The following is a 72,089-nucleotide window of genomic DNA, read 5'->3' as shown; positions in this document are numbered from 1 at the left end:
CTTAAAGGAATAAAGTGAAAAAGGTAGAGAACCCCAGAGGATGCACTCTCTTGGAGTTGTCTTCTTGCTCTGTGGTTATTCTGGTTCGTATGCTTGCAGAGATGTATCCCTTTAGCCTGGGAAGCATTAAATCTCACAGTCCAACCTCACAAGGTGAAGGGGTTTCAGGGCCAACTGCCCCAGGCACCTTCTCTGTCATAGCATACGCGTCCTGAAGACGGAATCCAATAGGACATGTGCATACGTCTCTTTGTACAACTTTAAGGTTAATATGTATAAGATTACTATGGGCTACTGGGCAAGCCAGAATCATTACATCTCACAGTACAACCTAACAAGGTGAGGGAGTTTCAGGGCCAACTCCAGTTCCAAAGGAGCAACACCACCAATAAAAATGTTATGGGTACACCTGATACCGCCTATCGGAGATTGTGTGAGGCAAATTACCCCTTCTCTAAAATGAAGTAAGTCCAAGAACAACTTCTCTGTCTACTGTGTGGGATACACACTGATGAAGATCCTTCTAAGGATACTGATCTTTTTCCAGGCGCTGCCTCTCTCCATTGGTCAGCAAATCTTATATCAAATGCAGTGATTGCCTTCCAGCTTTATTGAGTGTGATAAGTAGTTCAGGGTGGGACTGAAATTAGGTATTTAACACCTAACGGGGCAGGGGAGTAGATTTGAAATCATGGACTTAACCTCTCTTTACTAAGAGGCCCTGCTTAGATTTCTTATGGAGTGGTCCACTGGTGCTTCAATGATCACACCTCTGCACAAAGCCCCTTGTTCTGTGGCGGAACAAAGGGGACAATTCCAAAACCTGAGACATCACTCCAGTTATGCATGGTGCCTTAAAAGTATGGGATGCAGTGTGCTTTAAGAATGGTCTCCCTAGTTTCCCAAAACTGTTCAGCCAACTGTTCGGAAATTAGGGAGTTTCTGCCAGGACAAATCTGATTCCTTTCGGCCGTGGCTGGAGAAGTGGTGCCTCGTGGTTGGGGATATGTTTTCAATGGGTGATTCGGAGGATCAGAAGGAGTATGGATTGAGAGAAGAAGAGAGATTTGGATACACGTTGGTCAACCAAGGTGGGGGCAACAAGAGTGTTCACCGTCTTTGAGAAAAGAGGATAACTATGCAGTGTCAGGGTCCTGCTAGATGTGAAGAACGTAAAGAAATGGAAATTTCAGGGGACTTTGGACAAGGATCAGTGGAGGGTGTTTTCCCTAAAGGCATGCAATAGAGGCACTTACATGGAACGATTTGAGACTAGTTGAAGGTGTTTGATATACTTAGCATTTTACACAAACATGCCTCCATGGTATTGATGATGAGAGGTGCTGCTGTGGTGTGGGTGTAAGGGCACAATCTCACATGCCCTGTTCGATTGTACACAGCTTTACACCTTCTTAGACGTACTAGCAAACATCAAGAAATTATTGGTTATTAAAGTCCCAGCTAACTCCCCAAATATTCTGTTCGGATGGAGTTTCTAGATGTAGGGGGAGAGAGAAACTCAGACTCCTCTCCTGTGGCATACAATCACCACACATGAAGGACATTTGTGGCATGTGGTGGAAACTGTCTCACCTCCACGAGAGGCCTGCAGTGAAGCACCTCTGCACTACTGGAGGAGAGAGTGAAGAGCTTGATGGGAACCATCTGCACCTTACACTGCCTCCTGCTGAGCTCTATGAGGCCTTAGAGGGGCAGCAACATCATCCAACCACTGCTATGGGAGAAGAAAGGGCAGCTCCGCCCAGCAGTCTAAAAAGAAGGTGAGGCGTGTTAATATCCCCTCCTCCAGCTAAAGGGTGTGATGGACAAGCCCCGAAAGACACTTTCTGACTCCCTCCATGTTCAACTGGGCCCATCACATCAGCCCCCCTCGTTACCCAACTGGACTGGCCATAGCCATCTACCCTCATTTGCCAAGCATCAGTGGTCCTGCCATGAGGAGCAAAAAGAGGTGAATTTGTGACTCCATATTCTGCTCCACCTCAGTGGTGAGATTTGAGCATTGGAAGAAAGTAGAGAAGGCATAGTCTTACTGGGCTTAGACTTCTCTTTCTGTGGTTGCGCTAGTCAGTGTTTTAGGTATATTCCTTTCATTGGCAAGTTTTACCCCTATTGTTAATAGCTTGGCAATTTAAGTATGCCTGATCAGAGACCTATTAAAGTATATCACTTCCTGTATAACCCGTGGCCTTACCAGTGGTGATTGCACAGGCCTAATTAGGTGCAGTTGAGAGATGGGAAAACAGTTTCAAGTCCTCTTGGCAAATATTGGTTCACTTTCGTCCATCATTTCAGAGGGAAGGTTAAGAATACCAAATCTTTTCTCATCCTTGTGTGTCCAGCCAGAGAGCATGCAACTTCGATCACACTAATCTCAGAGGCTCTGGCATCTCCTGGTCTTTTCTCAGATTCCACCTGACCTTTTCTAGTGTTTGGAGCATCATTCTTACATTTGTAGGACTGTTCTAATTAGAACATCCCTGTTACTTGACACTTGCTACTATAAACCCAAACTCAAGTGCATCATACTCTAACATATACTGATAAACTGTCACCTATGTCTCTATAGTGATCCATTCTCTCAATTATCATGCCTTAGGTCCCCGCTACCCTTGGAACGGTGTACGCCCAAGCACTCCTCAGGTATTTAGTGGTGAAGTGTAATTAACTTTGCCTTGGCAATGTATAGCTTAACCCTGTGTTTCTAGGGGAAATGTCACAGTAGTTACACATTGATTTTATCATAGTTCTTGCAAGTGCAGAGGCTTATATTTTAGGTAATGGCCCAATCATTCCACTCTCCATCTGAGAATGTTAGATAGGCAGCATCCCACCGGATTTTCAACTAGATAGCAAACACAATGTGTGCTTTCTTTTATTTTGCCCAGGTTATTAGAGCTCTCTATAGTTATACAGTACCACCTTTCCGAGATTTTGTAGAAATGTGGTACCTAAACCAACTAGTGACCAAGTCCCTTCTTGGCTTGAACCAGTTAACGTTCCCTGTAGCTTTCTTCTGCAGGTAGGCTGCTAGAAACGTGACCTTGCTGAGGGCCTGGATTAGAGTTTTGCAGATGGGTGATCCATCACAAACACGACGGAGTACCAAGCCTGCCAAACCTAACTGTTAGAGTAGATGGGGTAATGCCTTTTTTCCTGTCCGTCACTGCAACCTGGTGGTGAGGAACTTAAAAAAACAATAACACCCCCCCAACCCTGGCAGTGTGGGTATTGGGCCCATTACCTTTTTCTTTTGTAAAAGCAAATTTCCACTTTGGGATTTTATTGTTTTAGAGAAACAAAAAAAATGCAATTGTTTGGTGTACAGCCTTCAAAACTGACAACAACCATACACCAAACTTTTAGTACCAGGATAGGAATTGCTGTGACAACAGTTCCTTTCAGTATACAAAAATGGTAGCAATCCCTTATTATGCAGGTGGGTTATCCTCGGGATGACAAAGGTAGTGCTCTCCTCCTTCCCTACTGATACTGCTCCATCCACCAAACTCTGAATCAGGCCCAAAGTTTTAATTTTGGGGCTTATTCCTAGATTCACTGTCTATTATGTGTAGATGCATTTTCTGTCATCTGATTGTGGGTCTTTAAACTTTCAACCTAAGGGGACTGGTCTAACTCAGTCAAATAGTTATTCAGATTGTTTGCTGTAACCACAAATCCAGCAACTTTGCCACCTTACTTCCCTTTATCTAGCCACCTGTATTATCAAGGACGAAATTAGCCTATGTCTCATAACATCTATAGGACCATCCTCACAAATCCTCTACTGTTGTTCTAAGGTATTACTGCTTCTCACAGCACCCTTCAGGTGAGCATCTATTGACTTTTGTCAACTTTCAAATATAAATGTGTTTGCAACAGCCACAATCCATACCCAGGTGAACCACAAAAGTCATTAAATTAAGCTGTGTTTAACCCTCTAGTACCTTGACCAAAAGCAGTGAGGCTTACCTTAGAATCCATGTCTAAAGTATTTCTTCAGCGCCCAAACAGTGACGTGAAAACACATCACAGACAAATCAACCTTTTTAGAAAAACAGAGTAAAATGTAATACATTATTTGACACCAAAAAAAAAAAAAATCCAGTCAGTAGAACCAGAGATTTGCAATTTCAAAGATTTAAGGTAAGTATAGCTCTTAAAGGCACAAAGGGCCACTCGCGGTTATCTGGTTGTCAAGCACTGGATGAAAATCAGTAATGCAGGCAAACAGCAATGGAGCATGGGCTTGTTACAGGGAGTAGGTTAGTCCCACTGTAAAAATTGCTTTCTAAAGTTCCGCATGAAGAGTTCCATTTGTGGTGAATAGGCCGCAAGGAGCAGGGGGGAGCATCGCAGATGGTCATCACTGTAGCATGAAGACCCTGTTGAGTGTCACAGAGAGTCATTGCTGGAGAGTGGTGTTGGAGTTCACCGCGGGCTATCAATGCTGTAGCATAAAGTGCAGATCACTCATTGCTTGTCATTTATGGCTGTCACTGCAGGTCAGTTAGGCAGTCCTGTAGTATCCACATGTCCAGGAGTGTACTGAAGAGTGAGCCATAGAGTCCTATTTTTATACCTAGCGCCCCCTTTGAAGTAAGAGAAGATTCTGGAGATTTCCCCTTGCAGAAGTGTCTGAAATGTCCTACCTACCTGGCCTGGTCCCCATCTGTCTGGGGGCACAATAAACTAGTGTGAAGTCCCTTGTTTGTGAGCTGGACCAGTACCATTAAAGTGCAAGTGGTAGGTGACAGCTCTGCCCCCATCCTGCCAGAGATGCCCCATCCGGCAAACACCCAGACCCTCTATTGTGATGTTGTTTGGGTTGAATATACAAAGTCCAACTGCCAACTACACCTAGTCATGTGACCCAGAAAATAGGCGGCAGGCACCAAATGGTTAGAACAAGAAAATGCCAACTTTCTAAAAGTGGAATTTTTAAAGTTGTGACTTAAAATCCAACTTTACCAGTAAATTACAATTCCTCAGACACCAACCATGACTTTCCTACCTGCTCTCAATTGAATGTTATACTGTACTACCCAGTTTTTATAGACTGCAGGGCTACCCAACCGAGTGTCTCAGAAAAATCGGCAGCCAATGCCGGTCCTGACGATTGAAATTTAGGGATTTTAAACAGTGTCCCAGCTGCAGCATTTTGAACTACCCGTAGCCTCTTGATAACATACTTTCAACTACCAATGTACAAAGAGTTTTCATAATCTAATCTTGAGCAGATCAGTCTTTGAACCACCACACGTTTAGTGGGTGGCGAGAGCCACTGTAGACATTTCCTTAGTGTTCTGAGAGTGCTGAAACAAAGGCCTGCTATTTTACAAGCCTGGGCTTCCATATTCAGTCTCTCATCAATCCAGAAGCCCAGGCTTTTCAGGGTACTAGTTGGTACAGGGCGGTCACCTAGCTGTTAGGGTTAGTTAATTTCCATCCAGCTCAATGGATCGTTCCATACGATCAAGACCTCTGTCTTACTTCTGTTCCGTTTTAGGCAGCACGCTGCCATCCAGTCCGTGACTCTTGATAGACACTGACCAAGCTGCAGATTAGTTGAGTTCAGGACAGGATTCAGTGCCATAATAATTTTAGTATTGTCAGAATAAGACACAAGGTCTAGACCAAATGAGCTGACTATCTCTGCTAAGGGCTGGACATAGATATTAAAGAGGGTGGACTAAGGGAAAATCCCTTGGGCACTCCGCAGGTAAGAGGAATAGGTTTCCTAGCATACCTGGAAGCTCCTGTCCTCCAAAAAGGATTTCAGCCATTTTGCTACACATTCCCCAATTCCTATTTCAATCATTCTTTGGTTGAAAGAGGATGAGAGACTGTATCAAGTGCTGACTAAGGTCCAGCATGATCAGTGCGGCCGTACCACCCTGGTCCAGAATCCACCTTAGTTCTTCTGTAACGGCCATTAGGGCAGTTTCAGTGCTACTTTCCTGTCTAAACCCTGTTTGTGTGGGGGTCGAGAATGTTATGGGTTTCTATGAAGTTAGACAGGTGCTTATTAACATGTTTTTCTAAGATTTTGCTTTCCATTGGGAGAAGGGAGCTAGTCTATAGTTTTCCTTAAATAATGGATACGCTGAGGTTTTTTTTTAGGAAAGGTTTATCTGTTGCAACAACACATCTGAGGGTACCAGATCTAAGGGTGAACCCGACTTAATTTCTAAATTGTCTCCATAGAGTCAAGGTCAATTGCTGGGAAGGAATTTAGGGAACTTTCCCCTTTGTATTATCTCTTCCTTGGTTATGTCTCGCACTAATAATGGGGCTGGGAGTGATTTAATTATATTGAGAAATGTTTTTTGGAAGAATTCAGCTAGCATATTACAACGCACAGTAGAACATGGACGCTCCCAGGTGTTCTGAGGTATTTTCATTAATGAGTTCACTATATTAAATAGCTCCCTAGGGTATTTTGATGCAGTATCTATATTTTTCCTTGAAATGTCACCTTAGCTTCTTTTATCGAAAGTTAGTATTCTTTTAGAGGTGATCTATACTGGATCTAGCAAGATTCCGCATATTTCCTTCCCAATTCCCTCTCGCTTTTCTTCGCAGCCTTTTTCAGTTTTGAAAATTCCAGATAGTACCAAGGGGCCCTACTTCTTTTCTGGGTTCACTTATTAAATGAAATAAGGTGACCAAATGACATCCTGTGGACAATGTCGGCCTTCAAACGAATTTGAGAGTTTTTTCACTACCAGGACATGTAAAACTTAAAAGTATATGTCTAACTTTTTATATACAACACGCCCTCCACATGGACTATTTAGGGCATAACCTAAGGGTGACATATGTATTAAAAAGGAAGGTTTAGGCCTGGCAAAAGGTTTAATTTGCCAGGTCGACATTGCAGTTTTAACACTACACACACAGTCTGCAATGACAGGCCTGGCACATGTTTTAAAAGGCTGCTTAAGTATGTGGCACAATCCGTGCTGCAGGCCCACTAGTAGCATTAAAATTGAAGGCCCTGGGTACCTGTAGTATCACTTTACTTGGGAGTTAAAAGTAAATTAAATGTGCCAATTCAGTGTAAGCCAATGTTACCACGTTTAAAGGAGAAAGCACAAGCACTTTAACACTAGTTAGCAATGGTAAAGTGTAGAATCCTAAAAGGCAACCAAAACGAGTTCAGAAAACAAAAGGATTAGGGCAAAAGGTTTGGGGGTGACTCTGCAGAGAGGGCCAAGTCCAGTACTAGGACTGGGTTTTCAGGTGTTGGATCATTTCATTTCATTTGTATATTGCACCATACTCTCGATGGCGCTGTGAAGTTTAGGTAGCAGACCAATTATATTGCCCTATGTATGTCTGTTTTATGTTCATGGACAAAACATAGTTAGCAGCAGTTGTAAGCCATAAATGATATGGTTGGACGGAACATCTGACTAGGTGCTTGTGGCTACACAAGCCTTACTTGGTAAAATGCAACCTAGATTCTGTTGGGCCTTAGCGTCCACTCATCTCATGCCCTTCACTGTGCGTACAGGATGCAGGATTTTTCTTCAGGGCTTCAAGTTTCAATATATTCATTCCCTTCTCATGTTAGTCTGTTTTCACTTCGGTAATTTCTTACTATTAGAACAGCTGTCTTTGTTCCTGGACAGTTTGATTACTTCCACTTTTAAGGACCATAACTTCTCCTGATGTCTCCTTAGCGATATGTACTACTACACTGCTTGTCTTCGAGTGAGACTTGAGAGTACAAAATGAGGATTTGAATGATGTAATCTATTTATTCAGTGTCGCTGTTGCGTGCCCTTTCTCATAATTATTTACTGGACCGTACTCTTCAATTTTACGCCTTCTTATCTTTCCTTAATTCTTCTGAGCTGTAAGTCTCTTTAACTTGTATCTGTTTTCTGGTTTGTAATACGAGGTGAGAGCCCTTAATTCGCAATACTTCTAATGGATATTACCTCCAGCAGATAACTTAATTGAACCCTTTTCCAGGTACCACCATGAATCTGAACAATGTTTTCTTAATCATCTTTCATCATTGGCATCATGTGGCACTGCTCAAAGTCGACCATGGTGTTGTTATGCTCCGCCAGAATCAACATGTTAACCACCATGTACGGTATCACATTCACCAGTGATGTTATATTTTTGTTTCCACATTTCAAGCAGACAAAGAATATAGAGATATTTTCTGAATCTGCTGAACATTTTCATTCACTTTGCCATTTTACAATTAAAAATAACAACAAATGACACTCAGGCACCTCCCAAATATTCTGGTTTCAAAACATGCATGACGTGCAGCCAACATGAGTCATTTATTGACCCTCTTGTGTCCTGCATCTAGTGCCTTGGCAACAAACATTAGCTTTTATCACGTGACTTAGGCTTAGGGACATTTGCTAAGGCATTTCGGGATATCCAGGCCACACTTTTAATCACCTCTTTGCAGAATTACAAATTTTATTCTAGATCTGTGACCAGATCTTGATCTAGATCTTGTTCAAGGTCATGGTCTCCTTTAGGTGAGTGGAGACCTAAAACAGCATAAGAAAATCCCTGCTGCTTGTCCCATGGCAGGAAGCTGGAGATATAATAAACACCTGCCTCACGAGACAATCTCACCTTTTCTTATGTCATTTTAGGTAAACATTCCAAAAAGTGGATGATTATATTGAGACCATTTGATCTGAGACACCATTGTTTGCTCTCACAGAGGAAACTGTGATAGCTTCCTGTAGTGGCAACGCCAGGCAAAGCTGGTGCTAAAGCCAGTCTCAAAGTTGGGTTCAGTAGCCACAACTCAAAGCAGAGTTGGTGGAGCCGTTGTTGACTTTTTGTCAGAGTTTCTTGAGAGCCTCCATTGAAAGAACAGATCCTTCAGTTTACCACCAGATGTATGAAGAATGCTAGAAACAAACAGTTTCTCTTTCCTTTCCTAAAGTATCTGGGTAAGAGATTTGGCAAATGTGTTTGAATCCTATTCAGATGCCAAAAGAAATTGGGTTATTAGCTGAGAGGCAAGAACCTTACTCAAGTAACAATTTCAGTCCTTGTCAGGGTGAACTACAAAAGTCACTAAATGGCGCAAAAGCAGTTAGACTCAACCTAGTGGCAATGTAAGTATTTATGCAGCACGCAAACAGTAATAAAGTGACAACACAAGAAAAATCCCAATTTAGAAAAATAGTGTACATTCCAGTTAATAAAATACCATAACGACAAAAATCCAATCGGTAGAACCAGAGATATTTAATTTTAAAGTTTTTAGCGAAAATAGCGCCAAGAAGCAGAAAGCGCCACTCACTGTATCTGGTCACGCTAGGGAAAAGTCAAAAATTCAGGCCGACTATAATGGAGTGTAGCTTGGCTACAGGGACCAGGTTAGGCTTGCTGAAGAGATACTTTCTCAAGTTTGGCACAAAGAGTTCTGTTCACATTGCAGGAGGCTGTGAAGAGGAGCCTTTTGGCATGAAGAGCAGGTCAGATGTCGGAGATGGTCATTGCTGTAGTGTGAAGAGCCAGTCGTTGCTGGAGCTTTATGTTGGTTGGTCATCATGGATTGCTTAAAAATGCAAGTCTCTGGTTGCCGGTTGTCGCGGACAGTGGTCAGCATAAAGAGCAGGTGGCACCCTGTTAGGCCCAAATTGGGCACAAGGAAACTGCTGATCCCTCTGAGGCGCTCTTTTAATGGCCAAAACCACTGAGTTCCTCCAAGGCAAAGCCAGGTGCGATAGAGACACTCCACGAACTGGGAAAATTTAAAAAGTGCTCACTATGTGCTGAGCAGGGGAAATTGAAAAGGCGCTAAGGTCAATGCAATGAAGGCACTTCTCACGCACTAAGAGGAGGACAATGTGCTCACCATGCGCTGATTTTGAATGAAGCCAAGGAGCAGAGAAGAGCACTCCCCTGGCCCTGGGCTTCTTGGGAAACACTTTGGTGGCACAAAGGAGCAGGCAGGCCAGCACAATCGAGTCGAGCCAGATGGAAAGTGGCAGTCCATCCTGCCACCCAGCAGGCAGCAGGGCAACACAACAAAAGCAAGTCCAAATGGCGATTCTTCCTGGTAGTGCTTGGGTCCACCAAAGTCGGGGATCAACTGCAGCAGGGCAAGAAGCAGAAAAGCACTCCAGTGAGTCCTTTATGTCTCCCAGTAGACATCCGGTATCAGGGCAACACCACAAGTGCAGTCCAGATAAGACCTTTTGCAGCTCAGCAGTCCTTCAAGCAGAGGTTCAGTCCCAGTAGCGCTCTAAAATCAGTCAGAGCTCCTGTACTTGTACTCAAAATTGTCCTTGTTCAGGGGGTGACTTGAAAAGAACCCTTCAAAGTTGAAACACAACCCCCTATCAGCCCAGCCCTGGCTCCAGACATCAGTAGGGCGTAAGCCTATTGTGTGACAGCAGGACACAGCCTGTAATGTGTAAACAGCCTTCTTCTCTCAAGCCCAGGATGACTATCAATATGCAGATAGATGCAGATGCCGCTTCTTTCACACCCAGCCCCTCCTATGTTATGGCTGTCTAGAAAAAAATGCACCAGATGTAGCTGTCACTCTGCCCTAGACGTGAATTGGAGTCAGGCTGCAAAACACTACAGTTATAAGCATAGAGAAATGCCCACTTTTTTAAACTGTAATTTCTAAAATAGTAATGTAAATTCCAACTACACCAGTAAACAGGATCTCTCACTATCATTCCATACATACCAAACATGCCCACACTACTCCTCACAGTTCAGAAATTACCACTTGAATATATATATATGTGAATTTCCAATGCTAACCTATGAAAGGAGCAGCCCTCACAGTAGTGAAAATGAAATAGGCTGTTTGTCACTACTAGGACATGTAAAACATATAAGTACATGCCCTACCTTTTACATACACAGCACCCTGCCCATAAGGCTATCTAGGGCCTTCCATAGGGGTGATTTAGGTGTAGTAAAAAGTGAGTTTAGGCCTTGGCGGCAATTAGTTTGACTTACCAAGTCAGTGTGTCAGTAAACTGCAAACGCAGGCCCTCAGTGGCAGGGCTGTGACAAGTTTGATAGGCTACTTCTGTGGGTAGCACAATCAGCGCTGCAGGCCCACTAGTAGCATTTAAATTACAGGCCCTGAGTTTAAGGGATACCACTTTACAAGGGACGTATAGGTAAATTAAATAAGTCAAACAGGTGTCAGCCAATCATGCCAAGTTTTAGGGGAGAGAGCACATGCACTTTAGCCCTGGTTAGCAGTGGTAAAGTGCCCAGAAACCCAAAGCCAACACAGAGGTCAGAAAAAGAGAAGAAGAAAGGCAAAACGTTTAGGATTAACCTTGCAGAAAGGGCCATTTCCAACATAAGGTATCAATCGTGGTATTAAACCCGACCTGTTGTCTAGGTCGAATTTAATACCACTGTTGAAGGTGAGCATCTTTTCAAAAGTTGTCACTCTGTGCTCCAGCTTGTCCAGTGGCCTCGCAAAGCCCCTGGCACACAGACAGGTTTTTGACCACCTGGGTAGATGTATGAAAAACTCCCCAGCACAGGAGCAAAAGCAGTTGTCCCGGAGAGAGGTATCACCTCCTCCCCCAGGATCTCAACTCAGGGTGTTAGCCCAAAAGGTGAGCTTCAGAGATGAAGCCGCCTTTGTGAGTGAAGTAGTGCCAACACACTTGAACAGGATGCCTTTTGTTCCTGCAGACAAAGTGGAGATGGGGCAAGGAGGGAAAACTATCCCCCAAACTGGTACTACCATGGGCGTGTAGCTCTCTGGTAGCCACACCTCTAGGGTGGGATACCAAGCTCCCAATGACCAAGAAAGGGTTGTGGCATCTTGAAAGGGGCAAGAATGTGGCAGTCTGGGATAGCCAGATGCAACGCAGCACAGAAACCTCGTCACTATATAGGAAAGGACCCAGTAGACCATTGACTAGTGACTGGATGGTCCCCTCAGGGCACTTTTCTGGGATAAATATGACACCTCTGGAACGCTGACCCTCAGATTACACTGGAATCGGCGAGTGGACCGAAGAAGGACTGCCCAGCTGCCTTTGAATACGCACAGAGAGGCTGCATGCTCAGAAAGACTACACCTACTGCACTATGGGCTAGCAAAGTTTGGATTGTGCCTACGGCTCCTGACTTGAGCAAAAGTTGATTCCCGACGTCCAACAATAGCAGTGACTCCAAGGTTCAGTTGGGTGATCTCCTGAAACAAGCTCCATGGACACAAGAGCTGAAGTTGCCCAAATCCCCAAATTGGTAGCCACTGCAGAGGCTTTGCTGCTACCAGCCACCGGGCAGACAAGAAAAATCAGAGATAGCAAAAAGTTTCACCGGAGTCTGCCTGACCCAGGAGTGTTAACCAAGTCCGGATTCCTCACAGCCAAGGGACACCAGTCTCCACCTCAGGATTTTGCTCCAACCGCGGTGTAGACTGACCAGTAGCCCATCATCCGCTGGCCTGCTACTGCAACCTAGATGACTTTGAGGAACCCACATCTCTGTGGCCAAGTTTGCAACACTTCACTCGTGGACCCGAGGAGCACCCACAAAGACACCCCTGTCGACCACAACCGGAGCATCCTTTGAGCATCCCTCAGCATCAAGACCACTCCATTGTCGTCTATGGCAGTTGTTCTGTAAAGTTTGGATTTTTCTTTAAAAACACTCCAGTAACCGTCCAAAGCATCTACTCTGGCCCCCTAAACCCCCTTCTTGCCGGAACTGGTCACCCTACCTGGGCCAGAGTAGCCGAACTAACATTTTCAAACTTTTAAAACGTTTCCAAAGTTTCTGTTGATCAATGCTTGTTTGCGGTTGCCTTTAAAAGTGATATCTTCTAAAAACTGTATCTTCGAACCCTCCGATGGATTATGTTCATCAATTTCTCTAAAAATTCATAAAAATATCATCTGTTTTTATAAATTGGTGTCTTCTTTCTTTTGAGTGTCGTTGCTTTCTTATTTGATTCTTTGCTAAGCCTTACTGCTCGCAGCCACAGCTACCCAGTGTAGGAAAGTAGCACCTTTTTGACATAGTTACCCCCACTTTTTACCTGGTGTCAGTATGTTTAGACTGTAGCACACTAGGATCCTGCTAACCAGAAACCCAGTGTCAGTGCTCTGCCCCCTAACTTGAGTTGGTAAGTAGCTTTTACAACCCACATTTGGCAGACTGGTGCACCCATGCAAGTCCCTAGTATATGGTACTTAGGTACCAGGGGCATTAGTATACCAGGGTCCCCCATGGGATGCAGCATGTATTGTGCCACCCATGGGGGCCCTTGCAAACTGTGACTACAGGTCTGCCATTGTAAAGTGGTACATCCACTGTTCAACCCAGATATAAGGTTTGTCTTATATCATGGTTATTTCACTCAGACCTTATATGTCACCCCTAAGTTAGGCCCTTCAGCCCAAGGACAGGATGCATGGTTCTCAGTGTGAGGGCACCCCTGCGTAGGTAGAGGTACCCCTACAAACCCCAGACCCCATTTTCTGGGCTTTCTAAGTGTGCACACTAGCCAACACGAGATGTCCAAATACATAATGGTTTTACCAAACCTAGGCATGTTTGATATCAACCATGTTGAAATTATGCAACTACTCTGATTCCAGTGTTGGTAGCGTTAGTTGCATGATCCCACGTACTCTGGGGGTTCCCTAGGGGATCCCCCTTATCTGCCTGTACAGCCTTGCAGGGTCTGCCAACCCCAAACACTATATTGCCCTCCTGCTGCTGACCTTAACTCAGGCAGAGGAAGGCAGAAGAGAGGTGTGACCACCCCTCCTTTAGAAATAAGTGTCACTGGGCTGGGGTGGGCATGCCTTTGAGTGCCACTGACTGCTTTGAAGGGCACATTTTGTGCTCTCCTTGCATAAATCGGTTTACTCCATTGCAAGGGCCCCCCGCTCCTGCTCTAATGTGAAACCACACAAAGGACTGGGAAGTGACCACTCCCCTCTTCAGCTCCCTCCCTATGGAGGTGCACAGAGCTCTGCCAGGTGGCCACTTGATTCTGCCATCTTGAAAATAAGATGAGCAGAGGCCCCTGGGACCATCTGACTGGTTAGTCCTGCTGGGTGACGTCCCTGACCCCCCCCTGGTAGGGGAGTCTCTGCAGTAAGTGTCTAACAAGACTTTTGCAACCCCTGTGGCCGTGCATCCTCCAAAGTCACAGGGACTCTGCCTGCATTTAGGAAAGCAAGAAGGAATCTCCCTTGGAGTGATGCAGTCACTCCTCCGCATTAGCAAGCACCTCAACAATGAAGACCTTTTTGTGGATCCTGCTGTCCCATGGACTCATCTGTCAGCCCCCACCAAGCAAAAGCAAACAAGGGGTCATTATGATCATGGCGGTCATTACCGCCAACTGCATGGCGGTCCAGACTGCCATATTCTGGACATGGTAGTAATCTGGCTGCAAAGCAGCCAGTCCACAACCACCCACCGCCAGGCCAGATTCGACTGCCAGGCCAACTGTGAGCACATTCGACCCGGCGGTGGAGGCTGGACAGGCGGTGGGATTATAATCCCCTTTCCACCAAGGATTCCCTGGCGAGTTACCCCGCCAGGTAATCCCTGGCAGAAAGCATACGGGTAACAGGAATAAATATTCCTGTCACCTGTATGTGACATGCCAGGCCCCTCCCCCCCTTTCCACAATCCATTACAGTTTTACCCTATGTGGAGGATTTGTGGACAATTAAATATTATGGAAATCGCAAATACTGAAAATGATGGGGGGAGGGGAAGAGGTGACAGAACCCTGCAACTCCGCAGGCTGGAAAGCAGATACATAATTAAGCTACATACCAAGGTGTAGCTTATGGGCTCAACGCAGATGGGAAGCTGCATGTGCATTTGTAGGAATTAAAGTTTTTGTTGTGCTAAAAAGTTTGAGTTCTACATGATCGCCCTGGACTGTGAACTTCCAGATAGGTGTAGAGGTGTTAAAACTGTATGTGACAATAGACCACACATGTGTATCAAAATGGGATAGGAAATATTCACGGATATCGTTGCTCTGCAGAGTTGTTGAAAATGAGGACAGGGGTATTCTGTTGGTTTTACATATATTGGCATGCAAACACTGGTGCCCAGGGTACAGCTCTTCATAAAGCACACGGTGGATACCATTCATGTAGATGTTGCAACCAAAGATAGTATGTAATGCACTCAGACTAATTTCTGTTGAGTAAAAACTTTGAGCGTACCATATGCATTAGAGTACCTACAAGAGTGCCCTTGACAGTGGTCTCAATGTAATACACTGTATATTATTGTTGTTTGCAGTAAAGGAACATCTAGCCCAAAAATCACACACAGAACTACAGGCACTTAGCCCAGCATTGAGAGATACAGTTATAATTTGGGGACAATGTAACATTTACATGAAAGAATTCCCTGGAAAGGCACGTAGAGGGTACCCTTATGCGAAGATGGCGTAAATGAGTATCTTGCAAAATCATTTGGATTATACAAATGCCCTTATGCATCTTATGAGCAACATGAGTATGCCTCTACATATTGACAAATTTAGTTTTTAATTGTGTGAAATTGTATGAAACTACATGTCCCAGAATGCCTCCCAATGGGCAAGATGGGCGTTTGTGTATAAATATTGCAACAAAAGAAGGACTTGCTGACCTTGACCAAGACTCATAAGAGTCGAAACGCGTTGGTGTTTGCTCGGAGTAATAAATGTGCCTTAATTTCTGAAGACTGGAGTGCGGCTTTGACTTTTTGGTCGAATGTGCATGAAATATATATATATTAACTTAAAAAACCCAAAGGCTACAGGGATGTATAGTTTTACTTGCATAAAAGCATAGAAATTCAGCAGTTACAGTTATGGTTAGCTAAAGGGACTATAACCGGTGCCCTAAGATAATTGTAACTCGCACCCTCACAATGCACTGCCAATTACTCCACATATCACAGCACTCATGAGATCTTTGATAACATTCATAATATCAATGTAACATTTGCAATAAAAATATTGAAGAGAAAACTGTGCAGGCAGGGGCGCGAATGGCAACAGTAAGCCTATAATGGCATACACACAGACAACAGAGGGAAGGTGGGGGGGGGTAAGGGACAGGAAGCTGACCACACAGGGCAGGTGGGCGGGGCTGTGACAGCACAGAAGACCATGCATGACAAACAGGAGTGTTAGTGGCAGCACAACAGCCATGGTGGGCAAGAGGGAGTGGGCAGGGGCATGCACAAAAGACTTTAGAAGACAGGAGGGGTAGGGGCTGGACACAGACTAGAGAGGGTAGGGAAAGGTTTTTACAACAGACCACACAGGGCAGGCAGGAGGAGCAGTTGCAGCATAATAGAGAATGGAGGACAGAAGGTAGTGGCAGCAAAATGGACAATGAAGGACAGGAGGGGAGGGTGGGGTGGGGGCATGGAACATGGACAGGCAGGGTAGTGGTGGTAGGGACAGACAGTAGCCATCTGACCATGCTGGGCAGGTGGGGGGCAGTGGCTTTTCAACAGAACACTCAGGGGGTGATTCTCACCCTGGCGGGCGGCGGAGGCCGCCCGCCAGAGTTCCCCCCCTCCAAAATACCGCTCCACGGACGTGAGACCGCGGAGGGTATTCTGGCTTTTGCACTGGGCTGGCGGGCGGCCGCCAAAAGGCCGCCCGCCAGCCCAGTGCAAAAGAGCCTTCCCACGAGGACGCCAGCTCAGAATTGAGCCGGCGGAGTGGGAAGGTGCGACGGGTGCAGTGGCACCCGTCGCGTATTTCAGTGTCTGCAAAGCAGACACTGAAATACAAAGTGGGGCCCTCTTACGGGGGCCCCTGCAGTGCCCATGCCATTGGGCCCCAGGGGCCCCACGACACCCCATACCGCCATCCTGTTCCTGGCGACAGAGCCGCCAGGAACAGGATGGCGGTATGGGGTGTCAGAATCCCCATGGCGGCGCAGCAAGCTGCGCCGCCATGGAGGATTCTACAGGGCAGCGGAAAACCGGCGGGAGACCGCCGATTTTCCCTTTCTGGCCGCGGCTGAACCGCCGCGGTCAGAATACCCTGTGGAGCACCGCCAGTCTGGGGTCAGAATGACCCCCTCAGTGTTGACAGGAGGGGCAGTGGCAAGTCCATGGAACATGATGGGCAAAAAGGAGGGAGTAGGGGGAAGGAGGGTAAGGGCAGAAAACTAAGCACTGAAGCTAAGCAGGAGGGCTATGATGTGGCATAGAATTGGGCAATGGAGGGCAGAAGGAGTGGGCAGGGACATCAAGTTGAATGGAGGGCAGTGGCAGCACATCGCACCATGCAGGGCAGGAGTGAGGGGGCTGGTGCATGGTATTGGACAACAGAGGGTAGGGAGGAGGTGGATGGGGCATTAAGCTAACTGTTCACAGCAGATAGTCAGGGCAGTGGTAGAACAACAGGCACACGGCTGTAATGAGGGAGCAGGGGAATGGACTTGGACAACAAAAAACTACTATAATGTAAGTATCTTACAGGTAAGTATAAACCCTTTTCATGTATGTACATTATAAAGTGTTTATACTTACCTGTAAAAAAAAAAATATATATCACTTTTTAGTTGTACAGGTATGCGTGGTAAAGGCAGAGTCATGGTAAAGACTTGCAATGTAATGGCATGCTTGGTTCCATCATACAACGTTATTCATTTAAAAAAAAAACATTCGGCTAGCAAAGCATTATCCAGCATTATATCTAGAATTGGTGAAGAGCTCCTTGGTGTGTTTGGAGCTTGCTTCAATGCAGTTTGTCAGTGTGTCTTTTTTTGCGTGTTTGAGTCGCTGGTGATATTTGTTTAGAGAGGACTTGAAAGAGGCTTGGTCTGTGGTGTCTCCACGGGTGTGCCATCTTCTCTCCAGTTGTCTGCAGCTACGTTTCACTGTCCTGGGTTCTTGCGAATACCAGCTGGCTTGTTTGGTGGCTCGGCAGGTCCTAGCTTGTTTGATGGGGGTGACATGGTTGGCGGCATTGATGATCCAGGTGGTAAAGTTCGGGACTGCTTGTTCCAGGTTGGCTGCAGGTTTGGGTTGGGTGTTGTTGAAGGCATCCACCCATTGGGCCTGTGTTACTGTGTTCCAGTTGTCGAAGGTGGTGTGGGGGGGCTGGTGGCAGTGCATGGTGATCCTGCAATGGTGAAACGGATGATGGAGTGGTCAGTCTAGGTGAGTACTGTGGCATGGCTGTATTTGACTCTGTTGCTGGTCATAAAATTTAGGTCCTGTATGTATTTTTTTTTTCTAATACATGTATTTATTGGTATTTTTTTTGTTATTTGTTTTGGTTTAAACAATACAACAACATAAGATAAGAAGTATAACAATCAGTGCATATCGATAATCCAATGAAGGGAAGGTTTCACAGTCATGTTCATGGCAGTATATTCTCCTCAAAAAAAAAGAAGGGCAGTACATACATCCAAGGTCACATTGTGGACCGAGCAGGGCCCCCTGCATTTCAAGGCACTCCGATGCCTAGGCAACCCATCGGCATACATGGAAAGGGACCACATAGTTACATCAGAATCATAGTGCTAAAAAAAAAAAACAGTAGGGTCCCACATCACTCCCCTTCACTAGAGCCTTCAGTGGAATTGTGTTCATCCTCCTCTGTAAAATTATGGATAACAGACCCTCACAACATGATTTCCTCTGAGGCCCCCCCTGTCCCTGCGGGCAATACCCATATGCACCTCTTTGGCTACTCCCCATTCAAGGAGATCCCTCTGCCATGAAGACACTAGAGGACCCCGGGTGCTCATCCAACAAATGGCTGCTCCTCTCTTGGCTAGCATCAAAGCCAGTTGGGCCAACCTGTGATGTATCTGTCGTTCCCTGGGTCTTGACACCACTCCCAGAAGGCAAGCCAGTGCGGTCAAGGGTATCTCAATGCCAGTCGCTTCTGCTATTTCTGACACTGCAACTTCCCAGTGTCCCTGAACCCCTGCACAGGACCAGGCCAGATGCAGAAAACTAGCACCCAGCTCCCCACATCTCATACACCCCGCACTCCTGTCCAGAGTTATTCTATTTAGACGTCCAGGGATCCATAGGTATGATGTAAGACATTAAAATGGAGCAATTTAAATCCATGATTACAGGACACTTTCTTCACCAGCATACACACTTGCACCAAATTGATGTCTGTTACCGACTCCCCTAGCTCCCTCGCCCACGCGTCTCGTGCAGCACACTGGGGTAACTCCTTATCACCTCTGAGGGCCTTATAGAATAATGAAATGAGGTGCCCCCCCACCCCCTCCCCAGCAAAGCAGGCAGTCCAACTCTCGGGATGGCTGCAGGACGGCCAGAAACTCAACACAGACCTTCCGCAGTACATTTCCCAGTTTGGCATTTTGTAGGAACTAGCCCGGTCTCACCTTGAAAGTTTCCTGAGCCTCCGGTCCCCACCGGTCTGGCAACTCCCGGCTCTCCAACGATCTATATACATGTCAGCATTAATAGCCCTGAATGGGCCGAGGTCCCAATTGTGTGTGGGGGGTTAGTGACCCACTGAGTCAGGTAGATGTTCCTTATGCGCTCCAGGAGGTGGGTGAAGTTAGTGTCCGTGTGATCATCCAGGTGGAAGTTGAGGTCTCCGAGGATCTGTACCACTTGGACTTGATGGCTAGTGGGGCAATGAAGTCTGTGATGACTTCGCAAAATCTGGTGTTTGCTCCTGGGGATCTGTAGGAGAGGATGCCTCTGATGGTCATTCTGTCGTCAGTGAGGATTTGGAAATTGAGGAAATCGATGTGGTGTTGTCCTCCATGTTCGTGGGTACATCAGATTGTTTCTTTGTGGATGATGGCGGCATCTCTGCTGTGTTTGTTGGGGTGGTTTTGGTAGCCATTGGATATTCTCTGGAAGTTATCAATCTACTGTTGCCCAGGACAAGTTGTAGTCCAAGTTGTACCCCATATACTGAACCAGCCTACTACATTGGTGGTGCAGCAGTGGGATAAAGACTTGCATTGCTTTACCACTTGGTCATAAGTGAGTTTCCACAGGAAACCACTGCTGACATACGCACATACTGTAGTTTTGCAAATTGGTATTTTTCTAAATTATTCTTAGACTGGATTGTTAAGGGCCTGGCATAGCCCTTTCACCAATCTTTGGCAAAATATTAGAACACTAGGGTAGTTGTAAGTACACATAAACTTCACTAGTACCATGTCTTCAGGAGAGGAATCTAGACAGACTCAAAAGTCTGGATATAGCATCCTTAGGTTCCAGGAAATCAGGACTCTATGTAGGTCTAGAAAACTAAAGACAGGTAGTCACCCTACTAAACCTCAGTTCCTAGAAATGCTCATGCAGTATGACCTCCAGCATCCTAAAGGGCAGAAAGAGTAGGGAGACCAAGGTGAGAGGGATGGCTCTTCAGAGTTATGCCAGGAAATATCCTGTATATCAGGTTCTTACTCTGAGGACTCGGAGGAAGTCCTTAAGGATAACCCTGGGCCTGTAGATTGAGGTACTAACAGTACAGAAGGGGGCCACGTAGGTAGGTCCACTTTTACCCCTCCCCCTCCAGGATGGTCCAAAGGGTTACCAGGAGGAATAGATCCTCCTAAAGTTCATCCTCACTCTCCTCAGCATCCTGTAATGAGTCCACCTATTCAAATAACTCAGAGGAGTTAGTATTAGATAGGGGTTACCACCTGCTCAAGTTTGAGAAAGCTAAGCTCAGGTTGAAAATGGAGCAGCTGGCTCTTGAAAGGGAGGCACTAGAGGTGAAAAGGAAGAGTTTGGGGTTAGAACCCCACAGTGGCAGCACAAGAGACTCCAGGGTCAGATAGGAACACTTTGACTCTAGGAATCTCAGCAGAATAGTTCCCCCATACAAATCTGGGATTACATCCACATATGGGTAACTGTAATGTCCAAAAGGTGTCCCAGAGGCAGTGGGCAGCCCTCTTGTGGCTCTCATTTGCAGTCAAAGGTAGAGACAAACGTTTGGCAGTTAGGGAAGAGGATGCAGACAACCACCAGGTTTTGAAAGAGGCACTGATTGATGGGTTTGGGCATACTTCTGTGGGATACAGAATTAAGCTCAGGGAAACCCAGAAAGAGTCTCCTCTAGACTGGGTTGATTTTGTGGACTGTATAGTTAAGGTTCTGGAAGGCTTGCTACATGGTAGTAATGTACATGACTACGAAGGACTATACAGTTTGATCATTAGAGGGCACATCCTTAATTACTGTGTGTCTGAAAAACTACACCAATACTTTGTAGACTCTGAACTGGCCTCTCCCCAAGAAATGGGAAATAAGGCAGACAAATGGGTCCTCACCAGGGTGAGTAAGAAAACTCCTAGTGGGGGTGACCAGAAGAAAAATAATACTTCTAATTCCCAAGAGGAGGATGGGGAGAAACCTAAAGACAAAAAGAAAGAGTCTTCTTCAGGGCCACAAACTTCTTCTAGTCGTTGGTCCAAATCCTACTCTTCCTCTTGCAAGAAATGACTAATTCCCTGGTGTCCCTGGCAGTAGCACAAATAGTGTTACCACATCCAGGGGTGTAGCTGGGTTCACCTTGGGTACTGCAGTGGACTCTGGTCTAGTCAGAAAAACCACTGAGGCTGTCCTGGTGTCAGAGGGTGGCATTGACCTTGCCACTTTGGCTACCTAGCCTCCTAATATAAGGAAAGGAAATACAAACAGCATCCCCTCATTAATGACATTGAGGCAGAGGCTTATAGGCACACAGGTGCAAGTATCACCATGGTGACTGAAAAACTGGTGTCACCTGAGCAAGTCCTACTTGTGCACACTTACTAAGTAACCAACAGATAACATCACTAAGTGCCACCCCATGGCAGTGGTGCATTTGACTTGGGGGGTTTACTGGCCCTAAAAAAGTTGTAGTATCCTCATCCATTCCCGTGTGGAGTGTCTTATGGGTAATGATTTGGAGACTTCAGCATGGGCAGAAGTGGAGTTACAGGCCCGTGCAGCAATACTGGGCATCCCTGAGAGTGTTTTTCTGGCAACTAGAGTGCAGGTCAATAAACAGGGAGAACAAGGAGCACTGGAGTCTGGAACAATGGCGCAGACAGCTCCCAAGAAGAGAGGTAGGAAGGGTAAAAATGTACCTTCTACCCGCACTTCATGTGAGGATCAGTCTCCTCAGAGATATGATCTTGCACCTTGTGAGGAAACTGCCCCGAGAAGCTTGGGGCTGACACAACAGAGTGTTTGGGGCAGGGGAATCCTCCAGGGTTAAATTGAGTCTGGAGCAGAAATCCTGCCCCTCTCTTGAACGCCTCAAACAGAAAGCTGCTGCAGAAGAGGCAGGGGGTGTCAGTGGATCCCACCGGATCTACTGGGAAAATGGTCTCCTTTACTCTAAGGCTACAGATCCCAAGCCTGGTGCTATCAGGAGGTTGGTCACTCCACAGAAGTTTAGGGAGTTCTTATGGACCCTGGCACATGACATTCCCCTTTTGGGAGATCTTGGGCAAAGCAAAATTTGGGACAGACTTCTTTCACACCTTCACAGGCCCTACATGTCTGAATACAGCAAGGAGTTTTGTCGCTCCTGTGTCACCTGCCAAGCCAGAGGCAAGTCAGGTGGCACTACAAAGGCCCCCTTAATTCTACTGCCAGTGGATGGAAGTTCCCTTTGAGAGGGTAGGGATTGACATTGTTGGTCCCCTTGACCCTCCTACAGTCTCTGGGACCAGATTTATTCTGGTGGTGGTGGACCATGCCAACAGGTACCCACAAGCTGTTCCCCATAGGAACCACTGCTGCACCTGCAGAGACCAAAGCCCTCTTCGGAATCTTTTCCAGAGTGGATTTCCCTAAGGAGGTGGTGTCAGACATTGGTGCAAACTTAATGTCTGGCTACCTGAAAACAATGTGTAAGGAATGTGGTGTAACTTATAAATTCCCCATCCACAAGGTAATGGGTTAGTTGAAAGATTCAACAAAACCCTCAAAGGTGTATGATCATGGAGTTCTCTGAAAAACTCAGGAGGACATGGGATGTCCTACTACCTTGCCTTCTATTTGCCTATTGAGAGGTTCCACAGAAGAGAGTGGGTTATAGCCCATATGAGCTTCTGTTTGGGCATCCATTTAGGGGTCCTCTTTGTCTTGTGAAGGAAGGATGGGAGCAGCCTCTCAAAGCCCCCAAACAGGACATTGTGGATTATGTATGAGGCCTATGGTCACGTATGGGCGAGTACATGAAGAAGGCCACTAAAAACCCTGAGGCCAGTCAAGAACTGCAAAAGATTTTCATAAACCAATTTTATTGAGTTTTGGTATTATACATGCAGAAGCAGTAAACATTGAATCAATGACACATAAGCACTTGACTAGTTATCTGGAAATAAAAAACAACCACCCTTGTCTTTCCTGCAGTATGATCACAGTGTGACAGTGTTTGACTCATGATATCCCCCCCCCTTATCTGAACCACCTTAGGCCAGTTGGCCCAACCATTTGTCTCAGACTCGGTCATGCTTCCATGGACACCCCCGAGCCTCGTACACCACTCATTCCTGTTGTGCACACCAGTCCACCCCTCTTCACCACTCAGATAGTGACGTGGGGGAGGGTGACATCCAGCGCGCAGCAATGTTTCTCTTGGCCTCCAGGAGAACTGTACCTAGGAATAATCTTTCAGCTCTTGTGCCCCTCCCAGCCCAAGGCCTGTGTCAGTTCCTGTGCTACTCCGGCCCAATAAAGTGTAATTACCAGACATACCACACTGTGTGGTAGAAATCTGTTGGCTCATGTCCATATTTAGGACGGGAGGGGTTGGGACAGAGGTCAGCATTATGCATTTGAAGGGGTGTGAGGAAGGGAGTGTGCAGGTAATACGTCTGCACTAGCCACAGTCTTGAGGAGATGGCAAGCTCCCATGGGGCCATCAGAGCATCGCGCCAATCCTCTTCCTCCAGAGGGCCAATCCATCCCTCCCACAGGTGCTGCAGGTACTCCAGCGTGTCAGGCATATTGGCGATCAATGTGTGATGTATTTGGGAGATAACCCCTTGTCCTAGGTTCCCCATAAGGAGTTTTGCCTCTAAGGTGATAAATTCAGGTAATGGTTCGGACAATGAAGTCTGGCCTGGAGAGCGTGCCTCAACTGTAGGTACTTGTAGAACTGGGAGTGAGTAAGGGCGCAGGTACTTTGGAGGTCTTGAAAGGTACAAATCTGTGTCCTTGACCATATGTCTCCCAATCGGGTTATTCCTATTCGGTCCCAGGCCCTGAACTCTGGGAGAGCCGCCACCCCCCCAGCCAGGTACCGTGCCAATGGAGGGTCTGTTGAGTGAGCCTGTTACCCCATCGTGTGTGTCGAAGTGCTGCTCCCCAGGGCAGGAATACTTCCTTGGTTACTGAAGAAGTGGATTGAGATTTGGAGGACCCATAGACTATAGCCTGTAAAGGCTTGAACCCTAATATGGATAATTCGAGCCTGTAGGCTCAGTCAGTCCACCCTCCACTGAACGTTGATCACCAAAAGATTGGATGCTAAGTAGTCAAAGTAGAGGCTGGACATCCCCAGTCCCCCGTTATAAGCATCCTGTAAGCAATATTTGAATGCAATACGAGGACGTGACTTGTGCCACAGAAATGTCCTCGCCATGCTATCTAGAGCATTGAGCCATGTTCGGGGCAGGTGAAGCAATAGGTTTTGAAAAACATACGAAAACGGGGGAGCAGCAACATTTGGAACAGGGCTATGCACCCCATCACATTCAAGGGGAGAGATTGCCAACGGGCAAGGTCGGTCTTGGCCCTCCAAACTAACAGTAGGAGACTGATAGACTAGGCAAGCTCGGGGTGCAACATGACCCACACACCCAGGTATTTAAATGAATAGGAATATTAGTCTCCCAGTCAAAGCAGTCCCGTGATGGGCTTAGGGGTATCAGTACTGACTTCTATGAGTTCACTTTGAGGCCCAACTCAATTCCAAACTTGTGGAGAAGTTGGGGCCGCTGTGTGAGGGGTCCGCTAAGTATAGGAGTACGTCATCTGCGTACGCCATACGATCCTCTTAAGTTGTTTGCCATGCCCACCCCCTAAGCGGTGCGTTAGTATGATTAAGTTCTGCCAACGGCTCAATCACCAGCGCAAAGACGAGCAGCGTCAGTGGACACCTGTCTGGTTCCTTGCCATATTGGGAAGGCTGCAGACATGACCCCATTAACCTGCACTTAGGACGTCGGCTTAGAGTACAGCACCTTGGCACGGAACTGAGGTCTGAGGCACTGACTAAAGGTACTCCCAATCCACTGTGTCAAATGCCTTTTAGAAATTAATTAGAGCAACCTCAGATAGCCGATGACAGTGGGCCAGGGCCACCTGAAGTCTCCGAAGGCACTGTCTTGTGCTGCGTGAGGGCATAAAGCCACATTGATCTGGGTGGATCAGTTTGGGGAGGACGTTTTAAGTCTGTTGGCCAGTATAGTCGCAAAGATTTTTACTTCTCCGTTGAGGAGCGATATAGGATGGGACTCTTTGCAAGATGTCAACAGTTGCTGTGTTTTAGGAATAAGTACTATTGTAGCTTGGTCCAGCCTTCATTGGATTTGAAGTACGCCTGTAATTCTGTTTGCAGGATTTGGACGAACTGGTCATCCTGAAGATACCAGCCATTGAGGATCCCCATTGGCCTCTGGCCCGGTCCCGAGGAGCCCACCCTAGCCAGAACAGGGGAGTGATTCGAGATCCCATGGGGGAGTATTTGGATTCGGGACAGAAGCTTGCAGTCCACAGACAGTAAGAGAATTAAGTCGATACGAGAATGGGTACGATGTGCAGCTGAAGTATAGGTGGATTGTTGGTGACATGGATGCCAGGTCCTCCAGGCATCGCATAGCCTGAGCTTATTAAGTCATCCCCTAAGGTGACCCACCCCAGTCCGTCTCACATTTGAGGGGGGCCCCAAGACATCAATATCAGGGTCTGGGACTGCATTGAAGTCACACCCTAAAATTGTGATGCCCTTGGGGGAAATTCAGGAGGAAATCCAATACATCGTTTAGGCAATTGGGGAGAGTGGCACATAGACACATACAAGGTGCACCAAATGCTCTTCTAGGGTCCCTGTCCGACCTACAAAGCGGCCCTGCAGGTCACAGAACTCACTTATGACCGTCATGGGGAAGGAGCGTCTCAAGACAATGGCCACCCCACTGGAACACCGGATATACCCTGAGTGGTAAACTCTTTATCAAACCATGAGATCGGTTTCCTGGAGTAGTAGTATGTCAGGAAGGTGGTGGTGAGCAAATGTAAAGACAGTGGCACGCTTCACAAGATCCAAAAGACAATTAACATTCCAACATATTATGCTAAATGCTATTGGGATCTGTGATCAATGTGCATATCGGATTTCATTGGGGGGACCCCCCACGAGCCTTACTTTAGAAGTAGGGCTTGCTGAGCGACTGCAGCAGTCTTAAGTCACACCTCAGGTATTTGTTGAAGTGTGTGTCACAATTTGAAGGAAAAGACAAAGCATGTAGAACATACATCATATATCCAAAATCAAGCAATAACAAGTGTAAAACTCCCCGCTCCCCAACTCCCACCCCTCTTCATACTTCTACCCTCGAGTCATCTGTTGCCCTGTAACAAAGAAAGGTTAAACCTGGAACTTTATACTTTATTAGGAAAACATCCAATTGGGGGGGAGGGAACACCCCTTCAGAACAAACAAACTATATCAAGGCACTTCTTATGTAGCCCTTAGTTTCAGTGCACAGTTCGTGGAAGAGAGCTCATTATGGTCCACATCTTTACAGTCAGGATGATTCCTAGAATCATTGAGTCCACCGTGATGACGGGGAGGTCCTCCAGCCAGTGGAGTCTGAGGGCGCCAAGGTCAGGGACCGGGCTACAAGAGAGATCTGAGTCTTCTTGGGGGCCACTGTGGTTGGCGACTGGGGTGGTCCAGATCGAGTTGTGGCCTTCTCCCGTCTGTCTGCACCCAAGATCGACCTTGATGCTGAGTGGTGCCGCGGTGATGTCTGACCCAGAGTGGATTGAGTCGGGGACTCCAAGCAGGCACTTCTACATTTCCTCTGGGATCAGTTACGTTTCCTCCTTTGGTTGGGCAGGGGAGTTGGATGCTTTGATTCGTCTATGGCCAAGTGCTTTGATAGTTGATCGGACAGTCCCTGGTTTGGGCAATCTTCAGTGAGCCATTGTCAGGCCTCTTTAGAGTTGTCAAAAAAGTGTGACTTGTTATTGTGGATGTCCTACAGCCAGGCCGGGGATAACAGATGATATTGAAGCCCCATGGCTCTACATTTTTGCTTAACGTCTATGTAGGATTTCCATTGCTGTTGCACCTCAAGGGTGTAATCAGGAGATATAAGAACTTTGGTGCCGTCACAGCAGAGGTCTGGCTGCCTACAGGCCTCCCTGAGGACCACTTCTCGGTCTCTGTAGTTGGGAATACTTGCAACGATAGGCATCTTAGGGGGAACCTCAGGGGGGGCCTGGGAATCAGAGCCCGATGCGCCCTCTCCACCGCAAACCAGGGTGACAGAAGGTCTGAAGGCATCCAGGACCTAATCCATTTTTCCACAAAGTCCGCTGATTTCCTAGGGTCGGCACACTTGACCCCTTCTGGAAGACCCACCACATGCAAGTTGTTGCACCGGGAGTGATTCTTAGCATCCTCAGCTCACCTGTGGAGTTCAGCGGTGTGGGTGAGTAGCGAGGATACCTGGGATTTAAGTGTCGAGACATCATCTTCCACTGTGGATATTCGGGATTCTGTTTCAGCAATGCGTGTGTTGTTGTTTCGGAGATCTTGGCGTAACAATGACACATCCATTCGTACTTCTCCGACCTTCATTTCGACCACAGCTTGGGATGACTGGATGGTTTGGAGTATAGCTGTAAGGTCACTGGACTGGGAGGCCGGTGTGTCCCTTGTGGTAGGAGCAGGTTGGCAGCTAGCAGCCCTGGTGGTGTATTGGCCAATCTGTGTTTGGGACGTGGTAGAATGGGTGCACCTGTCCTTACCCATTGCGACAATGGTCCAGTGGTCACTGCGTGACCCTCAGAGTGGAGAAGGATCTCCGGCACTCTCTGCGATATGACCACACAGTCCAGTAGTGCCGCCTGGGTCACCCCACCACTCCGGGGAGGTGCAGAACACACACCCATGAAGACTTCAGCACCAGGCCCCACCCAGAGAGCCCAGGTCCCCTGTAGCACTCGATTCCGTGGCCAATGAATGATGAGCTCCGTCCTCTGGGGCAGCTCTTCAACTGGCGGGAGGCAATTTCACTCCTTCCTCACATCACCTCACGGAGGAAAAAGGAAGGGGGGGGAGGGACTGCCTCCGAAGCCAGGACTTCGACTGCAGGAGCTCTGAGGACCCAGTCATAAGTCACATAGGGCCCCTGTACCTCCATGTGGTGGGCACAAGGCCCCTGCAACCCCGGGCCAGTGTGTGTCCCCAAAACAAGGTGTGGATACTTCAGACACTCTCATTAAGTCCATTCTTCATTTGCAGTAGTAGCCGGGGTCAAATGCCCTCTCAGTCGGCCGAGCGGTCCAACAAAGACCCCGACACCCAGCGGAGGATTGGTTGCCACCTAATCCCCGCTGGGCACCAAAGGAGAGGGGGCCCAGGAGGCTGGCCACCGCCTGGCCCCTCGCACAATGGGCTGCTGCCAGTAGAGTGCACTTCAAGAACTGCGAAGGTTATGGGATGACCAAAAGGCTGTGCTGACTGTTTACCAGTCAGGGCAGAAAGTGTGGGTTTTGGAGCTTGTGACCTCAAGAGCACTCCAAGACAAGTGGACTGGCCCCCACATAATTGCTGAAAAGAAGGGAGAGGTGACCTATCTGGTTGACCTAGGCACTCTAAGAAGCCTCCACAGAGTGCTTCATATGAATCGCCTGAAACCTTACTTTGACAGGGCTGACATGAGCTTGCTCACGGCCACTGATGAGGGACAGGAAGAAGAGAGTGATCCTCTTCCTGATCTCCCCTCCCACAACCCTGTTGATGGCTCAGTAGATGGAGTAGTCTTTTGCTGACAGCCTCACTGACCAACAACAAGCTGACTGCAGGCAGGTACTCCGTCAGTTCCCAGAACTCTTTTCCCTGACACCCAGTCAGACCACCTGGTGTGCCCATGATGTGGATACAGGTGGTAGTCTGCCTGTCAAGGGCAACATCTACAGGCAGCCTGACCATGTCAGAGATTGCATCAAAACAGAGGTCCAGAAGATGCTGGAGTTTAGGGTTATTGAGCCCTCATATAGCCCTTGGGCTAGTCCTGTAGTCCTTGTAACCAAACCTCACTCCAGGGAGGAAAGAAAGAGTTGAGGTTTTGTGTGCCTGTGCTGCTGCTGACCCTAGACACTGTTCTGCCCTCCTGCTACTGAACATAACCCAGGCAGGGGAAGGCAGACTAAAGGATTTCCTGTAAGAGAGAGGTGTGCCCACCTCTCCTCTAGAAATAGGTGTCACTGGGCTGGGGTGGGGGGTGCCTCTGAGCACCACCAGACTGCTTTGAAGGGCACATTTGGTGCCCTCCTTGCATAAACTGGTTTACTCCAGTGCAGGAGCCCCCAGCTCCTGCTCTGGTGTGAAACCACAAAAAGAACAGAGGAGTGACCCCCCCACCCCCCCTGTCCAGCTCCTACCCTAGGGAGGTGAACAGAGCCAGCCAGGTGGCCACTTCGTTCTGCCATCTTGAAAATGAGATGAGCAGAGGCCCTTAGGAGCATCTCACTGGTAAGTCCAGCTGGGTGACGTCCCTGAACCTCCTGGTAGGTCTGCCATTGCAGTAAGTGTCCAAACGCCTTCCATTTACAAGTCTCCTCTGCAAGACACTTCTGCAACCTGGACACCAGAACCTCTGTTATTCTTCGCTGGAACTAAGAGCAAGACTATATCCAGTAGGAGGGCTCCTACTGCAACTTTGTTTCCAAGTTCTGCAAAACGTCTGCAACACCTGTGGCTATGCATCCTCCAAATTCACAGGGACACAGCCTTCTCTTAGGAAAGCAAGCAGGAATCTCCCTTGGTGTGGAGTCACTCCCCCACATCAGCAGGCACCTCAATGATGAAGACCGGTTTGTTGATCCTGCTGTCCCATGGACTCTTCAAGGCTCTACAACACAGGTGGTGGTCCTATCTTCCTTGAAACTGGGAAGCCTGTGGTCCTTTGCTGGAGCTGCTTGGCCGGAACACCTGAGCACCGCATCTGTTTTTGTTGCCAAGGCTTGTTGGCTCTCCAGTCTGGAGACCTCCTAACTCCAAGAAGCTCTAGCCTCCAGCATTACACAGTTCCAAGTACAACATCTTCTCTGCAACGTCTGTGACGTAGGCATCCCTCTTTGCTGTGCTGATAATACCTCCCCGCCACTCCCTGTGCTGGCTGCCATAGAGTCCCCCTGGGGTGTCCAACAAATCCTGCTGGCTCTCCTGCTTTGGGTCAGCTGTACCTTGCTGGTCCCCACAAATACTGCTAATTCCATACAACGCTTCCCTGCATTTGATAAGGCTTGTTGGTGGTCCTGCTGACCACTGACTCCTCTGCAATTCGACAACGGCACGGGACAGCTTGTGGATGACTCCTGGGATCTTCCTGCATCGCTTGGACTCCACGGTTGCACTCGTTCGTCCACTGTCCAAAAGTAAAGCATCTCCAAGAAGGGTGGGCATTGTCCGCCTGCACTGAGTGGGAACCTCCAGGTGGTCTGGACTCTGTCCCCTATTTCCTTAAGTCCTCTTCTTCAGGAAACCATGTCTGGGTTCCCCCAACCTGTTCCATGGGTCATGACAGCAGCTATACAACCAAGGTCTCCACTGACTTCAACGGGAGGGTCCGACACTGTTTCACCCCCATACACATGAGTTCCCTGGTGTAGGTACTCCACTGTTCTGGGTATCCACGGGTGGAGCACTATCCAACCTCCCTTGTCCCAACGGGTTTCCTTGGGGTCCTCTGGGAAAGTTCCTAAAACTCATAAAATCTAACTGTGACTTCCCCATGTTATCCTATGGACACTGACCCAGGGTTACAACTCTGCACACAGGTGACTGGGGAATCCTACCTACTTACCTTTAGGGTTTTAGAACTCCCCCAGTCCTAAGGGTCCTTGGGTGGTAGGGTGGGTCGGGTGTGACTTTCGCCTTCCATTTTTTGTATATGATTTGCCCCCCGCCCCCCATAGCGGCCAATGTTATTTTAGGCCTTTACTTACCTGTTGCTAAGTATATTTTTGTATGTTCATATCTCTGGTTAGGAGATATACCAAAGTTAGTTCTAGAGTGTGTGTTACAATAAAAATAACATATTTTTGTAACACTGGTGTGGTTCTTTCCTGTGTGTACATTATGGAATGACCTGTATGATATTTGCAACTGCTTTACACCCTCCTGGATAAGCATTAGCTGCTCTCCACAGCTACCCTTATGTGAGCTCTGGTTATCTAGAACCACCTACACTATCACTAAGGGTTGCCTGAACTCGGTACAGGGTGCCTCACCTATAGGTGTACACAATATACTAAGCCAGCCTCCTAAAGAGAGCACAAGCAGTTTAGCACTGGTTAGCAGAGGTAAAGTGCGCAGACTCCTAATACCAACAAAATCTAGTTCACTGCATAAAAAAAGCAGGGAGTGAAGGCAAAAAGATTGTGGGAATACCATGCCAAGGATGTCAGGTCTAACAGATGTTTTGACTTTACCAAATATTCCTAGTAGTGACACAGATAATTTTGAAGAGGAGGCAATGTCTCTTACCTAGTTTAGATCCTAATGCTAATCTTTTGGTACATTTACATTACACTAGTGGGTTGGACACATCACCAAAAACTTAGTTGCCACGCACAGAGGAGCTTGCTCCAGCTAAATAAGTTAATTACTTAGCTTAGTATTTGGCTGTCATTAATGAAACAGCAGAGGTATTGATTCTCAAGTTAAATGAACAATAGGAAAAATAAAGTCCTTTTATTGTGGTTTTTAGAGGAAAGAAGGGTCTGATTGAATATTTCCAATCTGATAGAGACTTCTAGTTGCAGATTACATACCTTTTGAATTTCCCCCAGGGGTCAGACTGGAACCAGAGAATTTTGTGAGCAGTACCCCTATGTGCCGCCAGGTGGCGTTGATCTGCTCTGCGTTCATCATCGTCGGTGCCAGATATGACATCACGGTTCCTATATATGCACCACCCCAGACTGTTGATATCAGTTCTTTTCTTTCCGCGCCAGAAAGAGCTAAACCAAACAGAGCTACACCTCAGTCATTTTTTGACTGGCTTTTTTCAACATTTGTCAAAGATTTTTTTGACTTTTCAACTCTTGGTGCGTCGAAGATGTCCTCGAAGAAGCTGGCGATGTCTGTGATGGATCCACACCTTGTGTGTCTTTGGTGTGGTAGAAATCTGTTGGCTCATGTCCATATTTAGGACGGGAGGGGTTGGGACAGAGGTCAGCATTATGCATTTGAAGGGGTGTGAGGAAAGGAGTGTGCAGGTAATACGTCTGCACTAGCCACAGTCTTGAGGAGATGGCAAGCTCCCATGGGGCCATCAGAGCATCGCGCCAATCCTCTTCCTCCAGAGGGCCAATCCATCCCTCCCACAGGTGCTCCAGCGTGTCAGGCATATTGGCGATCAATGTGTGATGTATTTGGGAGATAACCCCTTGTCCTAGGTTCCCCATAAGGAGTTTTGCCTCTAAGGTGATAAATTCAGGTAATGGTTCGGACAATGAAGTCTGGCCTGGAGAGCGTGCCTCAACTGTAGGTACTTGTAGAACTGGGAGTGAGTAAGGGCGCAGGTACTTTGGAGGTCTTGAAAGGTACAAATCTGTGTCCTTGACCATATGTCTCCCAATCGGGTTATTCCTATTCGGTCCCAGGCCCTGAACTCTGGGAGAGCCGCCACCCCCCCAGCCAGGTACCGTGCCAAAGGAGGGTCTGTTGAGTGAGCCTGTTACCCCATCGTGTGTGTCGAACTGCTGCTCCCCAGGGCAGGAATACTTCCTTGGTTACTGAAGAAGTGGATTGAGATTTGGAGGACCCATAGACTATAGCCTGTAAAGGCTTGAACCCTAATATGGATAATTCGAGCCTGTAGGCTCGGTCAGTCCACCCTCCACTGAACGTTGATCACCAAAAGATTGGATGCTAAGTAGTCAAAGTAGAGGCTGGACATCCCCAGTCCCCCGTTATAAGCATCCTGTAAGCAATATTTGAATGCAATACGAGGACGTGACTTGTGCCACAGAAATGTCCTCGCCATGCTATCTAGAGCATTGAGCCATGTTCGGGGCAGGTGAAGCAATAGGTTTTGAAAAACATACGAAAACGGGGGAGCAGCAACATTTGGAACACGGCTATGCACCCCATCACATTCAAGGGGAGAGATTGCCAACGGGCAAGGTTGGTCTTGGCCCTCCAAACTAACAGTAGGAGACTGATAGACTAGGCAAGCTCGGGGTGCAACATGACCCACACACCCAGGTATTTAAATGAATAGGAATATTAGTCTCCCAGTCAAAGCAGTCCCGTGATGGGCTTAGGGGTATCAGTACTGACTTCTATGAGTTCAGTTTGAGGCCCAACTCAATTCCAAACTTGTGGAGAAGTTGGGGCCGCTGTGTGAGGGGTCCGCTAAGTATAGGAGTACGTCATCTGCGTACGCCATACGGTCCTCTTAAGTTGTTTGCCATGCCCACCCCCTAAGCGGTGCGTTAGTATGATTAAGTTCTGCCAACAGCTCAATCACCAGCGCAAAGACGAGCAGTGTCAGTGGACACCTGTCTGGTTCCTCGCCATATTGGGAAGGCTGCAGACATGACCCCATTAACCTGCACTTAGGACGTCGGCTTAGAGTACAGCACCTTGGCCCGGAACTTAGGTCTGAGGCACTGACTGAAGGTACTCCCAATCCACTGTGTCAAATGCCTTTTAGAAATTAATTAGAAGCAACCTCAGATAGCCGATGACAGTGGGCCAGGGCCACCTGAAGTCTCCAAAGGCACTGTCTTGTGCTGCGTGAGGGCATAAAGCCACATTGATCTGGGTGGATCAGTTTGGGGAGGACGTTTTAAGTCTGTTGGCCAGTATAGTCGCAAAGATTTTTACTTCTCCGTTGAGGAGCGATATAGGATGGGACTCTTTGCAAGATGTCAACAGTGGCTGTGTTTTAGGAATAAGTACTATTGTAGCTTGGTCCAGCCTTCATTGGATTTGAAGTACGCCTGTAATTCTGTTTGCAGGATTTGGACGAACTGGTCATCCTGAAGATACCAGCCATTGAGGATCCCCATTGGCCTCTGGCCCGGTCCCGAGGAGCCCACCCTAGCCAGAACAGGGGAGTGATTCGAGATCCCATGGGGGAGGATTTGGATTCGGAACAGAAGCTTGCAGTCCACAGACAGTAAGAGAATTAAGTCGATACGAGAATGGGTACGATGTGCAGCTGAAGTATAGGTGGATTGTTGGTGACATGGATGCCAGGTCCTCCAGGCATCGCATAGCCTGAGCTTATTAAGTCATCCCCTAAGGTGACCCACCCCAGTCCGTCTCACATTTGAGGGGGGCCCCAAGACATCAAGATCAGGGTCTGGGACTGCATTGAAGTCACACCCTAAAATTGTGATGCCCTTGGGGGAAATTCAGGAGGAAATCCAATACATTGTTTAGGCAATTGGGGAGAGTGGCACATAGACACATACAAGGTGCACCAAATGCTCTTCTAGGGTCCCTGTCCGACCTACAAAGCGGCCCTGCAGGTCACAGAACTCACTTATGACCGTCATGGGGAAGGAGCGTCTCAAGACAATGGCCACCCCACTGGAACACCGGATATACCCTGAGTGGTAAACTCTTTATCAAACCATGAGATCGGTTTCCTGGAGTAGTAGTATGTCAGGAAGGTGGTGGTGAGCAAATGTAAAGACAGTGGCACTCTTCACACGATCCAAAAGACAATTAACATTCCAACATATTATGCTAAATGCTATTGGGATCTGTGATCAATGTGCCCATCGGATTTCATTGGGGGGGACCCCCCACGAGCCTTACTTTAGAAGTTGGGCTTGCTGAGCGACTGCAGCAGTCTTAAGTCACACCTCAGGTATTTGTTGAAGTGTGTGTCACAATTTGAAGGAAAAGACAAAGCATGTAGAACATACATCATATATCCAAAATCAAGCAATAACAAGTGTAAAACTCCCCGCTCCCCAACTCCCACCCCTCTTCATACTTCTACCCTCGAGTCATCTGTTGCCCTGTAACAAAGAAAGGTTAAACCTGGAACTTTATACTTTATTAGGAAAACATCCAATTGGGGGGGAGGGAACACCCCTTCAGAACAAACAAACTATATCAAGGCACTTCTTATGTAGCCCTTAGTTTCAGTGCACAGTTCGTGGAAGAGAGCTCATTATGGTCCACATCTTTACAGTCAGGATGATTCCTCGAATCATTGAGTGCACCGTGATGATGGGGAGGTCCTCCAGCCAGTGGAGTCTGAGGGCGCCAAGGTCAGGGACCGGGCTACAAGAGAGATCTGAGTCTTCTTGGGGGCCACTGTGGTTGGCGACTGGGGTGGTCCAGATCGAGTTGTGGCCTTCTCCCGTCTGTCTGCACCCAAGATCGACCTTGATGCTGAGTGGTGCTGCGGTGATGTCTGACCCAGAGTCGATTGAGTCGGGGACTCCGAGCAGGCACTTCTACATTTCCTCTGGGATCAGTTACGTTTCCTCCTTTGGTTGGGCAGGGGAGTTGGATGCTTTGATTCGTCTATGGCCAAGTGCTTTGATAGTTGATCGGACAGTCCCTGGTTTGGGCAATCTTCAGTGAGCCATTGTCAGGCCTCTTTAGAGTTGTCAAAAAAGTGTGACTTGTTATTGTGGATGTCCTACAGCCAGGCCGGGGATAACAGATGATATTGAAGCCCCATGGCTCTACGTTTTTGCTTAACGTCTATGTAGGATTTCCATTGCTGTTGCACCTCAAGGGTGTAATCAGGAGATATAAGAACTTTGGTGCCGTCACAGCAGAGGTCTGGCTGCCTACAGGGCTCCCTGAGGACCACTTCTCGGTCTCTGTAGTTGGGGATACTTGCAACAATAGGCATCTTAGGAGGAACCTCAGGGGGGGCCTGGGAATCAGAGCCCGATGAGCCCTCTCCACCGCAAACCAGGGTAACAGAAGGTCTGAAGGCATCCAGGACCTAATCCATTTTTCCACAAAGTCCGCTGATTTCCTAGGGTCAGCACACTTGACCCCTTCTGGAAGACCCACCACATGCAAGTTGTTGCACCGGGAGCGATTCTTAGCATCCTCAGCTCACCTGTGGAGTTCAGCGGTGTGGGTGAGTAGCGAGGATACCTGGGATTTAAGTGTTGAGACATCATCTTCCACTGTGGATATTCGGGATTCTGTTTCAGCAATGCGTGTGTTGTTGTTTCGGAGATCTTGGCGTAACAATGACACATCCATTCGTACTTCTCCGACCTTCATTTCGACCACAGCCTGGGATGACTGGATGGTTTGGAGTATAGCTGTAAGGTCACTGGACTGGGAGGCCGGTGTGTCCCTTGTGTTAGGAGCAGGTTGGCAGCTAGCAGCCCTCGTGGTGTATTGGCCAATCTGTGTTTGGGACGTGGTAGAATGGGTGCACCTGTCCTTACCCATTGTGACAATGGTCCAGTGGTCACTGCGTGACCCTCAGAGTGGAGAAGGATCTCTGGCACTCTCTGCGATATGACCACACAGTTCAGTAGCGCCGCCTGGGTCACCCCACCACTCCGGGGAGGTGCAGAACACACACCCATGAAGACTTCAGCACCAGGCCCCACCCAGAGAGCCCAGGGCCCCTGTAGCACTCGATTCCGTGGCCAATGAATGATAAGCTCTGTCCTCTGGGGCAGCTCTTCAACTGGCGGGAGGCAATTTCACTCCTTTCTCACATCACCTCACGGAGGAAAAAGGAAGGGGGGGAGGGACTGCCTCCGAAGCCAGGACTTCGACTGCAGGAGCTCTGAGGACCCAGTCATAAGTCACGTAGGGCCCCTGTACCTCCATGTGGTGGGCACAAGGCCCCTGCAACCCCGGGCCAGTGTGTGTCCCCAAAACAAGGTGTGGATACTTCAGACACTCTCATTAAGTCCATTCTTCATTTGCAGTAGTAGCCGGGGTCAAATGCCCTCTCAGTCGGCCGAGCGGTCCAACAAAGACCCCGACACCCAGCGGAGGATTGGTTGCCACCTAATCCCCGCTGGGCACCAAAGGAGAGGGGGCCCAGGAGGCTGGCCACCGCCTGGCCCCTCGCACAATGGGCTGCTGCCAGTAGAGTGCACTTCAAGAACTGCGAAGGTTATGGGATGACCAAAAGGCTGTGCTGACTGTTTACCAGTCAGGGCAGAAAGTGTGGGTTTTGGAGCTTGTGACCTCAAGAGCACTCCAAGACAAGTGGACTGGCCCCCACATAATTGCTGAAAAGAAGGGAGAGGTCACCTATCTGGTTGACCTAGGCACTCCAAGAAGCCTCCACAGAGTGCTTCATATGAATCGCCTGAAACCTTACTTTGACAGGGCTGACATGAGCTTGCTCATGGCCACTGATGAGGGACAGGAAGAAGAGAGTGACCCTCTTCCTGATCTCCCCTCCCACAACCCTGTTGATGGCTCAGTAGATGGAGTAGTCTTTTGCTGACAGCCTCACTGACCAACAACAAGCTGACTGCAGGCAGGTACTCCGTCAGTTCCCAGAACTCTTTTCCCTGACACCCAGTCAGACCACCTGGTGTGCCCATGATGTGGATACAGGTGGTAGTCTGCCTGTCAAGGGCAAAATCTACAGGCACCCTGACCATGACAGAGATTGCATCAAAACAGAGGTCCAGAAGATGCTGGAGTTTAGGGTTATTGAGCCCTCAGATAGCCCTTGGGCTAGTCCTGTAGTCCTTGTAACCAAACCTCACTCCAGGGAGGAAAGAAAGAGTTGAGGTTTTGTGTGCCTGTGCTGCTGCTGACCCTAGACACTGTTCTGCCCTCCTGCTACTGAACATAACCCAGGCAGGGGAAGGCAGACTAAAGGATTTCCTGTAAGAGAGAGGTGTGCCCACCTCTCCTCTAGAAATAGGTGTCACTGGGCTGGGGGGTGCCTCTGAGCACCACCAGACTGCTTTGAAGGGCACATTTGGTGCCCTCCTTGCATAAACTGGTTTACTCCAGTGCAGGAGCCCCCAGCTCCTGCTCTGGTGTGAAACCACAAAAAGAACAGAGGAGTGACCACCCCCCCCACCCCCTGCCCCCCCTGTCCAGCTCCTACCCTAGGGAGGTGAACAGAGCCAGCCAGGTGGCCACTTGGTTCTGCCATCTTGAAAATGAGATGAGCAGAGGCCCTTAGGAGCATCTCACTGGTAAGTCCAGCTGGGTGACGTCCCTGAACCTCCTGGTAGGTCTGCCATTGCAGTAAGTGTCCAACCGCCTTCCATTTACAAGTCTCCTCTGCAAGATACTTCTGCAACCTGGACACCAGAACCTCTGTTATTCTTCGCTGGAACTAAGAGCAAGACTATATCCAGTAGGAGGGCTCCTACTGCAACTTTGTTTCCAAGTTCTGCAAAACGTCTGCAACACCTGTGGCTATGCATCCTCCAAATTCACAGGGACACAGCCTGCTCTTAGGAAAGCAAGCAGGAATCTCCCTTGGTGTGGAGTCACTCCCCCACATCAGCAGGCACCTCAATGATGAAGACAGGTTTGTTGATCCTGCTGTCCCATGGACTCTTCAAGGCTCTACAACACAGGTGGTGGTCCTATCTTCCTTGAAACTGGGAAGCCTGTGGTCCTTTGCTGGAGCTGCTTGGCCGGAACACCTGAGCACCGCATCTGTTTTTGTTGCCAAGGCTTGTTGGCTCTCCAGTCTGGAGACCTCCTAACTCCAAGAAGCTCTAGCCTCCAGCATTACACAGTTCCAAGTACAACATCTTCTCTGCAATGTCTGTGACGTAGGCATCCCTCTTTGCTGTGCTGATAAGACCTCCCCGCCACTCCCTGTGCTGGCTGCCATAGAGTCCCCCTGGGGTGTCCAACAAATCCTGCTGGCTCTCCTGCTTTGTGTCAGCTGTACCTTGCTGGTCCCCACAAATACTGCAAATTCCATACAACGCTTCCCGGCATTTGATAAGGCTTGTTGGTGGTCCTGCTGACCACTGACTCCTCTGCAATTCGACAACGGCACGGGACAGCTTGTGGATGACTCCTGGGATCTTCCTGCATCGCTTGGACTCCACGGTTGCACTCGTTCGTCGACTGTCCAAAAGTAAAGCATCTCCAAGAAGGGTGAGCATTGTCCGCCTGCACTGAGTGGGAACCTCCAGGTGGTCTGGACTCTGTCCCCTATTTCCTTAAGTCCTCTTCTTCAGGAAACCATGTCTGGGTTCCCCCAACCTGTTCCATGGGTCATGACAGCAGCTATACAACCAAGGTCTCCACTGACTTCAACGGGAGGGTCCGACACTGTTTTACCCCCATACACATGAGTTCCCTGGTGTAGGTACTCCACTGTTCTGGGTATCCACGGGTGGAGCACTATCCAACCTCCCTTGTCCCAACGGGTTGCCTTGGGGTCCTCTGGGAAAGTTCCTAAAACTCATAAAATCTAACTGTGACTTCCCCATGTTATCCTATGGACACTGACCCAGGATTACAACTCTGCACACAGGTGACTGGGGAATCCTACCTACTTACCTTTAGGGTTTTAGCACTCCCCCAGTCCTAAGGGTCCTTGGGTGGTAGGGTGGGTCGGGTGTGATTTTCGCCTTCCATTTTTTGTATATGGTTTGCCCCCTCCCCCCATAGCGGCCAATGTTATTTTATGCCTTTACTTACCTGTTGCTAAGTATATTTTTGTATGTTCATATCTCTGGTTAGGAGATATACCAAAGTTTGTTCTAGAGTGTGTGTTACAATAAAAATAACATATTTTTGTAACACTGGTGTGGTTCTTTCCTGTGTGTACATTATGGAATGACCTGTATGATATTTGCAACTGCTTTACACCCTCCTGGATAAGCATTAGCTGCTCTCCACAGCTACCCTTATGTGAGCTCTGGTTATCTAGAACCACCTACACTATCACTAAGGGTTGCCTGAACTTGGTACAGGGTGCCTCACCTATAGGTGTACACAATATACTAAGCCAGCCTCCTAAAGAAAGCACAAGCAGTTTAGCACTGGTTAGCAGAGGTAAAGTGCGCAGACTCCTAATACCAACAAAATCTAGTTCACCGCATAAAAAAAGCAGGGAGTGAAGGCAAAAAGATTGTGGGAATACCATGCCAAGGATGTCAGGTCTAACAGATGTTTTGACTTTACCAAATATTCCTAGTAGTGACACAGATAATTTTGAAGAGGAGGCAATGTCTCTTACCTAGTTTAGATCCTAATGCTAATCTTTTGGTACATTTACATTACACTAGTGGGTTGGACACATCACCAAAAACCGAGTTGCCACGCACAGAGGAGCTTGCTCCAGCTAAATAAGTTAATTACTTAGCTTAGTATTTGGCTGTCATTAATGAAACAGCAGAGGTATTGATTCTCAAGTTAAATGAACAATAGGAAAAATAAAGTCCTTTTATTGTGGTTTTTAGAGGAAAGAAGGGTCTGATTGAATATTTCCAATCTGATAGAGACTTCTAGTTGCAGATTACATACCTTTTGAATTTCCCACAGGGGTCAGACTGGAACCAGAGAATTTTGTGAGCAGTACCCCTATGTGCCGCCAGGTGGCGTTGATCTGCTCTGCGTTCATCATCGTCGGTGCCAGATATGACATCACGGTTCCTATATATGCACCACCCCAGACTGTTGATATCAGTTATTTTCTTTCCGCGCCAGAAAGAGCTAAACCAAACAGAGCTACACCTCAGTCATTTTTTGACTGGCTTTTTTCAACATTTGTCAAAGATTTTTTTTACTTTTCAACTCTTGGTGCGTCGAAGATGTCCTCGAAGAAGCTGGCGATGTCTGTGATGGATCCACACCTCGTGTGTCTTTGGTGCCTGGAGTGCGACCACGACCTAAAGTCTTGCTCTGAGTCTCAAGCCATGCATCTGAAGGCTTTGAGGGAGCAGTCACTGAAGCTGATGGCAGCTCAATGCAAAGTCGGGATCTCGGTTGAGAGGAGAACCCGGGATCAGTTGCGGAGTCCTCCATCATTGCCTTCCCACTCGTAGCAATTGGGTAAGTCGAGGCACAAGAAGAAATCTAAGCAGTTGAAGCATTGTTTGACTTCTCCTCATCGGCTGACAAGACGAAGGAGCGTTGACATTCCAGGCCTCGCTCTTCGGAGTCTGCACCTCGGCCAACTTCACGCCTCCCCAAGTTTCTGGGAGCTGAAGCAACCCCTGCCCAACTCAAAGAGTTTTACTAGGCCATGCACCTCATTTGTTAGCAGTCTGACACCGCAGGTTCACATCTGGGCACTGCAGAGTTGAAAGGAGCCTCTTCGGGCTCTGTGCCGGCAGCTTCAGCCTTAGCACCAAAGGGCGCCCAAGGATCTAGTCCTGTATCAGGACCAATGTCGGTCGTACTACTCTGACCTTCCCGACGCTCTGAGCACCACTCACGCCCACGGGTGAGGCCAACCCGTATTGTAATCCCCAACTCCGACATGGAGCCAGAAGGGCGTTGTACAAAGTGATTTAGATGCCGGCAGGAGCCTTGCCTCCTAGGTTGGAATCTGAGCCCCTTTCCTATGGGCTAGAATACGGGGATGACTGGGAGGGGATGCTGGACTCTTTGGAATACCAGCTCCAGGAAGAACAACCTATGGACTGACTTACAGATTTGGGTGAAGTCAGCAGACAGGATATTTCTCCAGATACTGCCATGCTTTCCCCCCCTACCGTGGCTATGGAGGAGGGAGCTTCCTATTCTATGGTGGTGAGGAAGGCGGCTGAAGTCCTGGGCATTGAGTTGCCTTTGTTGGCCGTCAGGCATAATCTTCTGGCAGAGTTGCTGCAACCTGGAGCTTCAACCTCAGATCCCATACTCCTGTTTAATGAGGCCCTCACAGATGTCCTACTCTGTACCTGGTTTAAAACCAGCAAAGGGGCTCCTGTGAATAGGCCAATTGCCTGCCACCATCGCCCCGCTCCAGAGGACCCAAGTTTTCTGATGCAACACCGCACTTGTGAGAGCTTAGTTATCTAAGCCTCTACCTCCCAGGGCGTGTTTCCTTCCGCACCCCCGGATAGCAAATCCAAAAGGTTAGAAACATTTTATGAAGATGTTTTCTTCCACTGGCCCTTCCTTGCAGTCCATGAACCACACATGCCTTTTGGGCCATTATTCCCACACACTGTGGGATAATGTTGTACAAGTGCTGCCACAGGTCCCGGAGGAGGCCCGGGCTGTACTCTCTCAGGCAGTTGCCAATGGGAGAGACACAAGGAAGTTCACAATCTGTTGCAGACTGTACACAACTGACTCACTAGGCAGAGCAGTTTCTTGGTCAGTGGCCTTGTGGCACCATGCCTGGCTGAGGATGTCTGGCTTTTCAGGGTATATCCAAGCTACCTTGATGGACATGCCCTATGATGTCACCCGTCTCTTCAGAGGCAGACTCGGCGCTTGAGGACTTCCAGGATTCTTTAGGGCCTCACAGCAGCCCCTCATCCCCTCCAGTGTGCTTTTCGCCCCTTTTGTGGCTACGGAAGGGGTCTCCAACTGTGTCCATTCCCAGCCAGCTGCTGTGCATGCTGCCCAGCCTCTATGTGGCAGAGGAAGTGGATTTCACCATCCTAGTGGATCGGGTAGCCAGCATTCAGAACAGTCCGCTGCCACCCCCCCTAAACCTTCCTAGTCTGACTCACCCCCACCTATGGCCAGTTGGAGGCAGGATTTGGCATCACCTGCTCTGCTGGCAATCCATCACATCAGACAGGTGGGTTTTGCATATAGTCCAAAGGGGCTTCATACTCTTCGAGACTACCCCTCCGTCCATGCCACCATCCTACAATCAGATGACAGAGGATCACTTGTCCCTTCTCCACAAGGAAATTATGGCTCCCTTGGCCAAGGGAGTCATAGAGAGGTTTCCCGTGCCAGAAATAGGTTGCAGCTGCTATTTCCACTACTTACTGGTACCCCAAAAGGACACGGGTCTCAACCCTATCCTAGACCTGCGGTCCCTCATTCTCTTCCTCAAGAAGGAGAAGTTCAAGATGCTCACTCATGATAGCTCTATCTGCCCTGGACCCAGGAGACTGGATGGTAGTGTTGGACTTGCAGGACGCTGCTTGCGGTTCACGGTAGGCCTGCAGCACTTTCAGTTCACTGTGCTCCCCTTGGCCTTACCAGTGACCCTTGGGTGTTCACCAAGGTGGTGGTTGCAACTCATCCGCCCAAATCAGAGCTTTCAGTCTTCCCCTCTCTAGATGACTGGCTGTTGAAGGTGGGCTTGCCCCAGACTGTCATCTCCCACCTCCAGACTACGGCAGACCTCCTGCATTTGCTGGGGTTCACTATAAATGTGCCGAAGTCACACCTGATGCCTTCTCAGACACTCCTTTTCATCGAAGCTGTACTGGACACAGTGCAGTTTCGGCACTTTCCTCTTGAGTGGTGAGTCCAGGATATTCAGGCTCTGATACTGATGTTTCAGCCTCTATCAAGCATTTCGGTGAGAATGACTGAGGCTGCTGGGCCTCATGGTCTCCTGCATCCTGCTGGTGACATATGCCAGATATATACTGGCTCTGCAGTGGGACCTGAAGTGTGCGCAGCATGAGGGGAATCTCACCGATGAGGTCCAGATCTCGGAGGGAAGTGCGCAAGATCTGCAGTGGTGGTCAACAAACCACAATTGGGTCAGAGGCAGATCCTTCTCCCTTCCCCATCCAGATCTGACAGTATTGAGAAATGCGTCACTCCTGGGATGGGGTGGCCACCTGGCAGAGGTGGAGATCAGTGGCATCTGGTCTCCGGCTGAATCCGGACCTCACATCAACTTGTTGGAGGTCTGTGTGATCAGACTAGCATTGAAGGTATTTTGCGCTCTATCAAGGGAAAGATGGTGCAGGTGTTTGCGGACACCACCGCAATGTGGTACTGCAACAAGCAGGGTGGGGTGGGGTGGGATGGGGTCTGTAGGAGGCTGGCTCAGGGTCGTGGACCCTTTGTCAAGAGGCTTGGTGCCTCTGGACCTGGCTGAAACAACAGGGCATATTCCTGGTGGTTAAACATCTGGCATGCTCTCTGAATGCCAGAGCAGACAGACTCTAGCGGATCATTAATGGCATCTCCATCCAGAGGTGGCGCAAGGTCTCTTTCAGAAGTGGTGAGAGCCTTCGTTAGTACCGTTTGTCGCTGCAGAGAAAGTGCAATGTCAGCAGTTTCACATGTGGGAGTTTACAAGGCAACAATCACTCAGAAACGCTTCTTGTCTCGAGTAGCACTAAAGCTTCCTGTCTGGCTTTCCGCCCATACCACTACTGCCCAGAGTTCTCAAGAATATCAAGAACGACCGGGGCCAAGTAATCCTTGTGGCTCGGGACTGGGCACGGAGAGTCTGGTATCCCGAGTTGCTGAGCATGTCCATCGATCCTCCAATCAGACTGCCCCTTTGGGAGGATCTTCCGTCACAGCAGCAGCACTCTCCGCCTTCTTGCGTGCAGATTCACTGGCGACAGTTGACACCTTTTGACCTTCTTCCAGAAGTCTGTAACATAATCCTGGCATTAGCAACACAAAAGAATGATGGACGGAGTGCTGACAATGCAAACACTCACCCCCAGTCACAGATCTGGGTTTAATCCATCGTTTTTTTGCTGCCCATGCCATTCCAGTTTGGACCCAGCCATATGCAAATCAGTCTTGACCCTGTTCCCCATGGGAACAGTCCAGCCCTAACTGCCAGGCCAGGTCTTCCCTGGACTGGAAACAAGCATCCTGGGACCGGTTTCGGGGTTTCACCCCTCATCAGCCAGGCTAGCTTGAATGCAGTGGCATGGGAAGCACGGGACCCACGTCTGGGCATACCCTTCCCACTTAGGGCAACATTAGCAACACAAAAGAATGATGGATGGAGTGTTGATAATGCAAACACTCACCCCCAGTCACAGATCTGGGTTTAATCCATCGTTTTTTTGCTGCCCATGCCATTCCAGTTTGGACTCAGCCATATGCAAATCAGTCTTGACCCTGTTCCCCATGGGAACAGTCCAGCCCGAACTGCCAGGCCAAGTCTTCCCTGGACTGGAAGCAAGCACCCTGGGACCGGTTTTGGGGTTTCACCCCTCATCAGCCAGGCTAGCTTGAATCCAGTGGCATGGGAAGCACGGGACCCACGTCTGGGCATACCCTCCCACTTAGGGCAACATTAGCAACACAAAAGAATGATGGATGGAGTGCTGACAATGCAAACACTCACCCCCAGTGTTTGCATTGTCAGCACTCCGTCCATCATCCTTTTGTGTTACTAACATAATCCTGGTAGCCAGGCATCCCTCCACCAAAAGGGTATACACCTGTCATTGAAAGAAATTTGTGGCATGGTGCACAGACAAGTTTGTTGACTCCCTTTCTGCCTCTCTCTGTGAGGTCCTGTTGTTTATCCTTTCCCTGGCCCTGCAGGGCTCTGCTATAGGCACTCTTAAAGATTATTTGTCTGCTACTTCTGTTTTTTTGAGGTTGCCTGACCAATCTTCCTTGCTTAATTCCCCCATTGTTAATAGATCCTCAAAGGTCTTGCGCATCTTTTTCCTCCATCCCCATTTATTATGCCCCAATGGGATATAAATTTGGTCTTGACATTTCTGATGTGCACTTTTTTTTCGAACCTCTCCACAATCGTCCTCTCAGGTTTCTCACTTTGAAAAACATCCTTCCTTCTGACCATTACATCTGCCCGCAGAGTGAGTGAGCTGCAGGCATTGTCATCTAAGCTGCCCTACCTTTCCATCTGTCCTGACAAAGTGGTACGTTGCACTAGAGCTTCTTTTCTGCCAAACGTGGTTACACCCTTTCATGTAGGACAATCCAGCAAATTGTCTACTTTTTACGCACCTCCATATTCTTCTAAGGAAGGGAACAGACTCCACAGCCGGAACCCAAAAAGAGCGGTGGCATTCTACCTCAATCGTACAAAAGAGTTCCGAGTGGACGATCAACTCTTTGTGGGTTACGTGGGTGCAAAGAAAGGCTCGGTAGTGCAGAAGCAGACCATCTCCAGATTGGTCGTACATTGTATTAAGGTCTGCTAGGCACTGCCCATAAAGCAACCCCCTGAGGGTTTGCGTACTCATTTTACTTTAGCTACAGCTGCGACCAGTGCGTTAGCACACAGAGTTCCAGTCCTTGATATCTGTCAGGCAGCAGCATGGGCATCCTTGCACACGTTTACCAAACACTACTGCCTGGACAGTGAGGTCCGTAGGGATAGGCACTTTACCCGTTTGGTCTTGCAGGACTTTCTAGTATGATCTAGGTTCACGGACCCACCCCTGGGGATGGTATTGCTTGGTTATCTATTCAAAAGTGAGGAATCTGCAACTAGGTCTCTATCAGATGAACAGGTCACTTGCCTTCTGTAACGCCTTACCTTGTAAAGACAATATCTAGTTGCAGATTCATTACCAACCAACCCATCCTCCCAGCTCTGCAAACTGATTTCTAGGGGCAGGGACTCCCCTTTCAGGGCCTTAGTTTTAATGCACCAATAGTCAGTTTCTTTATGGCTCTGTGTTTCTGGCGTGGAACAGTGACATCAAATCTGGTATAGACAACAAACCGAGGCAAAGCCGATCAACGCCACTTGACTGCGCGCAGGGGTACTCCTCACAAGATTCTCTGGATCCTGTCTGGCGCCTGGGGGAAATTCATTGGTAAGGAATCTGCAACTAGATATTGTCCCTACCAGATAAGGGGTTACCAGAGGTAAGTAACTTGTTCTTTATGAGATAGTGCAGGTACTAACAGACAACACCCCGATGATGTCTTTTCTGAACAAGCCTGGAGGAAATTGGTCTGCCAGCAGCTCTTTTAGCAGGGAAGGAGAACCAAACTGCAGAGTTTTTGTGCAGTTTTTCCCTAATGAACCACAACTGGCATTTGAATTCTGAAATGGCATGCACAATATTTCAGGAATAAGGGTTTTTGGAGAAGTACTTTTGGCTACCAAGGACAAAAGAATTTATTACTGGTATTGCTGAATGAAATCATCATTGGGGGAGTCTCCAGAGGATCTGAAAACTCTCCAATAGGGTGTCTCTTTGCATTATATGATTCATAACACCCCCTCCCTCAGCAATGTGGACAGCCCTATTGGCGATCTTCATAGGGCTCACTGCCTATGAAACTCTACTTCCAGGCCTGCTGCCAGCAGCAGATGGCTTCCCCCATTGCAACCCCCCACTTTTGGGTGGAGCAACAGCAGGAAACTTAAACAAATGTCAGGAGGAGTTGTCCTCCCTAGCATGCACCACCCCTAAGGTGTTGCATGCGAGGTGGACTCTTCATTTCATTTTCTTCCATCTTGGATGGAAGGAAAATAGCCAATCACGTGTGGAGAAGTGACGTCTGCCCACCGGAAGTGGTCACTTAGTGGGTGTAGCCACCCTAAGGTAGATGGCCACTACCAGGTTCCCCCTAAAACACCCTCTAAATACAGTATTTAGGCACATTCCTAGACCAAGAACTTAGATTCAATAGAACAAGAAGACCAGCAACAAGAAGATCCAAAGGCACAAGAACTGTGCACCTTCTGCATAAAGAAAAGGCGCCAAACCCTGCCTGCTGCACCCACGACCCGACAATCGCCGCTTAGGAGCTGCTAGACAACTGGAAAAACTCCAAAGCACCCAGAGGATCCCCATGCTTTGTGAATTGCCAGAGAGCGCCCTCCCGATTGGAGGTACTGCTCTAAATCCACAAGGAACCAACAAATAAGTGAAGTACACTTCACTGATCAGATGTTAACTCCAGAACCGCAGCCAGGCCAAACTTCACACCAAAGACCGCAAGCACAAACCCTGCCAATGTGCTAAGTTTGGTGGCACTGCATCCTCGAGTGGCTGCACCTTACAAATTCCCTGGGTATTGGTTATCTGACTTCAGACAACCAGAAAAACAGCCCACTCTGGATTGTAAAAGGACCAGGAGGAAGCCCCAGTTGAGGGACTTCAGAAACAACCCAGACCTCCTGCCAGAGTGCTCCTGTTGTCCTAATATCGACCCTTGAACGGACTTACCGCCTCGTTCTAAGGGCTTCCTTGTGCACAGCTCCTGGCTCATCGATTCGCTGTGCACCCAGCCTCCCTGTTCCCTGCACTGAAGACCCAGCTGTGCCTTAAGGTTCCCCCACCCTTGACACTCCAAGGGGACCCCCAGGATTCACCTTTAAACTTACCTGTGTAATGCTTTTCCAGGTGGTCCCCCGCAGTGGACCTGTTCTAGCTCCAGAGACCTTTTCCCGCTGCTCTCACTGGAACCGGGAGTCGCCCGAACTTCTCTAGCTAGCGCAGTGTGCCCACCAATGGCCTCGACCTACCTGCAAACAAAGAACTTGGTAAACCTACTATATGATTTTATATGCATTTTTAAAGGTGATCCTCCATTGATTCCTATGGTGCATAATTACGCACAAAAAGACTATTTTTTATTAAACTTCAAAAATTCATTTCTCAAAAAGTACTTAACCAATTCTGATGATCTTGCTCTTAAAATTTTCATAAAAATCCGAAGTATTTCTATAAATTGGTCGTGAACTATTCCTTTGAGTGTGTGAGTTGCAAGATTGATGCTGTGAGTACTACAAATGCTTTGCACTTCTTCAAGATTGGCCTAACTGCTCGACCAAGCTACCATAAAAAGTAGAGCATTAGTTGGTCTAGTTTTTACCCGTGTAAACCAACATGTGATTGCCTGGACCCCCTGTACAGTGTGCCTAGCTTTGCACACTACATAGAGGGCCAGCCTCCTATAAGTGACACAAGGGAAGGAGCTAAAATATACCCTCTATCATAGGTACTCAAATACTTTTTCTGCCTTATCCCCAAATGTTACCTTACTTTGAGATGCCTATCATATACTACTTACAGAAACCTTCTAAGGACTCTATTGCATTCAGATTTGCTGAATCTCACAGCGATAACTCCATTGTTTGTCCTCCCAACCCATTTGCCGGTTTGACATTCACCAGGTTTTACGTACGTCAGTGGTTTGGCCATGTGTTTATAGTCTGCCTTCTGTATAGTACACCTAAGTATCTTCTTGTTCCCAGTGCGCGTCTGTCTGCCATCACCAATGGTTCTTGCTGGATGCTAAAAACTCAATCATTGATGGCAGTTGTGATGGATATTAATGTTTTTGTAGATTAGGAGGTGCTAGGTCAAAGTGTTCAGATATGGCACCACTGCCACAGGTTGTGTAGTAGTGTAGTGAGCTCCATGATATGAACAATGGCCAAACACCATCCTTTTCAGTAATGCTATTAGGAAGGGTCATTCGACATAGTCAAAAGTCTTCTCAGCATCCGTGGAGAGGATGGCTGTGGGTTCTTGCAATCTTTTTCAAGTTTCTTTATTCCCTAACCTTCTACCACCCTTCCAGCTATTTTAAGCCCTTCAGATTAGTGAAGAACCATGGTTTTTCCTCTGTTAGGATTCAAAATTTCAATAGGAATAGCATCATGCATTTTATGCCCTTTTTCAGCAGCTCTCCCTTCATGCCGTTGAAAGATCTTTGCTTGGCCTATACTGGTTGGATGTAGTCAGGAAACAGGGGGATTTGTATTTTCTAAATATATGAGGTCTTTAGTTCTGTCTGGTGGTTCAGTGTTGTCCTGATCCTTGTAGTTCAGCATTTGTGCAATTATGAACCTAGGGCTTGCTTTGGGTTCCAGGAAAATTGGGTTGGAGGGGACTCTGTGTGCTCACTCAATTGCCAATACTTTGCAAAGCCCCGCAGGTTAGATGTTGATAGAGACTAATGTTTCAGGTTGAAAGCCATTCTGCCTTTTCTGGGACCCCAACCAGGCGTACATAGTTTCCTCATGAGTAGCTCTCTGTGTCTTCATCTCTGCGAGTATGCCTGTTGGTATCTTCCTTTTATTTCTTCATATCCTCTTGCATGCTTTTCAAGTGCCTATGAACAGGAGAATGTGGTACACTGACTTCATGGGCATGAGCATGTGTCCTCCAATAAAGCTGCCACTTCAGGAGGATCTTTTACCTCAGCAATAGAGAGGGTTCTCTACCTGAATCTACTCAATCTACACCTCAGTGCATGAAGACTGAGTAGCGGAAGATTAGAGTGTTTAATCTTCCACTGGAGTTGGTAGATGTCACCCTCGCCACCAGATGCCCTTCCATGAAGTCCATTTATGCTGGGCGATGGGACAAATTTGTGGCTTGGTTTGGTAACTGTTAGACTGAACCTTTACAATCTAAGCTGTCTGATGTTCTTTAGTTTGCTTTGCCTTTGGCCCACCAAGGCTTTGCAGTGGGAACTAATAACTGTCATTTGGCCTTTTACTTTTGCTAAAAGGCTATATATATAAAAGGCTTGACACATGTTTCCTTCTAGGCAGTTTTTGATGGTACAGTCGAACCTTAATTTAGTCTTGATATTTCTCAGGTGCACGCCCTTCAGCCCGAAGCATAGCTGCTCGATGCATCTCTTGACTTTGAAGACTCTCTTCCTGATGGCGATTACTTCAGCTCGTTGTGTGAGTGAGCTTCAGGCACTGCCAGTGCATCAACCTTACACCACCTTTATCCAAACAATGTGGTCTTAAGAAGTAGGTAGCCTTCTTGCCTAAAATTGTGACTCCTTTCCATGTTGGGCAATCTATCACCCTGCCTATGTTCTTTTTCACCTTCCTACTCCTTAAAATAAGAGGAGAGGCTTCATCAACCAGATTTCAGAAGGGCTTCAAGCTTTTATATTGATCATATCAAGGAGCACCATGTAGTCTATCAGCTGTTTGTGGGATCCTCGGGGGCACAGAAAGATAAGGCTGTGCAAAAGAGGACCCTGTCAAGGTGGATAGGTTTCTGCATTAAGATCTGATATACACTTGCTAAGAAGCAGCCACTAGTAGGTCTAAGAGCCCATCCCACCAGGGCTAAGGTTGTGACTAACTTGTTTGCACATAGAGTGCCTGTTCTTAACATCTGCCAGGTTGCAACATTGGCATCAGTGCGAACATTAACAAAGCACTACAGATTTGACTGTCCGGTACGGAAGGATGGACATTTCACTTGGTTGGTCCTGGAAGATTCTTTGGACTTTGTGGTGTCTACAGATTTTTTTGGTCTTCGTGCTGTCCACTCCGCAGACCCTCCATCTGGGGAAATACTGCTTCAATATCTATTCTAAGGTGAGGAATTTGCAATTGGAAATATCCATCAGTAGAAGTTACATGCCTTCGGTAATGCCCTTTCTGGTGGATACTCTGGGTGAATACTCTGTCGCACTGCAGATTCCTCATTATATTCCTATCTCCTGATTCTGTGGAGTGGCTTCTTTTTAACATTTAAAAAGGTCCCAAGTGAGAAATCTACACACTAGTACTCCCAATTGTTCTTCCTCTTCATCTGAGGATACAGACACAGAAAACCAAGAAACTGACAGCGCGCACAATGGTGCTTATATGCTGCTCTGATCCATCACTTCTGAGGTGGTAAAGGGTCAACTTGCAGCTACACAGTGCTGCATAGCATCACACTGGAGCATTGCTAGAGAAAAGTTTTCTGGATCCTGTCTGGCTCCTGGGGATTGTTGGGAGGTGAGAAATCTGTGGTTAGGTACAGTGTCCACCAAAGAGAGCGTTACTAAAGGTAAGTAACTTTTTCTTCTAGACTTGCAAAGATCCTGCCTTAGCCTCACATGTGAGGATGTTGCTTAGCCAGTACAGATGAATTAGAGATTATCATATTAACGTACTTTACACAGTCTCCCACCGCAAGATCACTCACCTGTTTACTCATCTGGATCCCTCCAAATTATGCCTAACTTGTCTTTTGCCAGCTTGAATTCAAGGATTAAACCTGCAGGGTGTGCTGGTGAAGCAAGGTAAAAGACACTCAATTTAGAACAAACAAAAAAGACATTTATCACAAACGATTTATTGTTAAAAAGCACTGATTGCTAACTTGGAGTGCTAACTGTATAAAAATATGCAACATGGCAAAATACTAATGACCTCATTTAAAGTCAGTTGGAGAAACATAAAAAGAACAACAAAACTCCTGTCCCTCACTGCTGGTGGAAAATTCACTTGCACACAAGGTGCCTGGCAATGTTCATTGAGGTGGGCGTATAGAGTCCATGTCCATGTATAGAGTCAGTGTTCAAATGCTGGGGCATATCCCAGCAGGTTAGGTATCCTATCCTATCCTTCAAGGTTTCTCATCATTTTCATTGTGGTCTTTCATTGGATTATCTCCGCAGACATAATAGCCTGCTAGCCAGCATATATTGCTTGTTGGTGAGCTGGGCCTGATAGAGTTGGCTCCAGACTTTCACCCTGTAGGATACACATTTGTCTATCAAACTGCCTATACCTGCCACAGAAGGATTCACTTTGACAAGAACCAGTTCAGAAGAAAAAACACCAATACCTATCAATGCTGGAAGAAATTCTAGCAACACATGTGGCCACAGGAAAAGTATCCTGAAGTGGGATTGCACAGTCAGGACCAACACAGTAGTCTAAGCATGTCAGGGTCATTATACTTAACTTTTCCTGCATGTGAGCCATTTCCATAATAGTCTTCCAAGGAGACAAAGGAGTCTCTGCAATTAGTATGCCTGCCCTTTAATATTCATTAAATAGTCCATACCGCTGTAGGTGCAAGTATGAATTCTTTTACATATTCTCTTTTATTACCCTCCTCTAAATCATGCCCCAAGCCTTTAGTGGTACAAAATTTCTCAAATGAGCATTGCTTGGCGAGGACTAGCGTGCTTCAGGGGAGATGGGATTGCAAGCCAAGGCTACCTTGGTATTATGTTATTTCTTTGAGGCAAAGCTTATTAAAGCAGGAGCTGATCATTGAGGGAATTCAAAGAATTATTTTTTGTTTGAAAAAGCTTTAATAGAATAGTATCAACAGAAAGTACATAATAAACATAACTTTAGATGCAGACAATCACTTGCAGAGAAAGAAGGCAATAATTAGAATGTAATAAAGAACAATAGTAAAATGAAACTATGTAGCTATAGAGAAATAATAAAATATACCACATAGTACCTTAATGATTTAGCATTTTAGATGTTGTGTATTATAGGATGGGGAGAAGAAAAGAGAAAAATAGGAATAGAGAAAGAGTAATAAAATTGTGCAACAATACTTGTACCTGGTTATTAATATAGTTGTAAAATAAATAATGCAATATACTTTTTTACAACACTGAATAAAATAAGAGAGTAATTCATGGAGGCTGGAATGTGGTAGTTCTGTCCAGTATCCGAACAGGCATATAGTTGAAATATGTTAAGATGTTCCCAAAATAGATCCTTCACAATAAGTTGTTGCGTAGAGGCAGCATACACTCTATCAAGTCTGTGATGATGACAAAGTAAGTTTCACCATCTAGTGAATGTAACCATACCGGCATCCTTCAAGCTAATAATTTGCAAAGTGATGGCAATGAGTTGATCCACAAATGTACCCAGTTTACAGTTGCCAATCCAAATTTGAGAAGAGCTGCCCCAAAAAATATATGTTGAGTTTTAAAAAAAGTTATAGAACAGATTTTTCAAACTGTTTTCCATGCCCGAGCCAAAATGTTTTAATTTATGGGCAATAAAACAAAATATGCATATAAGTGCCTGGCACTGTTTTACAAGTCCAGTATGTATTCTAGATGTTTTGAATGTATTTGTGTAGAGAAGCTGCGTTTAAAAATAACATAATGTGAAAATAGAATAAGGTTTGCTTAGTGTTCGCGGTGCAGGAAGTGTGATGGATTTTGGACCAAATTTAATTCTAGGTTTGTAATGAAAAAGGAGCATTGTAAGTCTAATTCTCACAGTAACTCAACTTGAGATTTAGGATGAGTGGGAGGTGTGTATTGGAGATGTTTGTATATGTAAGATGCTTTAACAGCTAGGGAAACGTTAAGTGTCTCAGATAGCAAAATCGGAGTGGAAGAATGTGCATAAGCAAGAGTAGATAAATATTGTGAAATAACGGTTCACTCAGTTTCATCTTTAAGAATAGAAGCAGAAGAGAGACCATACTTACTTTGAGTTTCAGATGAGGAGAGAAGGACAGTGCCCTGTAATAACTGTTTAACTTGATTAATATCTATTGTCACCCAATCTTTCCAAACAATTGCTTGATTCAACAATTAAAAGTGTTTGTTGTGTCAGAGGAGTTTAGAAACACCAGCATTGGTGACAACGACCCAGTAACAGGGGTGGCTCCTCCGTTATGTCAGAGGAGCATAACCCCACTGCTAAAAGCCAGCAGATAAAAAATAAAATCATAATAGTATTTTATTGTCATTTTATTTTTCACTTACTCAGCCAGGCCGCTAAGTCTAGGGCAGGGCCATCCTCTGCGTCGCAGCAGCCAGGGAGGAGGAGTGGTAGGTGCACTGCTAAGTGCGCATGTCGGTTTGCCCGGATGCCTTATGAGAAGAGAAAAACCTAGGGGTGTGTGAAAAGACTGTCTGAAAAGAAAAAGGTAAAATCATTGAATCTTCAACATTCCCACCAGGCAGTGGAGGAAGTATCACTACCCCCATCCAAGTGAGGCAGAATTTGCCTCAAGATGAAAGGAATGATATTGCCGGAAAGTAGGAAAATGTACCCCTCCCAACTCTTTAGGTTTACATGATGTTACAAAACGAGAGCAATGAGATACTCTCTTTTCGTCTGTTCCACAAGCATTTACCAAGCAAACTATTAAGAGATTTAAAGAACTTCATAGGGAGATTCACTGGCAACTTAGACATATAGAAATTTATGACAGCTAACATCATTTTGATTATGTCTAATCTGCCCAACCAGGATAAGTACAAAGGTGACCACTTCTCTGACATATTAAGGACTTTATGGTGCGCATCAGCTACGTTTATCCGAATGGTGTCAGTGATGGAGGTGGAGTATTTAATCACTAGACACATAATTAAATTAGAAATCCACTTAAACTCAATGTCCACAAACATTTCTTTTAAACAATACTTATTTAAAGGGAACACTTCCAAATTATCAATGTTTAGTTTGTAACATGATAAAGTGGAATAATCTGTTAAGAGATTAACAAAGGCAAGCATGGAGGATTATGGATCCAAGACAAAAGAACCACATCATCAGCATAAGCAGTGAATTTAACTTCATGTATTTTATGCTTGAAGTCATAAAAGGTGGACAATTGATGTAGGGTCTGAAGAAAGGTTTCCAGTGACAGTATAAAAAGTAAAGGTGACGATGGACAACCTTGTTGTGTACCCCTTAATAGTGGAAAGTAAGAAGATTGGAGGCAGTTTACATAAATATATGTTTTAGGCGAACAGTAAAGCAAGCTGATATATTTTAGAATTCCTGGACCAAATCCGTGCCATTTTAGCACACACCGCATACAACTTCAATTAATGTGGTCAAAGGCCTGCAGTTATAGGTATAGTATCCTTTGATGCGAGATTTAAATATACAAAAAAGCTCTAGAATTGTCTGCCATATATCTGCCCTTAACAAAACCTATTTGTTCTATTCCGATCAATTCTGGAATAAATGTATTTATACGTAGGGCCAAAATCTGTGCAAAAGTCTTACAGTCTGAGTTGATGAACAAAGTGGGCCTGTAAGTGTTGCAAGAGGAGAGGAATTCGTCTTTTTTAGGAACTAAGCAAAGCATAGATTCTGAAAAGGTACTGCAAGCCTCATTATTAGAGAGAGAGTATTGAAATAAAGATAGTTAAATGTGGTAACAGACTATATGAAAAGCATGAGTAAAATTCAACGCGAAAACAGTCTGGACTGGGGGCTTTATCTCTGGATAATTTGAGAAGGGCTGTCTTTATTTCGAGAACAGATAAATATATATCCAGTGAGGAATAAATCATTTGACTGATTTTGGTGTGTTGGTATAGAGTCAAAAAAAGTGTCTAAGACGTCATCAGATGGGGAATGTTCTGGTGTACAGAAGATTTGGTAAAAGTCTGTAAAACAATTTAGAATTTCAGCATCTTTAAAGTGTTTAGTGTCATTTTTATCAGTAATAGATTTTTTTTTAGATTTTTGTGATTTGACCTTCAGGTAGTTAGCAGGCATCTGAGCAGTTGTGTTGGGGCCTCAACAGTATTTAGCATTTATTTTTAACAGTACACCAGATGCCTCTTCAGTTTTCTTTTTTTTTTTTTTTTTTTAAGTCTCCTAATTAAGGACCTTCAGCGTAGTGTCGTTATGGGATGTGTAATATTGATGCTCGAGCTGTTTAATGGATGTGAGTAAGAGTGATGTTTCTTTAAAAGGTTTTTTTTTTGGTTGCAACATAGTTGTTAATACAGCCTATAGCTGTTGCCTTACAGTCATCCCAGACCAAATGAAAAGGCATATCAGGGTTGATATTAGAATCAAAGAAGTCTGTAATGAAGAGTTCAAACTTCTCTTTAAAGACATTGCCTTTCAATAAACTGTTACTGAAACACCTTCCATTAGACCGAGAGGCTCAGCAATAGCTTTAGATCAACTATAACTGGTGCACAAACTGAATTAGAAGAGAACCACTTTCAGCATTAGTTAATGTGAAGAAAAAATATAGTCAATCCTTGATTTAGATTGTCGAGCAGGAGATTTAAAGGTACATTACAAAGTATCCGGATTGTAAATCTTCCAAGCATCAACGGACCCCCTGGATTGACTGAAATTTCTAAATGGGTTTTGCATTTTGTTGGGGACATATCTGACTGAGGTGTTTCTGTTAATAAAGGGATCCATAAGTTGGTTGCACGCCTTGCAAACAATGAAATCTGTGTTTGACCAAGACATTATAGTGCTAGACATTTGTTCGCAAAATTGTATACTTATGCCAGTAGAACTATATCTATTAAGAAGAGATTTTGAAGTATGATGTTTCATGAGATGAAGAAGCCATCTGCCCTTTTCATCTTTTTCTTCCTTCTCAACAACCAAAGGACGTGATTTGTGGAACAAAATAGCAATCCCATTCTTGTTTTGTTTAGCAGGAGAACAGACTACATGTCCCAAATAATTATTTCATAGAGAACTAATATTCTTGTCTGAAAGGTGGTTTTTTTTGTCATAGAGCAATTTTTACAGCTTAATCGAGATAAATATGTAAGCACCCTTTGCTTCCTAATAGGATTAAACAAACCTTTCACATTCCAGGACACAATACAAAGATTATTTGTCATATGTGTGAAAGGAAAAAGAAAATGTAATAAACAGCAGCATTTAATTTATAGGAACAAATCATACAGAATAGCAGTACAACCACTGCAACAATGACAAAGTAAGGTATAGTAAAAGGAGAATACAGAAAGAAATTGTAATGAAGAATGACGAGGAAAAGATAAGGACGAAGGAAAGGATAGAACAGAACCTGATGGGGGAAAAGAAGATGATACGAAGCCAAAGAGGCTTTACCCATGGTGAACAACAAAACATATGGTACATTATCAATGTAATGATGGGGTGGTAAAAAGCAAAGAAGACAGACACCCCACAAAAAGCTGACCAGAAGCCAACAGGGAGGCCCCTGGAGACACATATGTAACTGCAGTGATGTTTACACTAATTAAATAAAACAGTTATTAGGACAACATCATAAAGAAACTAGGAGCACTTACCAACATGAAGGGAACAAAGTGTAAACACTAGTTTGGAAGGGTACGTTGTGTATGATAAACATCTGGGACAGGGATCCAATGAGAGATGAGAGTCCTGTAACAAACAAGAATATAAGAAGAAGATAACGAATTGGAAAGAACCTCAATGAAAACATTATCCATAAACATGTAAAACAGAACACTGTAAGTCATAAAAATCTTCCCAAGGTAATTTCCTCTCCTTTATGAAGAACAATGAATTTCTTTAGGTCATCCGGGTGGTCAGAAGACAAAGTTTTCACTTTGTAAGTGACCCTGAACAGGCAGGGGTGCACAAGGCCATATTGAGCATTCATGGACCGTAAAGTAGGACAAAAGAAACTCTTTATGTCTATTAGCTGTCACTCTAGCTACATCCTGTACAAAGAAGACTTTCTGATCTGAACACAACATTAGTTTTCTCTGCTTGGCTGTCGACAGAACCCTCATCAAAGTATTGTAGAAAAATAACTATAATTCCTCTTGATCGATCCAATGAAGATGCCATCGAAGGCTTAAGGCTGTCACTGTGTGCTCATTGTAGATTAATATCAGTTCCTTACTTAAGGCCAACTATTTTGGGAATTTGTAATTTAATAAAGGATATCATGTCAGAGCTCTCTGTGCCTTCAAGAATTCCACAGATGTGTACGTTATTGCAACTGTTACGGTTTTCCAAGTCTTTTGTTTATTGTTTGAGAAGAGAGCTTTCTTTGCACATCACCTCAACCTTGGTTGCCATATGTTGGATATCACTTATTTGTTGTTCCACCTCATTCACCCTTGATTCAAGGCTTGACCATTTATTTTTGATCCTCGGAAGTGTGGTGTTTGTTTCCAGCATAAATGGTTTTAAATGTTTTATTTCATCCATAAAGTCCTCAAGTGTCAGAGGAAAGGGAGACTTTGTCAGAGATGTAGGGTTCTTCTTTGGCCTTCTGTTATTATTACTGTTGGATTCTTTGCGGGGAAGAGGCATTTTTGTAGGTGAAGACGTAGGCTTTAGAATGGAAGATAAAGCAGAGTATGTACCTGGAGACAGATGGTGACTGGCAGTGACAAAAGGAGATGAAAACCACATGTTTGCAGCCCAATCTATCAAAAGGGCCTAAAATGGAACAACTCCCAGTAGCAAATTAATGAAGGTAGCGCGATGAATAGCTTAGAATCCCCAGTCATAAATAAGTTTAAACAATGAGGAGAATGTCTTTATCCTTCCAATCCTCAAATAAAGAGTGTAAAGATAGGCAATTCTGAATTAAAACATTTGTGCACTAGAGTGAGGGCCAAAAAAAGTCCCATATCAGAAATTGCACGCAGAATTCATAACAGCCCTCTGACAGACTCCTCCATGAAGGCAGGTAAGCCTGACAGTCAGGTACGCTGTGCCGATCTGAACATAATAGGAATTACCCTAGATTCTAATCGGACCATGAACCCACAAATATAAAATACAGCAAAGAGTGCATTCTACAATCTAAAACTCCTACACAAAATCAAGCCCTGTCTCCCTTTGGATGATCTAAAAGTTGCCACCCATGCAATGATTCTATCAAGACTGGACCACGGAAATGCCAACTTCACTGGCCCTGCAAAGTCACACGTAGCTCCCTTAAGATCCACTCTAAATGCAGCAGCAGGATGGTTACTGGAGTCAAAAGACACAAACACATGTCCCCTTCCCCCAAAAAATTTAAGTGGCTCCCGATCGAAGCCTGTTGCTGCTTCAAAACTGCCGGTCTCACTCACAAGGTCCTCCACATTGGGAAACCAGCCTACCTTACGTCCAAACTCACAAAGGCAGGCAGGTCAGGAAATCTAACAAGTACCAACACTCCACCTGTCACCCTACACAAAACTAAAAAACAAAAGCTGTAGCATGCTTTTTCTCACAGGCAATGCACCCAAAATTTGGAACTCCCTCCCAGTACATATCAGAGCAAACCCCTCCTTCATGAGCTTCAAAAATTCAAAAGACAATTAAAAGATCTTCTCATCAATCGGCACCTTAACCCTTCAGTCTCTAACACCTAGAGTCTCATTCTCGAATTGTATATTATTTGTATTGTTTCTCTAGGAAATGTTCTGATCCAACTTTCAACAAGCTTTTATTCTACAATCTATGTTTGGTAATACTTCCTTGATAATGTCCGTAAAGTGCTCTGATACCCCTAGGTCTTGCCAGCACTAAATAAAACTCTTTAAATAAATATATTTTTAAAAATAGAAACATGCCCAAAATGGTGGGTGGGGCAGCCTGATGTGAGGGACAGAATCGGCGGTGAAAAAACAAGGTGTCAAAACCGTAATGCAGTCTAAAAATAACACCTACCTGTTCCATGCACATCCTGGTGCCTCCACAGCGCCTCTTTTTAGTGGAGGAGGACTAGTTGTGGCAAGGCTCAGTCCATGGACTCCGAGGCTCCAGGAGACACATAAGCTGGCGGCCATCTTGCGGACAGTCCAGCCATACCTCAGTCCGAAAAAGTCTTGACAATCTCAGACTAGCCTTCCAAGTGCTCCATGTTAGTGCAAGAATGCATTACAAATGATCTAGGCGAGAGCTAATATAAATATTTGAAGAAGCATGCATGGCCTAGGATCAGCTCACCTTTCAGTCCTTTCTTTTTGAAAGCAGAAAGTTTGTTGACAAGTAGCTGCATACATTTTGGTAAAGATTACTTCTAGGAGTATGTAGTAGGGGCATACTGTTTCTTGAAACGTTGAGTAGAGAGGACGGGGTCCTAAGGTAATGCAAATCACTGTATATGATTTCACTGACGTACTTCAGTAGACATACTAGACCCAGGGCTCCAGTAGTGTTGTAAGGTCAGTACATGTGAGCTGATCAACTCTGGAGACAAGCCCATCTGTTCCAGCTCACCTTGCAAAGACTTATTCCACGAGAAAGAGACACTGGGGATGCTAGCTTGTATTTCACCCTGAACATGGATAGCACCCTGTTATTTGCTGCTAGGTTCACACTGTACGAGGCTCAAGCATACAGTGCAAGTCTCCCTGAGAATCAGCAGCTTTTCAAAGGTGGGTGAGAGATGAATCGAGATTGTCTCCATCACATGAAGAGGAGGATGGAGGAGTCTTCTGTGTTCCTTGAAACAATATATCAAAAATTCCAGTCTGAGGTTTGGAGTAAGCTTGATGGTTGGACATATGTCCTGTGCACACAACAGAAGAATGATTGCCTTTTGGTGGTTCTTTGCTTTAAGTCTGGCAGTGTCCTGGCTCTTTGTTGTGCACTGACCTCCGAAGATTTCAGAAGTTTTTCCAACAGGTAGTGATTGTCACTGCTTTCTAGATGATGCAACAGATATTGAAAATAATACGTTTGTAATGTTAGCTACTGTATATCCACCATATTTGTTTGGACCTTTGAGATGTGCAGAGGTGTGCTGTACTCGTCAGTGAATTAGGGAGGGTATTGGTAACCATGTCAAGTGGTCTGCCTTCATCGTAGCAGGACAGGGATGGTGAATCTAAAGTCTGTTTTGTGAAGGTATGACTTGATTCTTTGTAAGAGAGTCACTTGTTACAAAGCTGTCTGTTTTTCTTGGCGATGTTCTCTGAAGGAGAGGTTGGCATACATTTTGAATCAGAGTGTTGTTGCATTGGTGAGTTGTAGCCTGAATCTCTTGAGTTTTGTGTTGGAGAGCCAGTGCTCAATTTAGCTTGTCTGATGCTGTTGTTGGTATGGGCTTATTCAGCTTGGTGCAGGTGCCTGATATCTCTGTTGTGAAAATAGATGGTCTTAGATGAGGTCAATGCTAACTGTTGAAACTTTGAGGAAAAGTTGAAAATCATCTGCATGTACGTTAAAGGTCACATGGGTGAGGAAGTATCTTTGCGGGCCTTTGCAGATCACTGGCAACTTCTTGGATATGGAGGTGTTCATCTGAATAAGTTGTTATCAAGTGGCTAGGAAGGGTGAGAAAAAGTAAAGTTTGATGTTGAATGATCACATATGTTCATATAGTACTACTGTGCTTAATCGTGTAGAAGGAAGTTTGTATTAAAATTTTCTTGTTATCTGATGAAGACTGCTGTTCCTGTTATAATTTCTGATTAATGCTATATGGGTTAGTAATTGACTAGTTTGTCTGAGTTGAGGTAGGAGTTTAGCATCAGGAGGATCTGTCCTATTTTGAGTGTACCTTGGAAAATGTCCAGCGGGAGAAAAGTGTTTATTATGCTGAAAAGTGGCAGAACTGTTTCTCCTATGACTGATTTCAGGAAGGGCAAGGGGAGGATGTCTCTTTATAGGTGGTTACTATAACGCCTAGAGCTGTGAAAATGTATATGATGTCTGGACTTGAGAGTGCATCGTTTAGGTATATGGTCTGATGTGAGGAACTGTGTGTTAGTGATTGGCTTAGTGCTGCCACTGTGTCTAATTTTGTTGATTTATTTTGTAGGTTACTGAATTAGCTTTAATAAGGGCTTAGGATTCATTAAATGATACATCTGTAGTAGGCTACGCCCAGTGCAATTACGGATATTATGGCATGAAATGCACAGACTTTAGTTCTATCAAGTTGTCCTGGAGATGTGTGCGTTTTGCACTGTTTCTCTTATTTTGAGGTGGACCATTTGCTGTTGCTGACCTCTGCCAAGAAATGTTTTGGTATTCAGGATTGTAGCTTGATCAGCTTTTGGGTCTTGGCTTCGACTTTTAGTGTGTCTATAATATAATCCAGGATAAATTAGTATTGCCTCAGTTTCGATAGCTGTAGATTTTGTGAGTGACTAGTGCTTGAGTGTGTTGAATTTGTAGTCCCTGAATGAGAAATATTGTTGATTATTTTGGGAATGCATTGAAGTTTAGACTGACTAGGGTTTATGGAGAACAATATGCCAAAGTGGTCTGTCTAGTCAACATATTTTGGTGGCTGTTATTTTTAAAATGGCTTGGGATAACAATTAGGTTTTATGGTTGTTGAGGTTAGGTGCTATTTCCTTAATATTAAGGATGATGTTGAATGTGTTTGAGAAATAGCAGAGTGTCTCTTTCATTTCCTGGTTAGAGAGGTCTCTTAGGCTGTGATGCTAGGTTGTTGGATTACTTGAGTGGTTTGCTACCATTTTGTCTTCATTTACACTTAAATGTTTGGGTGATAATATGCTATACATGTATAGCACAAACAAGTAATGATAATGCATCATAGCACAGTCTCTTTCTGGATTTCCTTTTGTGAAGATCTAGAAAGACCATAGATCAAACTGGATAACCATTGCTGATGTTTGATAATGTTTGATAGTGTTGTTAGACAGTGGTCAGTGAAACAAAATGAATCAGAGGAGGCTAGTGCTCAAGATGACCAGGCTGCCAGGCAACATTGTTTGAGTGTTTTGCCATTTTCTCCCAAAGGGCCTCTTGTATTTACACATAGTAGATGGATTTGTAAAGCTTTCTTTGTCACCTTCTCTTTCCAAATGTCTGTGGTAATGTTCGGTTCACTAGAGGGAATAGGCATAGAGGTATAAAATTATCCCTAGGGGGAGAAAGTGTATCATCACATGGGTTATGCTGCAGGTAGCCACGGATCTCTACTTCATGCAAATTCACACAAGTCCATGAACTCATATTCCCATCCAATAGACCGGGAACATCAGGCAGTGAGAGGTAAGCTTGTCACTCACAGTGTGGCTATCACCCACGTTTGTGAAAAATCTCTGCTTGGTCGCGACAATGCTAAATATGGTGGATTTTCAACTGTTCCTTTGGAGGAGGCTGTCCAACAGTATGAAGTTTGGAAAATCAATTTAGAGAACTTTAAATGATGTCCACAAATAACTGAGGGATTTCACAGAATTCAACAAATGGGACTGAATACCTATGAAACATACATTACAAGCATGGAGGGAAAAATCTTTTCTCTCAGGACTCACATGAGATAGGCACTGATAAAACCCAAGGCAAGTTTAGAGTAACAGATATTCAAGTTCAAGACAATACCCTTACAAATGGAAGATCTGAAATGGATATATGAATGTTATGTTATTAGTATAGCATGCATATCACCCGGGTGGATGTCCTAGTGCTCTCCAGAAGGAGGAGGAGCCCTACCTTGCGCCTATTGGAAAAGCAATGTTTTCAGTTTCTTTCATAAATCTAAGACTGAGCTGGCAGCTCTAATAAGAAAGGGAAGTTTTATCTAGGCTTTGAGTCAAGTGCAAGTAGATGCAGCCACCTGCTCTTGATATTTCTGATGTGAGGTACAAAAGTGAGCAGAAGCTTGGCGTACCAAAGGTAGCCAGTGAGGCGTGAGAGCTGATGCATTTGTTCAGGTAAGTGGGACATAGGGTGTGCACTGCTTTGTATGTGAGTATTTGGAAAAGAGCACACTTGCAGATAAGGAGCCACTGAATTTGATAGTGATTAGGGCTTGGGTGAGGGTGTGAAAGCAGTAGGAGCCAATTGAGTTAACTTAGCTGGGCATGGATCAATGGTTCCTTAGGTTCCTAGCTTGGCTGGATAGGATGGTGTTGGTCTCAGTTCAGATGGACACAAGGCAAACAACCAGAGTGTGGTATCCACTCTCAGTCTTGTCTGAGTTGAACTTTTGGCAGTTTGATTTAATCCATATGGAGACTTCTCATTTACAGTTGATGAACTTTGCTTGGGTCCTGGGAGTTTCCTTGGAGAGGGAGAGGATGAGTGACGTGTTGTCAGTGTAAGACATATTTTTGGCACCACATGTTCTGATGATGTTGGCAAGTGGGGTCATGTACATGTTGAAGAGTGGTGGACTGAGAGAAGATCCCTGGTGGACACCGCACATGAGGTTGAAGAGCTTAGAAGTGTAAGGGGCTAGGGTGACCTTCTGCATGCGATCTGTGAGGAAAGAGATGATCCACTCAAGAGCTTTTTGACTAATTCTTGAGTCGTCGAGATGTTGGAGACAGTGTTGAATGCTGTGGAGAGGTTGAAGAGCTTGAAGGCATTGGTACCACCTTGGTCCATGATGAGAGAGTTGTCATCAGTGGCAGTGACAAGGGCAGTCTCAGTGCTGTGGGTAGGTCTGAATCATGATTAAGATAGGTCCAGTAGGGGTTTGATATTGAAGTGTTCTGCCAATCTTTTATTGCTGAGTTTCTCCAAGACTTTCTCTGGGTAGGTTAGCAAGGAGATATATCTGTAGCTTGTGATGTAGTCAGGTCTGCTATAGGTTTTTCAGTATCAGCAGGATGATGGTGTGTTTCCAGGTGTCATTGAAGGTAGATATAGTGAGGGAGACATTGATGGTCAGGGTGAGGGTGGTGCAGATTGACTCAAGTCCTTTGGAGAATGCAATTTGCAGAGAGGGGTCTGAGGGAGCTCCCGAGTGGATGGAGCACCTGGTGAGCGCAGTTTCCATAGAGATGATGGTGGTCCAGTTTCTGGTGTGTTCTTCTTGTTATATTGGAGGGCTGCCAGGGTGGAGAGGTCTGACTGGTGTTCGAAGTAGTCATAGACTGTGCTCATCTTTTTGCAGAAGTAAAGAGCAAGGAAGGAGCAGAGCTTCTGAGAGATGGTAGCGGTTGTGAGCTAGCGGCGGAGTAGGTGAATTCCTTCAATATGTAGAGGATTTCCATTGCGTTATTGGTGTTGTTGTAGATCCGCTTAATCAAGGCTATGCAGTGGGTGACTCTGAGTTTCTGATGGTCGTGCTGGAGGGCTGATTTATAGGTCTGTTTGCCACTGTAATATGGGGTGTTTCGAAAGGTTGCAGTGCTCTTGCTGCTTGCAATGGAGCTTGGTGAGTCATAGGTCAGTGTACCAGCTTGCTTGGGGTCTGGTCCTTGGGGTGGTTGTGGTTTTGAGTAGGGCCAGTGTGTACACACAGGAGGTGATCTATTTGTTAGAGTTGTCAATGGATTAGGTGAGGTCATCTTGCAACGGGCTGTGGCTGAGTAGTTCTGTGGTCTGGGTTTTCTCAGAGATAGCGTTCCAGTTGAGACAGGTGGTTTTGGTTGGTGCGGTTCTTCGTTAGTGGTTAGGGTATAGGTCAAACCTGACCAAGAATTGGTCGGTGCAGGTGAGTGAGGTGGCCTTGTGACTAAACCCCTTACAGAGGGCCACGGGGCAAGCAGGAGCTACTGGGCTACTATGGATTCTGATCAACTGGGCCAAGTACCCCTTCTGACCTTGACTCTCAGTAATAGCGTGGTTGAGCAGTCTAAAACTCCCTGAGGAGGGAGGTGTGGATACAATGAGTGAACACAGGCTCACAACTCATCTGTGGGCAGCAATAAACCATTGTCCAGCCAAATAGTGACTTTTGTGAAAAAAGAGAAGTATGTTATTTCTACTACTACCAAGACAAAGGAAAAATAAGACATTCACACACAACTACAAAAACCCTACAAGGTTGGGGCTCTAGTGTTTCCTTGGCAGTGCTGTATCCCACTTCCTCATTGGTCTAGAAATAGGGATTATTCCCGTTTAACTATTGGCAACATCCCAAGTATGCCCCACTAGTAGTCTGAGTCTCAAAAGTCTGTTCTGACTTCTAAAGTCAAAAGTGTTCTACCGCTGACACACTATCTAGCCAGTTCCTCCAGGGCTGACAGTCCCAAATTCAGTCCTACCCACACCTGCAGCTTTGGAAGATCCTGAGTTCCTCAGCGTGCCCCCTCTGGAGGCGTCAGAGTGGCAGATGCTGGTCTAGGTGAGTTCCCTTACCTGGCCCAGGCAAGCTTCACTGTCTGATACCTGCTGATCCCCAATCTCCTCACATGCATTTGTGCTCCTGCAGCAATCAGAGGTTCCTCATGGTTCCTCTTTGCAGATAAGTCTGTTTGGCTGGGTGGGTGGGGGTTGGAGTTGGGGAAGATGATGAGAAGTTCCCAGTACTAATCTCTCATCTGGGGGTAGATGCGTGGGGCCTTCACACCACAGCCTCACTCATCGAAGCTCCAGGTCAGTACACACTTCTGGCTAGCTCCCGTGATCCCCCTTTAGCACACGGGGACACACTGTCCTTACTATACAGGGGTACCCATAGCAAGTGTCCCCCCAGCAGACCCTACTTTATGGGGTTGCTAAATCTCAGCTGCACATGGGCTCCAGCCCAATTGGCACAGTGTTAAACAGAGTTCCGTGTGGCAGCCTCTCCTGCCATACTGGGCTGCTGATTCTCAGGTGCAGATGGGTTCCAGCCCGATCAGCACAGCGTTCAACAAAGTTCACATGTCTAGCCCCTTCTGGCATGCATGCAGAGTTGCTGATCCTCAGTTGCACAGGGCCTGATCAGCACAGCGTTCACCACGGCTCACTTTGGCATACAGATGTCGCCGACTTTGTCCTGCACACAGGTAACTACCCGATCAGTACAGCAGCCATTTTCTCACACCTTGCAATGAGAGTCCAGTCAACAGGATTCCCTACTTTTATCTTGCTCCCTAAAGGACTCTTCTCTTCTTCACAGGGTACACTGGTTTTGACAAGCAGGTAGGTGATGGTGCTCCAGGTTCCCAGGCAGTGATGTCCCCTCACCCAGCAGACAGACTAGTAGGTGTTGATTCTCAGTCCTGGCCATAGGCAGAAGTCTTGCAGAGCTTCCCCTGCTCACACAGCCCATCTGGCTACGTGGCAGATGACAGATGACATAAACTACCCTTCTTATAGTCCATTTCTACACACCAAATGTGATTTAGAATCTCAGTCTTTGAAGTGTATGTTGGGGGTCTGCTTCTTTTGAAGTGCCCACTCCTCTGCCCTCTTCAAAGTAGTCTGTCATAGCAGAAGCAACTCCAAAGCTGATAGCCACACAACACAGGCCATGGGAGTGACTAGAGTTCACACTTGGATGTCAGCCACAGTGATATGTGCATCAAAAGGTTAGCCCAGGACTCCAGCCCTAATCTTTATGATTCTTTTATCAACCCCATCTCCTTCCTGAGATGTGCCTAGGCTCCTTCCTTGTGACCTCTCACTGAATCAAAGAGCACAATTTGAAGCGTAAGGGGGAAGCCTGGCTCTCCCCTCTCCAATGTGCATGTGCCCAGTAATACACAAATCTGTCTGGGGGCATTCCTCTACCCTCTATCCATGTTTCACCATGCAGGCCTGCATTTTTCCAAAATGGAACCCAGAGTCCTCCATGTATTGTACTATTCACAGGCTCACATACACTCAGTGCATGTATACAGGATTCACACACTGCACAGCACTGAATTCTCCCTGTACTGTACCATCCATAGGCACACATACCCTTAGCACATACATTTAACATACACATACTCCACAGCACTGTATCATTCATGTATTGTACCACTCATAGCCACACATACATCCAGCACATGCATGCACAGATACACTACTCATGTGCTACGCAGCACTACACACCAAAGTGATGTAGGAGAACAGTGAATTAAGAACACAGCAGTGGAACGTTAACTGAGTAAGCCTGTACGCCACACCCTAGTGGCACAGTTTAAAAAAGAACTGTTCACTCCTATTGATCCATTACACAGTAATGCTGCCACCAATGAGCTTGTGCTGCTTAACTCCTGGTGAAGCCAGTAGCCTTTCACCACTATGAGGGTAGAGCTTTGGGTGCCCACCCTGGGCCAACAAGACAGCCATGCCTATGTCATGACGCACACCTGTATTCTGTGTTTGCCTATGACAACAAAAATCAGCATAGGGATCCAGATCAGTACAGTTGGGTTCTCAGGGCAGGGGTGTATGTCCATTTCCATGCACAGGAGGTTTCCATCCCAACACCTTGCCCTCCGTGATGTCGGAGAAGTTGATGAAAATAAGGTTTAAGGGGTGGCGGTGTTGGTGAGGTAATTGTTGGAAAAGTCTGTTTGTTCAGGTTTTCTAGGAGATTGGCAGTGTTCACTTCCACCTGGAGGACAATATATACCTGGAGATCGCTGAGGAGGATGAAGGCATTGGAGGTGAGCATGAGGGGGTCAATGAGGTCTGATATGGTGTTCTTAAAGTTGGCTCTTGGCCAGGTGGTTGGTAGAGCATGTCTCCTCCCAGTGTGGCATTGTGGGAAATGCTGAGTTTGAACTCCAGGCGTTGCAGGAGTTAGCTGAGTTGATGGAGAATCAGGTGCAATCCTTATAAATAATTGTAATTCCTCCTGTGATTTTGCTAGTTCTGTGCTGTCATCTTGTAGGCTGGTGAGACAGCTGGTGCAATGTTGGGGGCAGAGGTCTCGGTGAGGAAGAGTAGGTCCAGGGAAAGGTTGTGCAGAAGGTCTCAGATTTAAATCCAGTGTTTGATGAGAAATCGAGTGTTCAGGAAGGTGAGGTCAGATTGGGTTGGATGTTGTGCATGGGTGTGTCACGAATCATGGATGTGCAAGTATTGTTCATGTCTGTGTCATGAGGCATGGGTGCACACGTTTTTGGGTGGTGCACGGGGACAGTGTTGGGGGTCCCGGTGAATCAGCAGTTGCCACACGAGAATGCACCTCTGATGCCGGGCAGGGCGGACAAGCAATAGCATGGGGAGAAGCGTTCAGGGTAGGGTGACCACCTGGCATCGAGGCAAATTCTGGACAGGACTGTAAAAAATTCAGGACTTTGGGTCAAAATTCAGGACAAAATTTCAGGACAAAGGGTCAAAATTCAGGACAAAAATTCAAAAACAAACTTTAGGTTTACAGACACACCCAACAGAGGCCATACCCCATTCCGTTATCAGTGTATTTATTTACTCTTTTTTAACATAGCACTATTTATTCACTGTGGTCTTTTTGTGATTGCCTCCTGGTATGCTACATTCAGATGTCACATTACGTCCTTGTTCAGTGGTAAATTAATGCCCTTCTTCTCTGTATCAAGGGCATCACCCCTACCCTAATCTACCCAATCTTTCTTGGAGAGAAAACAACAGCAACATTTTGATTTTGTTTCTTCTAAATATTTTAAAACACATGGCAACAGTTGGGGAAACATTGAGGTAAGTAACCGTATGCTAGTTTAAACAGGTTGAACACCTTAACCGCCAATAGACTTTCAACCTAAAAAGAATGTAATGAGGCAGAGCAGATGGTGTGGGTGACAGTCTCACACCTAATGTCAGGATGTGAGGTACCCAGAACTTGTCTGTAGCCTCACAGCACTACAGTGTAAGTCCAACACTCTAAATTTATCTCAGAACTGGGAGCCCAGACTACCAATCAAAAATAATAAAAGTGAAGGATGAAATTGAGATCAAATGGGAGATCCACGGCAAAGGATTGTTGCTAAGAACTGGATAAATAAGAAATAGAAGAACAAGGTGGGACAATTCCTAAAATCATACAAGATTGGTTCACCAAGACTATCAGAAGATATTGCGTACCTAGGGAGTTGTCTCTGCAGACAGGAGAGGAACAGAAGAGGCTCTGTCAAGTAGTTGAATAAGCAGCACCAACCTACCCTGGCAAACTCTTCTGGTGTAATAGTCTGCTGTTCATGCCTGTGAAGGGTGAGCAGGGGCCAGACCCCTTGCAAGGTTGTGCAATGCAATTGCCCACTCTGTCCATGTCTTAAAATGGTTTTGCAATTGAGCAAAATTCAAACCAGTGATCTGGGTTATCTCTAAGTGTCAAGTACACATAGAATCTTCAAAATATTTGGGATGTAAATTGCACACAAAAAAAAATGTAAGAACATGAGAAAGATTTTAAAATGTAATTGGTGTTACTTTAACATATGGTACTATTTTCCCCTTTATATACAATTAGACCTCAGAATGAACTGGGAATCAGTTACTGTTTGATACCTAGTGATTAATATCTACCATTTTCCCACTATTTTGCAGGATGGAAATCTCGGCAGAGCGTCATTGTCTCTCTGAGTGCAGTTTGCTTTTTGGTCTTCTTTTCTGCTTTCTGTAGTGGGCCACGTGGCACTAGTGAAGATGGTGTGCTACCCCGATTATAGTATTATTTTTCAAACCTTCCCCTACTCGTCCTTCTTTCCTTCATCAGACATGGCACACATCTGATTTGGTCGCTGGGGTGCTGTCGGGTAGCTCTTTCCACTCTAAAGCTACCCGTGACTGTGGGTGGATTAGGCCTTCTGGACTTAAAACGCTATTATTTAGATGGAGAGGTCCAACGGGTGGCTCGCTGCCTGTCTGCCTGCCCCCCTGTATGAGATGGGGTTTATCTGTAAAGACTTTTAACGAGGGCTTACTGCACTGCTCATTGTTTTCTACTGACCATTCTACGGAACACCATCCAGGGTCATTAAGCACAGATTTCTCTTGCCTTGCTAGAACCTGTAAACTCACTGACATGAAGAAAACCTGTGCTCCTGCTCTGCCTTTGCTAGGCATTCCCACTGGCACAGGACCGCTGTGCTTAGAACAACTCTGTCAGTGGCATGCTGCAGGTGTCTTAAAATTGGGCGATTTGTTTCTAGAGGGCGAGCTACTAAATTTCCAAACCCTTGTGGCAGACTACCATCTTCACCTCGGTCAACTTCTTACTTACAACCACCTTAAACAATCATTAAATGCCCTATTTAATTTCTGCCACCTAGCCTACATTAGGTGTGCCAGAAGCTCTACACCAGAGGGACTAGCGGCAAACTGATCAGATGGGTGTACAGACCTTTACTGCAACATGGAGACCACACCAGGTCTTCTCGTCATATTACCTGGGTGATTGATGTGACCAAACCACTGCAAAATACGGACTGGACTAAAATGCTGGACTTTCCCCACAAAGAATCCCACGGCTGTCACTTTAAGTACATTCATACAGCTTCCTTGGGTATGCATTCTGCCTGTTGCTTGCCATTGGCTTTGTGGTTTGTAACACATTTTGTTGCTTTCCATTTGCTGGCTTTATTTGTTTTAGGCTATCCAGCTTGAGTTCGTCCCTTCCCTTGCCCAAACCTTATTTACAGTATGTTTCCGAGTGCTCCCTTTCTGCAAACAGGCCTGTAAATCTTGTTCTTATCTTATCACATTTGTTGTGCAATCAAAGAACAAGGTCAAATATCAGGCTCTGTCTTCGGTGGGAACATAGTGTTTTCTTTTCTTTCTCTGACTTCAAAGTGAGACGATTTATGCAACAATCTTGCTGGATACTGGGGGTAGGAAAGAGTTTTTGCTATCACATGACAACATTCAAATAAACTGTGCAAGGATTTCAGAATACATCAGAATTAGGAGTACAAAGGAAGCACATTTTTTTTTAATTCTGAACTGTGCTAGAAACAAATACCTTTATATGATTAACACAAATTATTATATTAGGTGATGCAATTTGCACACATTATCGTCTGTGCACTGTATAGTTTTATT

This window comes from Pleurodeles waltl, chromosome 1_2 (genome assembly GCF_031143425.1).
Source record: "Pleurodeles waltl isolate 20211129_DDA chromosome 1_2, aPleWal1.hap1.20221129, whole genome shotgun sequence".
Taxonomy (NCBI): Eukaryota; Metazoa; Chordata; class Amphibia; order Caudata; family Salamandridae; genus Pleurodeles; species Pleurodeles waltl.
The sequence above is the reverse complement of the archived record's forward strand: the minus strand, read 5'-3'. Positions refer to the sequence as shown.